General features: G+C 33.8%; 5 protein-coding genes across 22 annotated transcripts in view; 4 read left to right on the top strand and 1 right to left on the bottom strand.

Moving 5' to 3' along the window:
* The first annotated feature begins 1,322 nt into the window (after nucleotides 1-1,322).
* SR1 (signal responsive 1) lies at nucleotides 1,323-13,319 on the top strand. 3 transcript variants are annotated; one of them, XR_015812876.1, is made up of 14 exons: nucleotides 1,323-1,694; nucleotides 2,724-2,843; nucleotides 4,103-4,218; nucleotides 4,450-4,538; nucleotides 5,124-5,166; nucleotides 6,379-6,586; nucleotides 6,727-6,840; nucleotides 6,962-7,284; nucleotides 7,560-8,138; nucleotides 8,238-8,932; nucleotides 10,060-10,633; nucleotides 10,774-11,091; nucleotides 11,827-12,000; nucleotides 12,088-13,319. XR_015812876.1 is itself a non-coding variant. In XM_088206545.1 (13 exons), the coding sequence occupies exons 1-13, from the start codon at nucleotides 1,655-1,657 to the stop codon at nucleotides 11,932-11,934; spliced, it is 3,327 nt and encodes a 1,108-aa protein (XP_088062671.1). In that variant the 5' UTR covers nucleotides 1,323-1,654; the 3' UTR covers nucleotides 11,935-12,046. The 3 variants fall into 3 exon arrangements, 2 of the variants coding, with proteins under 2 accessions (XP_088062671.1, XP_088062672.1); XM_088206545.1 differs by lacking the exon at nucleotides 12,088-13,319 and having other exon boundaries at nucleotides 11,827-12,046; XM_088206546.1 differs by lacking the exon at nucleotides 12,088-13,319 and having other exon boundaries at nucleotides 1,324-1,694; nucleotides 6,382-6,586; nucleotides 11,827-12,046.
* On the bottom strand, nucleotides 13,113-19,555 carry UBP3 (ubiquitin-specific protease 3). The gene is made up of 6 exons (XM_022031391.2): nucleotides 19,220-19,555; nucleotides 17,817-17,933; nucleotides 16,644-16,742; nucleotides 15,745-15,933; nucleotides 15,206-15,387; nucleotides 13,113-13,956 (listed from the first exon to the last, which is right to left on the bottom strand). Exons 1-6 carry the CDS (start codon nucleotides 19,334-19,336, stop codon nucleotides 13,551-13,553), a joined length of 1,110 nt encoding a protein of 369 aa, XP_021887083.1. The 5' UTR covers nucleotides 19,337-19,555; the 3' UTR covers nucleotides 13,113-13,550.
* Nucleotides 19,556-49,892: 30,337 nt separating this feature from the next.
* LOC110819383 (Ribosomal L29 family protein) lies at nucleotides 49,893-52,858 on the top strand. 2 transcript variants are annotated; one of them, XM_022048562.2, is made up of 3 exons: nucleotides 49,893-50,311; nucleotides 51,902-52,084; nucleotides 52,444-52,858. In XM_022048562.2, exons 1-2 carry the CDS (start codon nucleotides 49,988-49,990, stop codon nucleotides 52,073-52,075), a joined length of 498 nt encoding a protein of 165 aa, XP_021904254.2. In that variant the 5' UTR covers nucleotides 49,893-49,987; the 3' UTR covers nucleotides 52,076-52,084; nucleotides 52,444-52,858. The 2 variants fall into 2 exon arrangements, with proteins under 2 accessions (XP_021904254.2, XP_021904246.2); XM_022048554.2 differs by having other exon boundaries at nucleotides 49,894-50,311; nucleotides 52,650-52,858.
* Nucleotides 52,859-53,934: 1,076 nt separating this feature from the next.
* POR (C-CAP/cofactor C-like domain-containing protein) lies at nucleotides 53,935-59,365 on the top strand. 15 transcript variants are annotated; one of them, XM_022048579.2, is made up of 5 exons: nucleotides 53,935-55,167; nucleotides 55,626-55,926; nucleotides 56,249-57,522; nucleotides 57,985-58,175; nucleotides 59,221-59,365. In XM_022048579.2, exon 1 carries the CDS (start codon nucleotides 54,068-54,070, stop codon nucleotides 55,109-55,111), a length of 1,044 nt encoding a protein of 347 aa, XP_021904271.2. In that variant the 5' UTR covers nucleotides 53,935-54,067; the 3' UTR covers nucleotides 55,112-55,167; nucleotides 55,626-55,926; nucleotides 56,249-57,522; nucleotides 57,985-58,175; nucleotides 59,221-59,365. The 15 variants fall into 15 exon arrangements, with proteins under 15 accessions (XP_021904271.2, XP_088078489.1, XP_088078486.1 ...); XM_088222363.1 differs by lacking the exon at nucleotides 59,221-59,365 and having other exon boundaries at nucleotides 56,249-56,411; nucleotides 56,512-56,607; nucleotides 57,985-58,277; XM_088222360.1 differs by lacking the exons at nucleotides 57,985-58,175; nucleotides 59,221-59,365 and having other exon boundaries at nucleotides 56,249-56,411; nucleotides 56,512-56,607; nucleotides 56,712-57,978.
* An 11,554-nt stretch (nucleotides 59,366-70,919) lies between these two features.
* LOC110817392 (transcription factor MYB53-like) overlaps nucleotides 70,920-72,089 on the top strand; it is a 1,647-nt gene continuing 477 nt past the window's right edge. The window contains exons 1-3 of the mRNA XM_022045904.2: nucleotides 70,920-71,181; nucleotides 71,281-71,410; nucleotides 71,524-72,089. The exon at nucleotides 71,524-72,089 is cut by the window's right edge and continues 477 nt beyond it. Of these exons, the coding sequence (XP_021901596.1) occupies nucleotides 71,046-71,181; nucleotides 71,281-71,410; nucleotides 71,524-72,089 (832 nt within the window). The 5' untranslated portion in view covers nucleotides 70,920-71,045. The remainder of the gene's footprint in view (nucleotides 71,182-71,280; nucleotides 71,411-71,523) is intronic.

Here is a 72,089-nt window from a genome sequence, read left to right on the forward strand (position 1 = left end):
CATCGCGATTTGATCTCGACTGTCCGATCATATTTAAAAAGAGAACAAATCTCGACTGTTCATCGCGTTTAATCGCGACTGTCCGATCGCACATGAGGAGGGAACATATCCAGACTGTCCATGCGCGCAGGAACGCGTATGGGCCGTCCGATCGAGGGCACGCGGATTGCCAGTGTGGTCTCCTGTATGGTACCAAGTCAACGTGCCTTGCCACGCAGCGCACTTCGATTTGTGGAGCTGCTGACTGGGCAGTTTTACGTGGCGCAATTTTTTAATTACATTTTAATTTCTAGTTTTCGATTTTTCTTTCAAAAACACCATCCGAATCCAAATTTTCACTTTTTAAAAAAAAATTATTTTCAATTTCATTCTCAACCTATTTTTTTTTCTAATTTCACATTAAATAAAAATTTATTAATTTCAAACTTATATTTTTATATATATTTTAAAAATTTTAAAATTACTCTCAAGTCAAATTTTGAGTTCGGGTATTATATTTATGATTAAAAACTATTTTATATTTTTCAAAGATTACTCTAATAGAAACATAAACGAATTCTAATAATGTATTTGACTAAAAACATGGCAAAGATGAACAAAATAAATGAAAGAAAAATAAAATAAAAAGTAATGTTTAAATGAAATAGAATAAAAATAATTTTTAACCATTTCTATAACTAAAAATAAAAAAAAAATCTTTTTGTAAGAAAATAAGCAATAAAACAATTTACTAATATAATGAAAATGTAAGCAATTAGTAATAACAGTCAAATAATTATCTTCAAATTTATATTTTCATGATAATGTAAGCAATTAATAATAACAGTTGAATAATTGATTTTAATTTTTATCTAAATACATAAAATGGTTGTTTCTATTTATTTTCTCACAATTTCCTGATATTAAATTATAATTTGATAAAAATTTAAGTTAACAAATAAGATTTATATTTTATTTAGTTATTTATAGAAATAAAAAAATCATTAAATCAGCTTTAAAATATTATTAGTCTTCAGTTTGACCATTCATAATATATTATGTTTGTATGCTATATTTTAATAGTTAAAATTTTAAATTAATTTATAAAATTAAAGTTAAAATTTTATGATAATAACTCATTAGAAATAAAATAAAATTTTCGTACTCTTATTTGTAAAAAAAATTGAAATTATATATAGATTTTCTAATTAATTATTTGATTTTTAATGGCATATTAAAAACTTTGCAGTGAAAAATTAGAAGAAACAAAAAACGAAAAATGAAAAACCAAATAAATAAATCAATAAAAAAAAAAGGCAGCTTTCCGGAAATTACGTCAAAGGGGACTGACAAAGTCCACCACCAACTCCCTTAACTACAAACAGTGACTCCAATTCTGAAATTCAATCCCGACACCGATCCCTTCCTCTTCCGTTTAATTACAACACCGCGTAAATCTCACTATCCTCGAAGATTCTATTTCAAACTTAAAGTTGTTATCACCATATAATTATCATTTTCTGTTCACTTCGCCCCCTCTTCACATCCTCTGCTAGTGCTATCTACAAAAAAAAAAAAGCTCCTGTTCATCTGCTTTTTTGTTTTCCCACAGTGCTCTGTGGATGTCCGCTTGCAGGTTTTGAGATCAGACTGCATTGGAGAAACAACATCGTCAATGGCGGAAACAAAGCGCTATGCTGTTGGCAATCCATTAGGTAAACCAAATGAACGTTTTGTTTCTGTTCTTTAAGTTTCGGTTGTGGCTTGATTGTATGTGAGAGTATGATCGCGATTGCTTTTCTAGTTGTGGTGATTAAATTTTTTTTCAGTAGTTCAATTTTCATTTTGTGTTTCTCCGTGGATTTGATGGTTTTGTATTGAAGAACTTCGGGGGTTTTTTGAGATTCTCTGGATTTTATCTATGGAAGCTTTTGTTTTTATCTGTTTGTTACAGTGAAAAGCGAACTAAATTACTTTTAGGGGAGGAGTAATTAGGCACACCGTATGACTACGCTCCAACTTCTTCTTAAACTATGCATCAGTGCGTTTCATTTTGTTGCACTGGCGTATTTTACTTGTTTGCTCACTATTTACTGTTATGAAGAGTTTGCAAGATACCACATAGTGTTCTTTTCTGACACAGATAAGCCTGGAAAGGAAGCCCTTATGAGTTTGTTCCACGAGGAAAGGAATATGGCCTACAATGTCCAAACTACAGAAAAACGCCTGCAGTCATGAATTAAGTTATTAAATCCATTGTCAATTATGCGATTTAGTACTGAGTTTAAATTTAACTAACTTCACCTCAATAACTTTTACTTTCTGTCTAGTTTATGATTTCCTATCCTCTATCATCTAACTATAATGCTCTATCCTTATACACTCATAAAGTAGCTGTATTCTAATTGGCCTGGTCTTAGTCTAGTTGCTACATCCCTCTTCTCATTGAAGTAGTCTTCTCAGTTCGATTTTGATGTTTTGGTATCCCAGAAGAGAAGGTAGTCAAACTCACAACAATTAATTGACTATTTCTCATTCAGATTATTTCGATGATAGGAAGTTATTTTTCACTGTACTCTTCATCAATTGAAATTTTCTTTTAAAGTCAAGCAGTTCACTTGTGAAATAAGAAATTGAGGATTGCCATTAACACTGTGGCTATTATTATGGTTCTGACATTTCTCCTGTGAATTTCTTTTCTGCTTACTGATTAACTATCATCTGGTGAAATGCGTTGGATACAGATATTGAGCAAATACTCTCAGAAGCACAACATCGGTGGCTACGCCCTGCTGAAATTTGTGAAATTCTTCAAAATTATAAGAGATTTCGCATTGCTCCTGAAGCACAAAATATGCCACCAAGTATGACTTTTCCCCTCTATTAAATTTGTATGTCATTATAATTGATACTATTAGAAATCTTTATGCCAAATAACAATAGTCATCTTGGATATATACCATTTATTTGCTTCTGATATAGGAGAAATGAAGGTTAGTTTGTTTATTTAGGAATTTGGGATAAAACCTAAAAATCACATCTAGGATTTCTGAGACTTAAAAATTTTTTGGTTATTATCTCTAAAGAATTTAATTGCATCATACAATCAGAAAATTGAGAAAATTCTCAAGTAATTTTTTTTTTAATAATTAACTTCTTTTTCAAAAGTGAGATTACTTTATTATTTGAATGTTTACTAAGCAACCTTTTCCAAATGGGATTTAACTAAGAAATACTAATACTAATAAAGAGAGAAAAACTAAATACTAAAAAAAAATAAAGCTTTAAAGTTACTCATATAAACTCTTAAATAATACATAGTTTTCTATTTAAGAATTGATAGTTGCTAATCTATTTAGGTATTTTAAACCTAGTCCATTCTACATCATCCTTTCTATGTGAACTTAAATGTACATCTCCTCTAATTATGGACTAATAATTTGTGTCTGTGCTGGGCATATGGATTCTCCTTTGCATATGTGGATTGTGTTCTTGTGTGCATCTTTGATTTTTCATAGTTTTCAACTCATTCTTCTTACTTATTAAAATCTCTGGTATGATCAAGCATGGTACTATTACCCTAACTTTTGAATCGATCCGTGGAAAGGGAGGGGGGGGGGGGGGGGGGGTTTAACAATTTCATTGATGTTTTTATGAGACTGAGGTGCTTCAGACATGGTACTAAGGTGATTATAGGCTCTTATTAGTTATTTTTTATGAATGTTCTAAAATAATAATATCTATATGCATTTGGATCTTGCTTCAGATGTGATTCTCTCAGGCTCAGCTCTGTTCAAAAGAGTGCTCAACTCAAATTTTTTCATCTTCTGATGCAATATTCTTCTTTTTATTATTTATCAAATTATGATGGTTCAATGTCTAAGTTTCTATACTATTTCTGCAAAAGAAAAATTATGGGAGTTCTAAAACTGATTTCTACATTAGAATGATTGTTAAGGGAGCCAGAATTTTGATGGCATTCTACTTATACGAGATTGCCAATTGTTGCAAGTTTCAATATTTTCTTTTAGGAAATCCATGTGGTTACAGTTGTATGCATCAAAATCTTCAATGTGGGTGTGATCTTGTGCACATTTAGATTGACATTCACCTATACTTTCAGGTGGTTCACTTTTTCTTTTTGACCGGAAGGTGCTTAGATACTTTAGAAAAGATGGCCATAACTGGAGGAAGAAAAAAGATGGTAAGACGGTAAAAGAAGCTCATGAAAGGCTGAAGGTATGAATTGAAGAATGATTGTTTTTATTTCCCTTTTAATATTGGGAAGCTCTGCCCTAATTTTAGTAGGAGATGTTTTTTTGGAATCTTAGTAAAAGATAGTTAAGTGTAAGTTGTCATATGCAAGATGTTACCATTCTCATGTTGTCTTACAAACTGTCATTAGTACTCTTTTCTTGGGAAAACTATTTGTTTCCAATTAGGATATTGAGCAGAAGTACACTATTTCAGGCTGGAAGTGTGGATGTCTTGCATTGCTACTATGCCCATGGAGAAGAAAACGAAAATTTCCAGAGACGCTGTTATTGGTTGCTTGAAGAGTAAGTTCGTTCTATTTTTTAAGGTCATAGAAGTTTAATTGGCTTTGCTGTTTTTGCAGAAAACTCTTTTAACCTAAAAATTGTCATATGTCCTACTTGTTCATGTGTTTGGGATACCAAATGTTTTCTCAATTTTTTTGTACATTTTTGTGAATTTTAAAGAATTTAGAAACTTTTTTACATTTTTGCGAATCTTAAAGAGCCTAGCAAATGGTAGTCAATTTCGCTACCTTCCTTGTGCATAAGCATAAATGTTAGTTTTTTTTTGGTGTTGAAAGAAAAGGACTTGGTTATGGCTGGTTATAGATCCATTTGTTCGTGAATGTAGTATTAAATTTAACTTAAAAAGGAATAATTTTTTAGGTGATAGCTGGAAAACTTATAATCTTTGTCCTGGAATTTGTTATCTAATCCAAGGCAAGAATTAAGATTCAAATATTATTTTGTTAGTGCTTTTCAATGATATCTCCTTCTTCTGTAAAAAACAAAAAGAAATATCTGTAGAGGATACTTAATCTCCCTTTTTCATAAGATAAAATTTTCTTTTAGTTGCTTACTTAAGTAATTGATTAAATGTTATTGCAGGGAGCTCTCACATATAGTGCTTGTCCACTACCGAGAAGTAACGGTTAGATTATGTCCTTTCATTTGTTTTTTATTTTTTTCATTGCTTGCTTGCACATCTTTGTGGTAAAGTTTACAAAGAATATAGTTATCGCTTGGTGGATTTTTTTTTTATTAAATATCACTTGGCTGATTTGGTAAAGAAAGTACTAGACTGATACCCACATGAACTGGAGGAAATTATGACATTGATACTTTATGTGCGAAAGTGTCTTAGAATTGCTGTGAATCATCTATATCAACTTAAAAGGATCTTTACTACTGGAATGGAGAACGAAGGACTGCTGGAAAGGCTGGTACAATTGATTAGGAAAGAGATTGCTAGGTTTTCTCACGCCCGAATCTAGTGATCTTGCCCATGAAATCCTAATTATAAGGCATTTCTCACAGGCTTTTTTAACAAGAGGATAATTTCTAAGACTTGCTGGAAACTAATAAACTTTCTTTTATGAACTCAAGTACAGTGGGGCCTCTTAGCTCCTTATTCCTCTCTTTTTAATCGAGAGTACCATCAGTTTCTCTCTTTGGCAATTCTCCTTTCTGTTCACTCCTCTCTTCAAAAGGCGGAAGGCTTGGTAGAACGGTTTTGCTCATAGCCCCTTAGAAAGTAGTTAGTTAGGGGGATTTTAAAAGACATGGCTTAGACATTATCATGAACTATGGCAATTATTTACTGTGTAAAGGCTTTTGGAATGAAGAGCAAAATGGTATTTATTGCCTCAAATTTCGCAATGAAAGCAAAGAAGACCATTATTGCCTCAAATTTCGCAATGAAAGCAAAGAAGACCATCCCTTTAAATTCTCATATGCTTGAACATCACTCTGATTTTATTATTGCCCTCATCTGAAAATCGTCACTCTACTTTTGGATATTTAGGCTTTATTTAGATAGGAAGGGGCTGGGTTTAATACTTTTAGAAACTCTGAACAATGCTCTGACATTGTAAAAGCCACAAAATCTCCTCTGTGGAAACTGTAAATCTTAAATGCTATGTCATGGATTAAACTGATCTATCTTTTCTCTTTAGTTTCCAACTGGAATATGCTTAAACAGTTGTTCCTCACAATGCTGTTAGTGTTTTTTGTTTGACCAAGAAGGACCATAAGTTAGTTCATATTATTGGTTGTCTTATGCAGCACTGAAAATTTTTTCTAAGTATTGAGATTTTCGCCTTGAAATTCTCTCTCTCTATTGTTATTTACCCCTGAAAAATAGCAGAGCAGTAGGGCACATTTTAACCGAATCAAAGAAACTGGAGAAACTATTCCATATTCTCAAGAAGCTGAAGAAGCTATATCTAATGAGTTGGATACTGCTGCCTCTTCCATTTTTCATCATAGTGATCACCACATGCATTCTCAAACTACAGATGCAACAAGTGTGAATGGTACTCAGGCAACAGAATATGAGGATGCTGAATCAGGTGCACCTTTTAAGCTTGGAATATGTACTATTAATAATTTATAAAAAAAATTTACACATTTTAGAAGAACTAGGACTCCTTTTTCTGACTTCCAGATGCCTTAATTTTCATATTCTTATATGCAATAATATATTGTACAGTTTATAATCAACAAGCAAGTTCGAGATTTCACTCTTCTCTCGAGCCACAACAACCTGCAATGGAGAATATTAATGCTGGATATTATGACCCTTATTCTACTGTTCCATTTTCGAGTAAAAGCGTATAACTTGACATTTTCCATTATTTTGTCATGATCTAATATATATATCCTTTTAATACATGAAATATGCATGTAGAATGACTTTTCTAAATTCAAGGTGATACTTTTGGCAGATGGTTATCAAGGAAACTTATCAACCATTAGTGGGATGGATTTTTCACTCAGTCAGGCCAATAAATGTAAAGACGGAAATGACACAGGTTTGACATATGATCCCAAGAAACATCTAGACTTTTGGTCACGGGAGAATGTCTTGGGAAATGGTACTCCTGCTGTTGAATCTGTTCCTTTCCAACCTTCATGTGTCTCATCGCAATCTGATACCATTAGAGCATTCCCTAAACAAGACCGTGAAATACCTGGGCAATTTTTAACCAACAGCATTAGCGGAAGGCAGGAGTTTGACAGTCAAATACAGGTCTCACAGGAGTGGAAGGTGCAGATAGGTTTAACTTTTTGTTAGACATTATTATTTATCTAAATTTCAGACAGTTCCAAAATTTTGAATGCTCCACTGAGATATTTTCTCATTATTGAGATAATTTCATCCTCTTGCCGTGTCTGTTTCTAATTATTGACTTTTGAATGGCATTTTACAATGAGATAAATAAAAAATTTAATCTGATTCTGGTTGTGAGTAGTTTAATATCTAGGAGCTTCAATGAGGTAGTTGGTAAGCAAATCACCCTCTCTAATTCACTGTATATGCAGGCTTTCAAAAGAGATTCTTCAGATTTACCAACAGGGACTACAGATCAGAAGCTGCATTCAGACTTTGTACATGATCTTACATCCGAGTTCCAAGAACAAGAAACTAAATATATTGATTTAGTCAACCCTCTTAACCCCTACAGTCCGCATCCACATGTGCAAAACGATCTTGCTGGGATAAACGACCTTCCAATGCCACTCTTGAACACAGAACTGAAACCAGGTTCAGAGAGCAGTCTGGCTGTGGATAGAAAATCCATTTATTCTTTTGCTGCGAAACCACATTTGTTAGATAGTTCTTTTGCTGAAGAAGGTTTGAAAAAGCTCGACAGTTTCAACCGCTGGATGAGTAAAGAACTTGGTGATGTAAATGACCTTGGAGATGCAAATGAATTGCATATGCAATCCAGTTCTGGTGCTTACTGGGACTCTGTTGATAGTGAAACTGGTGTGCATGATTCCATTTCATCTGGAAGACACTTGGATGTATATATGATGAGTCCTTCCCTTGCCCAGGACCAGCTCTTTAGCATTATTGATTTCTCACCAAACTGGACGTATGTAGGTATAGAGGTTAAGGTATGTGATAACTTTATCTATCTGAATTAAACTCCTAGTAAATTACTGATATTCAATTCTTTTCATAATCTTTTGTCATTTGTTCTGCAAATTATGCAGGTTCTGATCACGGGAAGGTTCTTAAAGAGTCAACTAGAGGCAGAAAATTGCAAATGGTCATGTATGTTTGGAGAAGTGGAAGTTCCAGCAGAGGTTATAGCAGATGGTGTTCTTCGTTGCTGCACTCCGATGCACGAGGCTGGAACCATTCCTTTCTATGTAACATGTTCGAATAGATTAGCATGTAGTGAAGTGCGGGAATTTGAATACAGGACTGGCCACATTCAAAGTAAGGATAAGGAAGAGAATTTTAGTGGCAGTGCAATTGAACATCTTCAGATGCGGTTTGGGAAATTATTGCATCTGAGTTCTGTTTGTCAAAATTCTAATGCCACCAGTGTACATGATGTATCTCACCTAAGCAGTAAAATCAGTCCATTGCTGTTGGAGAACCCTGATGAATGGGACCAAATGTTAATGCTTGCTTCAGGGCCCCAATTCTCCCTTGAAAAGGTAAAGGACCAGTTGCTTCAAAAGTTACTGAAAGAGAATTTGCATTCATGGCTCTTGCAGAAGGCAGCTGAAGGTGGAAAAGGCCCAAATGTACTAGATGAGGGTGGTCAAGGTATTATACATTTTGCAGCTGCGCTTGGCTATGATTGGGCCTTAGAACCCATAAAACTTTCTGGTGTTAATGTTAATTTCCGTGATGTAAATGGATGGACCGCACTTCATTGGGCAGCATTTTGTGGCAGGTGAGTGCCTTGAGAATCTTCTGATTCTTCCTTTAAATAAAGTCCCCTCTTAATTGTGTTTTTGGTTTACATGTCTGGTGTGTTCTTTGATTTTTAACTCCCTCCATCTGCTTTTCAGATTATAGGCCAGGATTGTTGCTTTAAATTTGAGACCTTCTTCAAAATAAGCAGTTCTTTTAAGAACATAAGTAAAAAAGTTAACATCTTTCAAAAAGGTTTATATGTGGTATTATGTGTGTTGTTTAATCAGTAGATAGTTGTATGTGTGGTATTATGTATGTTGTTTATGGTTTTATTAGGTAGATGTATGTGCTGCATAAAGTGTGGTATTTTCTCGGTTTATTTGTTACATTTTTATGAAGTATTGTTAGTGTTAGTAGGGGAAAAGCAGGGAGAAACAGATGGGCCGTTAATGCTGTTCCAGAGAATAACTCCTAAAATAATTGCTTCTCTTTATTTTATTTGCTCTATTGGTGAGCAGTAGGGTGTGTAGTTGAAGGGAAGAACAGGTAAGCTAGGATAAGGAATATGGGTAGTTGTAAATAGCTATGAGAATACCTTCCAGCATAGCTGCTTCTCTTTTTATTAAAAGACCAAGCTGTTTTAGTTGATAGATTATGAATGACTAATTGATTTACAAGTTTCAATTACTTGTCTTACTCAAGAGATCACATAGGATTCTCTGTTAACGAGTCCTAATTTATTTCAAAATGTGTAAAGATAGGAAAACTAAAAAATACTCAAAAACTTCTGCAGATTTTCATTTTAATAATCCTATAACTAGATCCATTAGTCAGTATCATAACAAGTTCACATAAAATGTTCTTCTTTAAGAGAAAGGATGATGCAAATAATCTTGAAACATAGGCGAAATAAGTCAAACTGAAAACATAGCAAAACGAATTTAGCAAGGAAAAAAGCTTTTATTTTTAGTTCTAATTTTTCTTTTTGGTGGAGTTGAGGGTTGAACTACTTCCAAAGCAGGCATGTGGAAGGGATTCTTGCGATGCCACTATATTGGATGACTACTGTGCATTACTACTTAAGCCTGCCTTTTATATCTGTTGAATTGATTTCACTCAAGATACTCTCAACTTTTCCTTACTATCATGTATTTTGAATTTCAGAGAGCGGACAGTTGCTTCCCTCATTGCTCTTGGTGCTGCTCCTGGTGCTTTAACTGATCCAACTCTCAAATATCCTTCTGGTAGTACAGCTGCTGACCTAGCTTCTGCTAATGGACACAAAGGAATTGCTGGTTATCTTGCAGAATCTGATTTGAGTGCGCACCTCTCATCTCTTCATTTGGAGAACCAAGCTGATGCTGCAGACATCTCTGACAGGAAAGCTGTAGAGACAATTTCAGAAAAAAGTGCACTACCAATGAACTATAGAGATTTACCTCAGGGATCATCTCTGAAGGATTCATTGGCTGCTGTCTGCAATGCTACTCAAGCTGCTGCTCGTATCCATCAAGTTTTCAGGGTGCAGTCCTTCCAAAAGAAACAACTAAAAGAGTTAAATCATGTCAATTCTGGAATGTCAGATGAACATGCCCTTTCACTCATATCTGTTAAAACCAGCAAGCCAGGACATGATGAGCCTGCCCATGCTGCTGCAATACGGATACAAAATAAGTTCCGAGGTTGGAAAGGCAGGAAAGATTTTTTAATAATTCGGCAGAGGATTGTTAAAATTCAGGTGAATGGTCATCATTGCTTGTATTTTTTCATTTGTCTTTATCTTCTGCTTTTTATTTTATATTCTCAACGATTATTGTCTTTCCATCCTTTTTCCAAAACCATTTTGTTTATTATTGAATCTTACATTTGCTTGGTCAGGCCCATGTGAGAGGCCACCAGGTCAGGAAAAACTATAAAAAGATAATTTGGTCAGTTGGAATATTGGAGAAGATTATCTTGCGTTGGAGACGGAAAGGAAGTGGCTTACGCGGATTTAGATCAGAAGCAGTTACCGAGAGCATGCAAGATACATCCTCAAAGGAGGAGGATGATGATTTTTTCAAAAAAGGCAGGAAGCAAACAGAGGAAAGGCTGAACAAAGCTCTTGCCAGGGTTAAGTCCATGGTCCAGTACCCTGAGGCCAGAGATCAATATCGTAGGCTGCTAAATGTTGTTACTGAGATCCAGGAAAGCAAGGTAACTGAAATTTTTCCTCTGAAATATTTCTTTGTTTACTGATGGATACTTCGTATCGGTGAGAATGACGTGGTATTTGTATTATTATACTTCATCATACATGAGACTCTTGGTTTTGGACTTCATTGCATGGAATATTGTTGGAAGCATGTAGTTGGTGATAAATGGGATGGCTTCAACTCACCCTAGTGCTTTGAATTCCTAATGAATATGAAAGGTTTGATAAAGGCCCTTGATTTTTTTGGTATAACTAAAAGATTTTTTTTTTTCATTTTTTGGTAATAACAACCAAGTATTTTCTGTCATCGTTGTGAGAAAAATTTTAAAAGAAAATACACAGTAGATTCTCATACGCACTCAATATTCTTTTTGTATTCTCTTATCTCAAAAAACAATATTCTTTTTGAGATATACTTTCTATACAAGGACTTCATTTTTCTTTTTTGAAATGGCAGATCCAATTATGATATACGCCAAACTTTATCAACATCTGTATAATTTAGCCAATTATATATCATGATAAATACTAGATTTTCATAGCACTAAATAAAAATAGCCCTAAAAAATCATGGCTTTTGGTTTAGTAACATCATAGATTAGCTTCAGCTTCGAGAACTTGTAATCACCTCTTCTATCAACAGGACGGATCTTAGTGACTCATTGAAGTTTTACCTCCTTAAATACAACAAAACTCTTGCCTTAGGAGCTTACTTCTATGTTCCACTCATTTTGCAGGTTGCCAATGTTCTTCACATCTCAGAAGAAGCTATCTATTTTGATGATGACCTAATAGATATTGAAGCATTGTTGGATGATGACACTTATATGCCGACTGCATCTTGACTGATCTCATGCTTCATGATATTTCTTCTGTAAAATGTGCTGCTTCCCCAGAATTCTTCTGTAAATGTAAGTTATTTACCATAATTTAATCTATTTATCTCTTAGATGCGAAGTGGGTTAATAGTTTTATTGATTGCTGATAACCTCTGCCAGTGTCGATGGGGCTTCCCGAGAATATGTGACCAATGGCAAAGCCATAAAGATCTAAAAATAATTGAAACAAATAAGTGGAACTTCTACACATAGTTCAGTTGTTCGGTGAAACCATTAAACAAAAATGTTAGTAACATTTTTCATTTCTCGTTATTCTCTACTTCTCTTAATCTTCATTTGTTTTTCCACAACCTAAGCATAGGCATAATGGGATGAGATCATTACTACCTGCTGAGTTAAGTTGTTATTATGGTCTTGGAGGTTCAAATTCACACTAACTTCAACTTTGGTTATATGTATAAAAATTGAAATGGAAAAATAGGTACAAATCACTGGTAGGTTGGATGGTTAAGACTTCCTTTCTTAGTTTAAAAAGTATGGTTTTGAACTCGGAATGTTGAACGCACCTTGTCTTGGGTATGGTCCAAAAAATATATATAAAGCAGGTGAAAGCCAATCCTAATTTCGGACATTGCATGAAAACTTTGGTGTAGTAAGGTTGCCTTTGCCACTTGGTTCATTTCTATTTTAAAATTTTTAATCCAAATTCAAATTATATGATAATAGAGCAGTGTGTACTACAAAGTGAATATCCTTAATCTTAATCTGAAGATGTTTATATTTTAATTTATTTCTAACGGTCGTCCTAATCCAATTGGAAGTTGTTTTCTTAAAAATCGAAGCAAAGCATATAGGCTCACTTTCATACACGCAGATGCACAAATTTATACGGCCCAGCACTCGCTTACCTCAATCAAAAATTCTCAATATGTCAGAGACTCGAAAGAGAAAAGTGTAATTACGCTTTCATTATCAGAAGTACAAACTTCTTTTACAAATTAATTTTAAATGTTATTTTATCAACATCAGGCACTCTAAAGAGGACAATGTAATCACTCTGTCCATTCTGCCATGTGCGTTTAATTTTGGATCTTATTGTACCATTAATATGAGCTTGGAGGCTTGCAAAAATGCAACCATAATTTCGAAAGCAATAATTAGTACAAAAATACATAACCAAGGCCTTGGAGAAATCATTTGCCTGGGAAGAAAGTTAGGACAAGTACATATGCGTCGTGTTTCTAGCGTCAAAAACATTTTAGGCCATGTAAAAATACAAACTGTCGCTGTGAAATTCTCAGACACAACATATACACTGCTGCTCTTTTTCATCTTATTGTGAAAAAGTAAAAAGGACCAAAAAAAAAAAAAAAAAAGGAAAAGAAGAAAAAGATGAAGAGGACAGTGTGCTTCCACCATCCCACTGTACATAGCAACCACCTAAGTATACATTTTTCACAACCAATATCATCTCACTGGCATTTGAGAGCTCCACCAACGGATTTTTTCAGAAAAGAAGATAGAAAGGTAGGGCGGAAAAGCATGGATGGAAAATGAAAGGAAAATTGAGTCCAAATGACTAGAATTTCCTACTCTTGTAAAATCAACACCTCCCCCTCTTCTCAGCTCTTGGTACTGGCACCAAGACTCTCATAGAACAAGATGTACCCATGATCAGTATTACTTGAATACTCCTGAGCTGACCCGAAAAATGTCTGCACTGCAGACTCGTCAATCATCTCTACATTTTCGTCATCAAAAAATAACCAATGGTTATGGCTTTTCACGAGGCTAACATAGTGTCCATGATTGGGCCCACTCCCAACATGGACAACTACGGCAAACAGTGAATATTCTATGTCTGCATCTTCTACTGTGTTGCTGAGCTTTAGCTCGAGTGGGAAGACGACTCGGTAAGAAAGCTTCTTGTACCTTCCCAGTTGTTCAATGTATTTGAATCGTTTCAAATGAATGACAAGGATGTGAGGAGGCTTCTTTATCTTCATCCTCTTCTGTGCTTCTTGTAAACTGCACACGATGTTGAAGGTTTGTCAGCATTTTGTTGTCAGATTATAAGCTTATGTATGGAACAAATGAATTATTTTCGTAGAATCCATTTGGAAATCTTAATTTTGAGAATTCTTATCATTTAATCATCAAGTCCATTTATCCTAAATGGTTCTGTAAAGATAAAAACCAAAACAAAAATAGAAAAACTACTCATTTCAATCATCAAGTCCATTTTTAAATTCTATTAGCTTTAATTGAATTTGAAATGTATTTTTTCAATTCCATTATTTATTCAGAATTGAAATTTCATGTTATTATACTTGAATTAAATACAAAACTTATAAAATTTCTAACTAAATTTCATAAAAGTACTTTTTTTGCTGTAAACATTCCCTAGGAAAACTCCCACTATTTCACGAACCACCCATAACCATGCCAAACAATACCCAAAGTTTAATTAACAATGGGCAAAGTCCAAACACAGGACATGTTCAAGCATATCAGCTCAGACAACCAAGTCTAAAGACGCAACATATTAGAACAAACCATCAGAATATGCTTATAAAAAAAACATCAGACTCGCGAACTATCACTTGCAACAAATGGTAGACTGTTAAAAAGCACAGTCTACTCCTAAACCTAAAGAATTTCCCTGCCCTAAGGCTTTTTTCTTATTCATCCATTGAAATTTGCAAATTTTGTTCTTAAATTCAAAAATATTATACAGAGGACCTCAGGAAATATTTCAGGGGATGCTTGTTAACAAAGGTGAATAATCAATTATTCATGCTCAATAATTGTTCACATCATAATCTACAGCCTAGAATAACAGAATGAATTTATCATATACAATTATTTTCAACACATCAACCAATCTACCAATTGAAACTATGAAAACCTGGGTAACATGTAAAAATATTTCCTCGTACTGTGTGTTTAGTCATGGAAGATATTTCTTCTTTCTGATTCCTGTTTTTCTGAATTTTTTTATAAGAAAAAGTATCAAAAGAGCACCAAGGGAGTGCAATCTGTATACAAAAAGTATTTACATTTTCTGAATTTCTCAAAAGTTAATTTCTAGAAATTGAAATTTACCAGTTATTCATTTCTTGGAAAATTTTTGGAAAGAACTTGCAATTTTCCAAAAGTTAATGTGCCCTAAGATTCATCAATTGTACTTTTTTCAAGTACTCCATCATTAATATGGTGAAAATGCAAGCAATTGTCAATGTGGCAAGTCAATGTGGCAAGTCAATGCAGCACCTACCTGCAGCATTTATCACAGAAAAATTTGTCCTCAGCATTCAAAGTCTCTGTTGAACTAAAATTTTTCAAACAGCTTGTTATGGAACTGTTCTGTTCAATATCAAGGCTCAAGTCAAAGAAAGTTTCATCTCTTGCCGTCACTGTCTCACATCGCAAGCATTTTGTCTCATTGGTGAGTATTCCCTGGCTCAAATAGTCATACAATCTATGAGATTCTCGAATAAGCATTATGATCACCATTTAACAATGTATTAGGAAATAGGTGCAACACTAACAATGTATTTAAGAGGGTCTAACACGGAATTAAAAGAAAATGAAGGTATCAGCAATAAAACTTACACTAAGACTACCATTAAGCTGATCTGGTCAGGGCCATCATTTCAAAATTAAAAACTGGATTCCAAATAATATGGCATTTGAACTCATAAAACAAAGAGAAAATAGATAAGACATGTATACAAAAAGACAAACAGAGTTAAATGCTTTTAACTAAATGCAAAATCAGGATCCGGAATATGTGAATTGTCTAGCCAAAATCACCTGAAAATTTTTGTGCACCCATGTAACTAACGGCTCTTTTTGAACACCATTTGCCAGATGATTCTTTGGCCCGTTTGCAATTTTCTCAGGAGGTGAGGATGTTTCTTGATCACTTTTTGCAGCCTGAGCCTCTTTCTCCAATATATCAACAAGTTCATTTAGCAAAAAATTCAAGAATTCATGTGCATCCTGCAAAATAAAATTTGTACCATCAGGCCATACACTAAAGTTTCCAGCTTATCCAGATTAAGCTTCGCTAAACTAATTGCCAGCAAGATTCTCCATGGAAATTATGAACAATTACAAATCTACCAGATTTGAAATCTAGACTAAGTATAAATTTTATCTTATTCTGCTTCACCAAACTTGCATAACAAGCGCTCAGGAGAGCATTCTCTCAAATAAGCAGATAAACTGTTTCAGTATTCTCCTCAAACCGACATCTTAGAGGAAGACAAATCAAAGTTCTACAAGAGGGAAAAAGATTTTTCAAGTGTATCACAACCTATTCATTAAAATATGGTCACTCAGTGCCGGTTGTTAGCTTATATCATCCTATTCATCCCTTTCATCCTTAAACAAAGCTCAAATCTACATCTTAGAGGAAGATATATCAAAGTTCAATAAGAGGAAAGATTTTTCAAGTGTATCACAAGCTATTTTATTACAATATGGTTTATCAGCAGCGGTTATTAGCTTCTATCATCCTATTGATGTTTTTTTTCCTTCTAAAAATGTCCTTAAACAAAGCTCAATTTATCAGGTATGATTACCAACGAAAAAAAAAAAAACCAATGCATATAGCTCTGTGGAGTTATATGCATCAGGTTTGTTTTCCTTGTAAAAATGTCCCTAAACAAAGCTCATTTTATCAAGTATGGTTATAAGCAAACAAAAACCTGATGCATATAGCTTCGGAAGAGCTCATTCTGTTTCTTCAGTCTTTGTACAAAGCGCTTTGGAGCAATGACACCAGTTTTCTTCTTCTGTGAACTTATCTACATAAATGAGAAAAAAATAATAATAAATGGCAGACTCCAGAAGAATAAAAACTACACAGATGAGTTGGCATGACAATTCTTTATTAAAACAATCCGACTACTTATTGATATTAACAAAGAAGAGACATTTAATAACGTCATAGAGAATTCCCCCCCTCCCCCAAATAAAAAAAAAGATAACATCGCACATGAACAGTAATTTCCCCAATGATGCAGGTGAAAATACTGACAAACATGTCTCAAATCAATATTGCGAAGAAAAGCATTGAAAATTTTCCAATCCAATTGTAATTAAATACCAAAATGTGTTGCCTTCAAAAAACAAAATTTCAAAGAAGCACTCAAGTAGGAGAAACTCTTGCTTACAATAAGGTCTATATGATAAATCAAATTCTTGGAGAGCAACAGAAAGCTTGTCATGCATCTCAAGGTGGCATATCAAATCTGATTTGCAGAGAACCAAATTTGCAGCTAATTGAAAAGAGGGAAAAAAGAAAAAACATTTGTCTTCTTATAAAGTCCGATAACATCTATCATAAGAACTTTGTTTGTTAATGCTAACGGAAAAATCTGAAAACCACATAAAAAAAGATGATAAGTAACATATCCACTACATCAAGAGGATTATATCGTGGTTGTCTACCATACTAAGACCTGCATACATGCATACACAATTTTTCATATTTAAAATGGCAAGACATAAGAAAATCACAAAAACCATGGAAGAAATTATGTCATTAAGCATGGAGAAAATCCTAATACAACATTCAAGATGATCGTGACATGGAAGGGCAAAAGATGTGAAACAAAAGCATTAACAAGTCAATAATTATACTTCAATAACCATAAAAAAGGATCCCAAGGTGATAATATTATGAGTTTATTTGTTTACAACAATGTAGTATGAACATTATTGAGATTCTACCATTAAAGTGTTCTAAGAAGGAAGAGAGTATTTTCTAATTTCCAGGGGAAAGAGTTGACGAATTAAGGGAAGTACTAACTGATGTAATAGAAGTGAAGAGTATTATTACTCACTAAAGCACCAAAACGAATTTATAGAGCTATCACCTGCGTAAATAAGTCGGCGAGGCATGTCAAGAGATTCTCCTCAGCATCCCCAACATTTTTATTATTTGCATAATATTCCAGCAATTGTTCGCGAAATGGAACACAAAAATAAAGTGCCTGCATAAAATAGGAAAAAAATTGAAATTTCAGTGAGGATTTCTAGATGACAATTTTCAAACATTATTAGGAAGCCCTAAAGACATAATAGAAGACAACATCTATGCAAAACTTCCTAGCAGCTTAAAAATAATACAACATTTATATTTTATGATAAGCTCCCAATGACCTGCGCAAGAATCTTTCCAGGATTCAGTCAATTAATGTTTTCAAAACTTCTTCCAATGAACTACCATCTCAAAGAAAAAAATTCTTCCAATGAACTAGATTCTTGGAGAATTAGGTTCAGAAAGATACTCGCTGCTGATCATGGTATGATAGATGATAACATTCTCCCTCAAACAATCATAAGATTCATGTTTCCACAACTTCTTCCCATGAACTAGTGTCTTACAACATAGACTTGTGTTAGAAAGATAGTCGACAGTTATCACAATATAATGGAGGATAACATTCTCAGTCAAACAATCACGTGATTCTCGTGCATGTTGCAACTACCCTTGTCCACTTTTACTTCTATTTTTATACAATTTAAACTTCCAAAAGTCTCCCCCAGATAGGTCTGTTTTTATACAACTATATCTTCATAAATGAATGCATTTCTTCAAACCAGAACCTTTATAACCACAATGATCACATCCAGATAGGAACATGAGAACAAGACAACAATAAGAAGAACGAAAACAAATGAATTTGTCAGAGAAAATTTGACAGCACAACCTTACTTTCTAGCATCGGCTATTTGACCTTTGGATTATGATTTTCGAAAATCTATCACTTTAGAAAAAATAATGTTAAAAAATTAAAGAGCTCAAGCTTCCTCTAACACAGTCCAAAACTAACTAAACAGCTTAATACTCAACCAATGAACCAACCTAAATGGTCCAGCCAAAAAATAATAATAATAATAATGAAGAAGAGCACCAGCAACAACGTTGCATTAAATCAAAACTACAGGCAAGACAATAATCGTCCAAAACTATAATCTGCGGAACATTCGTAAACTATCACATACTTTGAAATTTCTAAACTGCAAATTGAAGATGTATTGCACGAAGGCCTGTGAATATAATTCAAATTTATTATTTTAAGGGGAAGATTTATTGCACAAAGAACCATTTTCAGACCATTTCAACAGGAAGCAAATACCAACACAATCACTAACAATTGCAAAGTAAACAATCGCCAGAAATTAACCTCAAAAACCCCACCGCGATCAACACGCACAAAGAAAAAAGTATAAGCAGAAATTAGGTTCGAATGAGGAAGAAAACAAATTGGAAAACCTGCAAAACGCTGTTGCAGTAGCAAGTATTGCCAAAATTCTCGAGTCCGAAGTATCGCTCGCCTTCGGGAAACTGGTCGCCCAGAGCTTTCTCGAGTTTCGAGCCGGCAGCACCCATTTAGCGCGTAGTTTTCGCACTGCAGTCTCTTAGATCTTTCCTCGGCCGATTCAACTCAGTGATTCCATAAACTGTCTCTCTTGCCCAATGTTCCCTTAAATCGTTAGGGTCCTTGTTTCGGTAATGAGAAATTTCTACGAAAAGGAAATGAGGGTTTCGTTCTTTAGCTTTGCTTCCTGATGAGCAGAGAGAAGAGGAGACTGCAAATTAAACAGGGTAAATATATCAATAAACTAATTGGAAAGAAAAAATAAATAAATAAAAAATAAAAAGACTAAAGTGAATGAGATGGCCCCTGATATTGTGTACTAAATTAGATAATAATATTTGGATAAAATATTTTATATTTTAATACTTGAAATTAGTATCAACTAATAATTTTAATGGCGATAATAGCGTAACAACTCTATTTTAAAAGGTTAAATACGTAAATTAACCATTGTGTTATTTGAAAATCTTTAAATAATATTAATATAATTCAAGTAAATAATTTTTATTTAAATTCTATTTATGAATAATTTATTAAAAATAAAAATTTAATATTATTAACCACGCATCTTGTATCATCTTCTTGGCTTTTATAGATATAAATAAGAGAGTGAAATATTATTGATACAATTTGGAGACAATAAAATGTTGAGAGTAGCGATGGGGAGAGGACGTGATTAGTGTTGATGCCAAGTGATGATAGAAAGAATGTGAGATAGAGATACTGACGAATGAATTTAAGATTATTATTTTTATAAGATGTTACCGTAAATAATTTTTATCTGAGAAATAAATAAAAATCACCCTTATGGATTATTGTTATTTGTAAAAGTGAAACCAAAACAAGTAGTACAAGTGTCACTCCCTCTCTCTCTCTTTCTTTTTTTTTTTTGGTTGAGAAAAGTAGGCAGTGATAAATTAAATATTATTTTATTAAAAAAATATGTATTTTATACGTATCTAACTGGAATAATATTAATAACAAATTTTAATGACAAATAGTTTATTTAAATTATCTGAACATTTCCAAATAACACGGCAGTTAGTTATATATTTAAACCCATACCAAACTTAATATTTATGCATTATATACTTTGAATAATTTTCTTAAAAAAATTTTAAAATTTTGTAGTAACCGTCAGTTCATTCTATTTATCTTTTTTATATCCTTAATTTTGTCCTATTCTTTTAATTCTTTTTAATTCAAATAATATATGTGAATATTTGTATAAACTAGAGCTAAAATTTATATCTTGATCATAAATTATAATGTTGGACCTTTAAATTATTAGATTGATTCTCTTAAATTATTAGAGGTAAAAATAAATAAATAAATAAATAACTTTTTTTTTTTTTTGGGAAATAAACTTAAAAAATTAATACCATTAAGCAACACTGGTTTTGCTGGTTGCATTCCAGAGTCACGTGTTTGCCAAACTGTAATCCCAAGCACAGAGAAGATGAGTTGTAAATAAACTTTTATGCCATGTCATGCGTAGTTGTGGTCAGAGGGTTAAAATGGGTAATTCACTTGAATACGTAATCCAAACGGTAATTAACTTTCACTTTTATGTGACATTTAATAATTGGGGTCACAAACTTTTAAATTCATAATTTTTTAAAAGAATTTGTTTATTTTTTATTCTCTATAAAATTAAGTAATTAGAAATTTCAACTTTACACGCCTCATTCTATATACTGTACACATATATGATATATGTGTGCATTTATTTATATATGTATACATTGAATTAGTCAAATAATTAAGGATAAGTTTTGTTTAAATTTTTATTATAACACAAATAAAACATAAATATAATAAAGTAAATATTTAAATAAAAAATAACACCAAATTATAAGTCAATTATATGTTTATCTTATTAAGTTGAATTTTTTCTTTTTTATTCAGTTACTGCGATCTAAAGATACAAATTCATATAATTAAATATATAAGTAAACTACTTCAATTATATATGAAATAATATTCTTAAAATTAATTAATTATGCATATTTTGTAACACCTGGGTCTAAAAATTTAGTACCAAATAATTTTACATTAGTAAGATAATTTATTAAAATAATTTAATTTTTTTGATTTATTTTTATGAAATTTTTGAGAAAAATATATTTATGGATGAAATTGAAAATAATTTTAAAAAAACGGAGTGAAACTGTGAATCCTTAAAACGGAGTGAAAAAATGGGGTGAAACGGGATGTTTTTGACAGCAAAATTTAAAACAAGTGGTAAAATTTCATAAAAGTGAAATACGGCTACATGGGACAGCCACATCAGCATCAACGAGGAGTTAGAACCCGCTGCGTGGTGGACACGGGTGGACACGCTGACATCGGTTCCATGCAGGAGGCCACGCAAGTGATCCTCGTGCCATCGAATCCAACGGCCCAGATCACATCCCCCGTGCACGGACGACCCAGATGTGTTTTCTCATCAGACGCAATCGAACAGATGGATTTTATCAGATCGTGCGATCCAAATTAATTTTCCAAATAAGAGAGATCCAACGGCTACAGATGGGTCACGTCGCCTTGAACGGACGACCCAGATCTAACAGAGATGAGTATTTAAACTCCTTTTCGCAGGGAACCAAAACCTTAACCGATAGAGGGGTGACTAGAAAAAAAGAAGAAGGGCGGCCAGGAAGAGAACTAGATGCTAGAGAAGGAGACCAGCAACTGTTGCCGCCGCACCGGAGCCACCATCGATGTCAAAAAAGTAAGATTTTCCTCCCATCTGCTCAAAATTTAATCTCGAACCTCCCTATACCCATATCCAAGCCGAAAGGCCTACAGGTGAGCTAGAAATCACGACGGAGCTCGACCAAGCTACGATGACTAAAATCCAAAACTCCATCCAATGAGCCCTTTCCTGTTTCCTATTTCCCTCAATTTTTTGACTATCGTGTTCCTCTTTCTTTTCTGTTACAGGTTAGCTGACGGAAAATTCCAACTGCAAAAGAGGAACACCGAAACCGCCGCAACTGGAGATCCTTCCGCCAGTAAGGTTTCGGTTTTCTCATTTTTTGGCCAATAGAGGCCCTCTAACCTTGTTTTTCGTAGGTTTCCATGCAAAATTAGCCAAAACCAATCTAAACCAGCTAAAAATGGCCATGCCGAGAGGAACTGCCGTCGCGGGCAACGGAGCCGGCGCCGGAGCATGGTGGCGATGCCGTGCCGAAACCCTAAATTGACCAGAAAAGTTTGAAAACACTTATTTTGGCCTTTTTGGATACATGACACATATTTTTGATTCCTGCAGGAAAATTCCAGGAAATCCAAGAACCAATAGGAGTTGTAGTAAAAAGTACGGTATTTCGGACACCGATCCAGAGTAAAAATCTCTCACTCTTCTCTCCCTTATGGTAAATTAAAGTTTAATAATCAATAACATGGTGTTTTGTAAAAATTAGAAAAATCCTAAGAATTAATTACAGATCACCAGTAGAGCCGATAACCGATCAGTATAAAATTACTTATTTTGTCAATACTGTTTCCTTATTGATAAGATATGTTTGTTGGCCTGCCATGTGCACTTGTATTATGGATTTATTGCCCTCTCTGTATTGATTATCTAACTGTTTCTCTTAATTGCCTATTGATTGAAATAAATGTTTTAATCGTATTTTTCTTAATGTACGTGTTGTCTCTTTGCATGATTTACTATTGATTGGTAAAAATGAGATGGTGGTATGTGATGTCTGATTGGTTGATGATGTGGATTTATGAATGAAAGGCCTATCAGATACCCTAGGGAAAGGTATAGAAACCCGGTACATAAGAAATACCTTACTGTGGACATTATCTCAGACGAACAGGATTGAGAAGTCCCATATCAGAAAGGGTTGGAAGGTATAGTTCACTCTCATACCATATGGGGTATTGAGGCGGTGGTTTGATGCCCATTACCAGACGAAGTATGGGGACGGCCGGTCAATCGAGAAATTAGATATTAGGTTCACGCGTAGAGGAATATCCCTATAGACACCCAAATGTATTGGTAAGTAGGTAAGTTTATTGTTATTACTCATTTGAATATGTAATTGAAATATAATTCAGGTTATTGTCTTCATAAGTCATTTTTTTTAGAAGCTCATAAGGGTAAGTACGAAACTTATATTTTTTTTATTAAATGAATTTATTTAAGAAAGCAAATGGCTCTATTGGTTGTTTTATGATTTTTACCAATCTTTGATTTTCTTATTGAACTAGTATAGCTCCCCCTATTTAACTATTTTAGATTAGAAAGACTAAGATCCAAATGTTGAACAGAAGGAAGGTTGCAAATAAAGGTTACCTCTTAAACCCCATCAGAGTTGCCCAGCGGAGATAACCCTATAAGATTTTTATTTTATTTTATTTTAATTATTTTGAACTTCTATAAAGGGACATTCTCGTAACCCTATTAGGTATCCTGATTTACTATGTAAGAAATAAAAACCCTAAACTCTAAATTACTTTCATTTATAGTTGATATAATTCAATATTTTTATTTCTTTAAGTTTTGGACTTTTACAGTTAGTATCAGAGCTGTGTTCCTCGGAACCATTCATTGCACAAAGATTTAAATCACTAAAATACGACTTGACACTCAACCTATTCTTGTGAAATGCAGGTACAAGGATATGATGAGAGGAATGCCCCCACTAAACCGAGCATCCCGGGATGGGTCACTTTGAGAGGATGTCGATCGACTCTTCGAGATACTCGAGAGACTTATCTCTGCCTAACAAGTTTGGAAGAGATGAAGGAGCTGTTTGACCCTCCACCATTGCCACATTATGAGCCACCCCTGCAACGAGAAGATCTCGTGCCACCTCGATACAACCATGTTCCTCTACCATATCATCTGGCACCACCACAGTACAATATGGTGCCCCCACTATACAACTAGGTGCCGCCACATGGCCACTCGGTCCTTCCTCAGCATAATCCAGTCCCTCTTTAACGGGACCCAGTTCTTCCCATGATGGACCCAGACTACATTGAAAAATATAAGAGACTAAATTCATTTACCTTTATAGGGGCATCTTCATTCGAAGAGGCCAAGTAATGGTTAACAGAGATAGAGAAGGCATTCGCAACCCTTGGGGTGATTCCCGAACAAAAAGTTGTACTTGCCACCTACATGCTCATGGGTGAGGTAGGTCACTGGTGGCAGCTGAAGTAGGTCACCCTGCCCAGTCCAATCACTTGGGAGCAGTTTCTGGTAGCCTTCAATGCAAAGTATCTCTCAGAGCATCTTCGGCATTTAAAAAAAATAGAGTTTGCACACTTAGTACAAGGTGAGATGACAGTATTTGAGTATGCTTAAAAGTTCCTAGAGTTTGGTCAGTATTCTTCTGAGAGTATGATGGATAAAGGAAGAAAGGTAAGAAAGTTTGAGTGAGGCCTCCATCTTGAGATCAGACAATAACTGTATGTGTTCAAGCTCAACACCTACTCAGCAATTCTGGCCAAGACACAACTAATAGAGAGGAATCTTCATATCTTCCCTATAGCAATGGGCAATTCTAGCCCTCTAATTCCACACCACAGGCTAGCGCATATTGCATCGATTCAGCAGAACAAAGACCTAGGCCTATGGTAAAGATCATGGAGACCGACCTTACTATCGCCTTAACAATACCTGTCGCATATGTGGAAGTGCCCAGTACAACGCGAGAGAGTGTCCGCGAAATCATAATCAAGTCAGACCTCTCATCTAAGCCAGAGCTTACACCCTCATCCAGCAGGATACTGAAGCTAACCCGAACGTGATACAGGGTACGTACACTATCTGTAATCATCTTGTATATATTTTGATTGATGTTGGTACTTCACATTCTTTTATCTCACATGCTTTTACAAAACAATTGAATGTGCTATCTAAAAATCTTAATTCTGTACTGTTTGTGTCTACCCCTGGGAATGAGACATTATTTATATAATTCTGGGGATGAATTGGTTAGCGACCTACCATGCCACTGTAGATTACTTTCGTAAAAAGCTTATATTTAATCTTCCTAACTAAGAGTTATTCACGAATTAATAAAAGTTTTAGATATTATTTCCCTCATGGAAATTGCATTGTTTATATGATGCCTTAACTCAGTAGTTCTTTCCTACATTAGGTAAGCCTAAGAAAGAAATTTGCATTCAAGATATCCTTGTGGTCTGAGAATTTTTATATGTAATTCCTGATGAACTACTCGGACTGCCAATGAATATGAAAGTTAAGTTTACCATAGATCTTCAGCCTGACACCCAACCCATTTTAGTTACCCCTTACTGTATGAGGCGTGTAGAGATGAAAGAACTAAGAAAACAGATCAAAGAATTGTAGGATAGTGGGTTGATCCGATACAATAATTTTTTTAGAATGCTGGAGTCATATTTGCAAGAAAATGATATGGGTCCCTGAGGTTGTGTATTAAATACAAGGGATTAAATAGAGTAACAATCAAGAACAAGTATCCCCTCCGCAAGATCGATGATCTTTTCGACTAGTTACAGGGTGCACACGTTTTCTCAAAAATTAACTTGCATTCGAGTTACCATCAGGTAAAGATCAGGGCAGAAAATATTTCTAAGACAGCCTTTAAGAGCCAATACGGACACTATGAGTTCCTGATCATACCATTTGGGTAAACCAATGCATAAGCTATTTTTATAGATTTGATGAACATGGTTTTCAGGCAGTTCCGGGATCAGTGTGCCATAATGCTTATTGACGATATCTTGGTCTATTCAAAGAGTAGAGAGGAACACGCTCAACACCTAACTTAGGTTTTACAGGTTCTCAGAAAAAAGAAGTTGTATGCAAAATTGAGCAAGTGTGGATTTTAGGTCGAGCAAACCACCTTCATAAGGCACATAATATCAAAGGATTGAGTGTCAGTGAATCCTTAGCAGGTTGAGGCAATACTGGGTTGGGAGAAGTTGACTTCAGTCAAGTAGATTCGTAACTTTTTAAGAATGATAGGTTATTACTGCGGATTTATGGAAGGATTTTATAGTCTAATCGCTCTATTAACCCAACTTACAAAATAGAACGTTAAGTTTAAGTAGAATGAGGACTGTGAAATGAGTTTTGCAGAACTCAAAAAGCGGTTGGTTACCACACCAGTTTTAGCTATGCCGAGTGGGACAGGTGGATACACAGTGTATAGTGATAGTTCCTACCTAGGGTTGAGCTGTGTTCTGATGCACAATGGAAATGTCATAACCTATAGGCCTAGACTGTTGAAAAGTCATTAAATGAATTACCTCACCCATGGCTTAGGGCTTGCTGCTATTATCCACACCTTAAAGACCTAGTGTCACTACTTGTATGGGGAGACTTCTGAGATTTATACAGACCACAAGAGTTTGAAGCTTATATTCACCCAGAAGGATCTCAACATGCGTAAGAGACGTTGGATAGAGCTCCTCAAAGACTATGATTATAAGATCTTATATCACCCAGGTAAGGAGATTGTGGTAGCCAACGCGCTCAGCAGGAAAAATACAGGTATATTAGGTCACTTAATAGTTTCTGAGCGTAGTGTAATAAGGGTTGCGTAACAGATACAACTTCAGAATTTAAAGAGGGTTACATGTTTGCCCCATCTAACTATGCAACCTGAACTGATTTAGAGAATAAAAGAAGCCCAATTGACCGATTCCACCCTAGTAGCTCTTAGGAAAGATACAGAACAGGAGGTAAATCCATAATTCTGAGTCTCTGGTAATGGGTTGCTCAGGTTCCATGACAGGGTGTGTGTCATAGATGATAGTGAACTAAAAAGAGATGTTATGACAGAGGCCCACAACTCAAAGTTCACCATGCATCCCAGAACTACTAAGATGCATCAAAGTATGCGACCCCATTTTTGGTAGAGTGGGATGAAAAGAGAAATTACTGATTTTATCTTCAAGTGCCTTGTATGTCAGTAGGTTAAGGTAGAGCATCAATATATAGGTGGGCTACTTTAGCCATTATCAATTCTGGAGTAAAAATGGGAACATATCACTATAGATTTTGTAACAGAGTTGCCTAAGGCACGCTCAGGGCATGATGTCATATGGGTAATTGTTGACCGACTCACCAAGTCCTCATTTCTTGACCATCAAAATGACCGACCCTTTAAGAAGCTAGCAAGAATCTATATATGAGAGATAGTTATGTTACATAGAGTTCTGGTGATAGTGGTATCCGACAGAGATGCCAAATTCATCTCTCAATTTTAGTCAAGTTTTCAACAAGCAATGAGAACAAAACTATTACTCAGCATAACATTACACCCTTAAACAGATGGACAGTCAAAATAAACAATTCGCATACTGGAGAATATGCTCAAAGCTTATGTTCTGAACTTTGGGGGATATTGGGACGATCACCTACCTCTAATAGAGTTCGCCTATGATAACAGTTACCAGGCAAGTATCGGCATGGGCTCGTATGAGGGATTGTATGGCCAACCCTGTAGGTCACCGATCTGTTGGGAAGAGGTGGGTGATAGAAAATTATTTGGCGCAGACCTTGTAGAGGAGACCATAGACAAGATAGTTAAAATAACGAAGAACATCCAAACAACTCAGAGTAGGCAAAAGAGTTACGCAGACACCCGTAGGAAATATTTGGACTTGAGAAGGGCGATCGAGTGTTTTTTAAGGTCACCCCCTTTAAGGTTATCAGCATGTTTGAGAAGATGAGAAAATTAAATCCCCAATTCATTGAACCGTTTGAAATCTTGGATAGGATTGGTGCGTCCGCCTACAGATTAACACTATTTCCAAAGCTATCCAGGGTCCATATTGTGTCTATGCTACGCAAATACAACCCAGACCCCTCGTATATCCTTTCTGATGAGTCACTTTCACTTCAAAAGGATCTATTATATGAAGAAGTACTGGTAAGTATTTTAAACCGGAAGAGTAGAGTGTTTCGCAACAAAGAAATTTCCTTCGTCAAGGTCTTATTGTAGAATCACACGAATGATGAGACCACTTGTGAGCTAGAATCGGACTTCGGAGCCCAATACCCCCAATTATTTGACTAGTGAGAGGACGACAAAATTGAGAAACCAAATTTCTTTTTAAGGGGGGAGAGTTGTAACACCCAGTCCTGAAAATTTGTCGCGGGATAATTTTTCATTAATAAGATAATTTATTAAAATAATTAAATTTTTTAAATATATTTTTATGAAATTTTTGAAAAAAATAAATTTAGGGATGAAATTGAAAATAATTTTAAAAAACGGGGTAAAACTAAGAATAAAGAGGATGTTTTTGAAAGAAAAATTTAAAATAGAAGGTAAAATCACAAAAAAGTAAAATAAAACGCACCGCATGGCGAACACAATGACATTGGTTCCACGTGGGCAATCCGCGTGCTAACGAATCCAACGACCCAGATCGCATCCCACACGCACAGATGACCTAGATGCGTTTTTTTTTTCAGGCGTGATCAAGCGATTAGATTTGATCAGATCATGCGGCCTAGATTAATTTTCCAAATAAGAGATATCCAATGGCTACAGATTGGCCACGTCACCTCGAACAAACAGTCCAGATCTAATGAAGAGGAGTATTTAAACTCCTCTTCGTAGGGAATCAAAACCCTAGCCGACAGAGGGATGACAGATAAGAAGAAGAAGGGCAGCCGAGAAGTGAACCAAACGCTGGAAAAAGAGACCGACCACCGTTGCTGCTGCATCGAAGCTACCACTGACGCTGAAAAGGTAATATTTTCCTCTCTTTCGCTTAAAATTTAATCTCGAACCTCTCTATGCCCATATCGGAGTCGAAAGACCGACGGGCAAGGCAAAAAATATGAGTAGAGCTCGGTTGAGCCGTTGTGATCGAAACTCGAAACCCCCTCCGATGAGCCCCTTCCTGTTTCCCATTTTCCTCGATTTTTTAACCATTATGTTCCTCATTCCTTTTTGGTGCAGGTTAGCTGACCGAAAACCCCAACCGCGAAGGAGGAACGGTGGAGCTGCCACACTTGGAGACCCTTTCACCGGTAAGGTTTTAATTTTTTCCTTTTCCGACTAACATAGGCTCCCTAACCTTGTTTTTCGTAGGTTTCCATGCAAAACCAGCTAAAACTAGCCTAAACCAACCGAAAATGACCAGGATGAGAGGAACCACCGCCATGAGCAGTGGAGCTGGTGCCAGAGCACGGCGGTGTCGCTGTGTCAGAACCCTAAATTGGCCGAAAAAGTTAAAAAAACACTTATTTTGGCCTTTTTAGGTAATTTTTGGGTACGTGACGCGTATTTTTGATTCCCGCAGAAAAAAATCAAGAAACTCGAGAACCGACAAGAGGCGCAGTGAAAAATGTCGTGTTTCAGACACCAATCTAGAGTAAGAATCCCTCACCATTCTCTCCGTTATGGCAAATTGAAGCTTAACAATCAATAACATGGTGTTTTGTGAAAATTAAAAAAATCTTAAGAATTTATTACAGGTCACTAGTGGAGCTTATAACCAATCAGTATAAAATTACCTATTTTGTCGATATTGTTTCTCTATTGGTAAGATATATTTGTTGGTCTGCCACGTGAACTAGTATTATGGATTTATTTCCCTCTCGGTATTAATTACCTAACTATTTCTATTAATTGCCTATTGATTTAAATAAATGTTCTAATCATATTCTTTTTTAATGTACATATTATTTATTTGCATGATTTACTATTGATTGGTATAAATGAGATGGTTGGTATGTGATGTGTGATTAGTTGATGATGTAGATCTATGGATGAAAGACTTATCGGGTACTTTGGGAAAGGGTGTACGGACCCGGTATATAGGAAATACCCTACCGTGGATAGTATCTGAGTCGAACGGGGCTGAAAAGTCCCATATCGGAAAAGGTTGGGAGGTATAGTTCACCCTCATATCGGACAGGATATTGAGGCGGTGGTATGTTTGACGCCCATTACTGGATAGGGTATGGGGACGGCTGGTCAATTGAAAAATTGGATGTTGGGTTCACGTGTAGGGGAAATACCCCTATGGACCTCTAAAGGTACTTGTAAGCAAGTAAGTTTGTTGTTATTGCTCATTTAAATATGTAATCAATATACAATTCGAGTTATTGTCTTCATAGGTCATTTTTTTTGAAACTCATTCGGGTAAGTATGAAACTTACGTTTTTTTTATTAAATGAATTTATTTAAGAAAGTAAATTGCTCCAGTGGTTATTTTATTATTTTTACCAACTTTTAATTTTTTATTTCGGATCAAGTGTGATATTCTTATTGGGTTAGTATAACTTATTTTTCTATTTGACAATTTAAAATCGGGAAGACCAAGATCCAGATCCTGAACAATATAAATGTTGCGAATAAAGATTACCTCCCGAACTCCATCAGAGCTGCCCAGTGGAGGTGAACCCTATAGGATTTTTATTTCGTTTTGTTTTAATTATTTTGAACTTTTATAAAGTGACATTCTCATAACTCTATTAGGTATCCTGATTTATTGTGTAAGGAATGGAAAGTCTAAACTCTAAATTGCTTCCGGTTATAGTTGATATAATTCGATATTTTCAGTTCCTTAAGTTTTGGGCTTTTACATATTTAATAACTAAAAAATATAAAACTGCATGAAAATATAATAGATTTGAACTAAATGCAATGTAAAGTATATAATTGTAACTAATTGATCTATTTAACATATTTGATTAGCCAAATTAATCTTAAAAAATCACATTAAGCTATTTCAATTTATTTACATAATTTATATATATATGAATATGTCTAACTGATTAATAACTTATAGTTATTTATATTAAGATTAGCTCTACTTAATTTCAAAATTATTGGAATTTCATATAAGAAAAAAAATATTAGAATTCATACTATACTTAGTTTCATGTGTAAAGGGGGTTATCTCAGTGAATAGCATCAAATTGTCTTGAGCCGACTATATAATGATAAAATATATATGAGATCGATTTTTGCTTCTAAATAAAAAATATACTTCTTGTTTTTTTTTTCTAAAATAAAGAATCTTCTTGTCCCATATTTAAATATTTTAACTGAATTTAATCTATTTTTAGGATACCCGAATTCTTTTTTTTTTTGAAAAATTATATTGTATAACTGATCAAAATATTTTATTTGCTCATAAACATAATAACTCATTAAAATTAAGTTCAATTTAATTATTATAACTTCACTAATACACTAATGAGTTAAATTATCTAGTTCTCATTGATTAAATATTATAATTTACTAACTATAAATTATAATACACTCATAAAGTGATAAATTTTACGTTCTTATTAAAATTTAAGTTCGTGATCTTCAAGTATTATATAAAATTTTATGCAGAGATGATATTTTGTACTCAAACTCACTTAATATGATCAGTCAAAACTCAATCTAATATAGCGTTCGTTAAGTGAGGGTTTGAATTGACAAAATTGGACGAATTGAGTTTGGATTTATACTTTTAAAATTCATCAAAATCTTATTATATATATATATTATTTTGATTTATTATTATTATATATGTTTGTAATAATCAATTTAATATATTATATTAGTAAATATAAATAGAATCTTATAAATAGATAATCGTATTAATAAATAAATTAAGTATGTATTATATATACTACTAAATATAATTTTAATTTTTAATACAAATATAATTATATTTATATTAATATAATAAAATAATTTAATTAAATAGTGTCCGGTAACTCAAAATCATTATATAATACAAAAGAAATTAAAAAAATTAAACTCACCTAAGATTTATGATGGCTTAATAAAATTCACAATCGAACTTGATCCATTTTCATTCATAATTTTAAATACTAGATTATTTTATTATTTATTATTAATTCAAATAACTAATTAAATATGGACCGACTTTTCTTATTTAAGTTAATAATATATTTTGAAACTATAGCTCATACAAGATAAAAATATCAGGTTGCTAAGTCATAAGTGTTACTAATTTAATTAATACATTTATACTTTTTTTATAAAGAGGTTAGTAAATTTAATTATTTGTTGCGTTTGAAAATTGGAAACTACAGGCGGCTAACGAGATTGAGAGAGGACATTTAGACATGTTTTTTTGTTCCCCAAGTCAATACAATAATATTTATGAAATCTGATAATTATTTTGGATATAAAATTAGTGAAATCCCTTATTTTAATTTAAAACAATTTGATTTTTTAAATTGCTTCATATTTATGTATTTATATCACATTACATAATGTACTTTTAATTGTAACAATAAGCATTATTCGATTATATTAAATTAACTCATGATTTTAAAATTTTGATTAATTTTAATATTCTATGATACGTAATGTTATTTTAAAAAATAATTAAATTGTGTATAAATAACTTTTTTTTTCCAATATAATGCAATACATATTTATTTTGCTACATATAAAAATCAACATATAGCTTTTACTTTTGTATATATATAGAAATTCACTTAACCCAAATATATATGCATGTATAAACAGAAATTTATACATACGTGAATTGAATTTTAAGAACAATACGTTCAACTACTTACAATAATTTTATTAGTTTACATAATTAGTAGTATAAACTTTATATGTGATAACTTGAAAATATCTCCGAGTTAATTTCTTATATTTGATATATTTAATTTAATTTTACATATATTTAAAAATATATAATAAGATTAAGGATATAGTTTAGAGTCAAACAGAAAAAAATAAATAAGAATGAAGGAGCTAGAATATGCATGAAAATGCATGAGAAAATGTGAGAATTTTTTAAATGAAGTATTATAATGAAAAGTTGTAACTATTAGATAAAATGACGTATCGAAAAATGACAACTTTTAGATAAGTGACATGTGAAAAATGAAAACTTTTTAGATTAAGTGGCATGTGAAAAGATCTTTTAGACAAAATATCATGTGAAAAGTTGTAACTTTTTATATGAAATGATATGTGAAAATACCTTTTAGATAACACAATATGTGAAGAGTGGTAACCTTTTAAGTAAAGTGACATGATGAAATGTGATAACTTTTAGATAAAATAGTAAGACGGAATGATAACAATCTTTCTCTCGTGGCTCCCCACTCCTATAAATTGGGGATAGGAGAATGGAGGAAGAGACATTCTAGAAGAGAGAAAAATAGTAAAAAGCATAGAGGTGAAGGATGTAGAGAAAGTACGAAATGTGTGATTTTTTAGAGTATTTTGAGGTTTTAGATAAAAACCTTGGGAAAAAATGTGTTAAATTTATGAGAGCGGAGAAAGAAAAAGAGAAGAGGAATAAGGCTCATGGTCAAAAGGGGTAAGCTTTTTATTAGGTTTTGAAGTTCAATTTCTCTTTAAGTTTTAGAATTAGTTTTTAAGTATTGTGTTGGATATTTTTGAGTCAAGAAAGTGACCAAAAATCCATCCCAAAACTCTGCTGAATGTTTTAAAGAAAAAAGTCATAAATAAAGCTGGAACTATACCATAATTAAGACTACGACTATTAAGAACCTAACGTAAGTGGATATTATGAATTCATAGCTTACGTAATTTTGAAGTATTTTACGTATTTGTAGTATAAAAATGTACACATATTTAATTTGTCTTCCATATTTGTTAAGTAAGTATTTGTTAAAATTTTACTTCGATATAAATGTTATTTTGCTTTGTATTTTCGATATAAAAATATCCACTAAGGTTATTAAGGTTATTTAGTGATTTTGATTGATATGAGTCTAGACTCTGATATTAAGGTTACTCTTTTGTATTTTTATTTAATAATGAAAGTAAGAAAATTTAAAGTTTCGTACATATGCTTATATTTTATATTTAAGGGATGTAACGCTTCTGTGACTCTTTTATTATTAATAAAGTTAGGTTATTTTACTTAATTCGAGTCTATATGATTTAAAGAAATATACTCCGATCATTACCCTATAAGACGGGGTGTGATTTGTGACAAGTGGTATCAAAACACGGTTCTATGACATAACTTGAATACAAGGCTTAGGGTTACATAAGACTTAGATAGAGTTGGGAAACATAAGAAAATATCTCTAAATTTAAATTTCATGAATGTAGGAAATGACAAGGATACTGAAAGAGCAGACACATCGGATTCCGGAAGACTGGATCGAGCAGAGTCTAGATAGGCTCATACATATAGTCGAAGGCTTGGCCACAATGGTAACTCAACATGTAGTCCACAGCCAAAGTGTTACAAATGGTAATAATGCTAGTACAATAACACCTAACCGATGGAGGGGAATAATAGAAAACTCATTAAAAGATTTAATAGAATGAACCTACCATCATTTACTTGAGCAGCCGACTCGATATTAGCCAAACAGTGGATCATAGAGTTAGAGAAGATATTTAATGTTCTTAGTGCCACTTCAGAGCAAAAGGTACAAGTAACCACATTCATGTTCAAGGGAGCTGCAGAACACTGGTGGCGCCTGAAGAAGGGATCACTGAGGACACTGATCCTTTGGGAAGTATTTGGAGCGGTATTCTACGAGAAGTATTTTCCTAACTTTGTTCGAGGACAAAAGCAAATGGAGTTCCTAGAATTAAAACAAAAGAATATGAGGGTGGTAGAATATGTAGAAAATTTTATAGAGTTGGCTTGGTTCACGCCCATCTTAATAGCAGATGGAAGCTTAAGAGCTATGAAGTTTCAGAGAGGCTTGCGTAAAGAGATCGGGGATAAAATATCCATTCTAAAAATTAATGACTATCAAAAAGTACTAGAATGAGCCCAGATTGCAGAATATGCTACAAGCCCAGTCTCACACCAGATTCAGCGAGTTCGACCATTCATACCAAATAATAAGAGAAAGGTCTATGAGCCACAACAACCTGATAAAAGGCAGAAAACGAATCTTTTAGTCCCAACACAAGCGACATAACATATATGTCCCCATTGTAGAAAGAACCATGGTAACAGACCCTGCTACAAGTTGACAAAAGGATGCTTTAGATGTGGTAGTACTCAACATCGTATCAAAGAGTGTCATATCAATAAAGAGTAGATCAGACCAACAACTCAAGGAAGAGTATATGCCATTACAAATGAGATGCTCAATCCTCTTAGGATGTAATCCAAGGTATGTTCACTATCTATAGTACTTTGGCTAAAGTTTTAATAGACCAAGGATCTACACACTCTTTTGCATCACATGAGTTTACTCAGTATCTGGACATTGAATAGTCATATTTAGAATATGTATTAATAGTCTCTACCGCAACCAATGAGGACTTGACCACTAGTACAGTCTACCGAGCATATATCGTAGAGATTGCCAACAAAGAGTTACTAGTAGATTTCATACTCCTAGACGTGCATGATTTTTATATCATAGTAGGAATGGATTGGTTGGCAGGGTACCATGTCAATATAGATTGTCATGGAAATACGGTTACTTTTAATATTCTCAATGATAGGGCCTTCAAGTTTAAAGGGATTAGGGAGCCCCAACATCCATGTCTTATATCTTGCATTCAAGCTCAACGATTACTTAAGAAGGGATGTGCAGGGTATCTAGCTTACGTAGTGGAGAATAAAAGTAAAGAAATCAATCTACAATAGATACCAGTGGTGAAAGAATTTTATGATGTTTTCCTAGAAGATCTTCTAAGTTTACCTGCAAATGGGGAGATCGAGTTCTTCATTAACTTAATTCCTGGTACGACCCTATCTCTAAGGCTCCATATCGAATGACGAAAGCCGAATTAAAGGAACTCAAGAAACAATTACAAGAATTATTGGATAAGAGTTTCATCAGACCAAGTTTATCACCGTGGGGAGCTTCAATACTATTTGTGAAGAAGAGGGATGGTACCATATGACTTTGTATCAACTATAGGCAACTAAACCAAGTTACCATAAAGAATAAATATATGTTGCCTTGTGTCGATGATTTATTCAGCCAACTTCAAAGAGCTCAAGTATTTTCAAAGATTGATTTACATTTTGATACCATCAATTAAAAATTAAGAAAGAAGATGTTCCCAAAACTGCCTTCAGGACCAGGTATGACCACTACAAATTCTTAGTTATGTCTTTTAGTTTAATAAATGCTCTTGCAGCATTTATAGATTTGATGAACCTCCTTTAGCCATTCTTAGATAAGTTTGTCATCGTCTTCATTAATGATATACATATTTATTCATGGAGCGAAGCTAAACATGCGGAGCAGTTGGTAATAGTGCTTGAAATACTTAGGAAAAAGAAGTTGTATGTCAAGTTTAAAAAGTGTGAGTTTTGGTTAAAAGAGGTTGCCTTCCTCGAACATAGAGTTTAAAAAAACGGAATAGCAGTAGATTCAGTTAAACTAGAAGCAGTAGTAAATTGGAAAAGGCCTACAACAGTAACTGAAGTTCGAAGTTTCTTCGGTCTAGCTAGATACTATAGGAAGTTTATTAAAAAAAATTTCAAGATTGCTACTCCACTAACTCAGCTCACTAGAAAGGACACAAAGTTTGAGTGGAATGACAAGTGTGAATAAGGTTTTTAAGAACTGAAGAAGTGATTGACAATAGCCCTAATATTGATTATTCCTAATAGTACAGGTCGATTCTCTATCTATAGTGATGCTTCAAAGCAAAGATTAGAATGTGTGCTAATGTAATATGAAAAAGTGATAACTTATGGATCTAGAAAATTAAAGAATCATGAGTAGAACTATCCTACCAATGATTTAGAATTAGCCACAATAGTTTTTACCTTAAAGATCTGGCGCAATTATCTATATAGTAAAAGTTTCGAGATTCACATAGACCATAAAAGTTTGAAGTATTTGTTCTCGTAAAAAGAACTTAACATGCACCAAAGGAGATGGATGGATTTACTGAAGGATTATGATTGTAAGATCCTATACCATCCGGGAAAAAACAATATGGTTGCGGATGCACTTAGTAGGAAGATTACTTGCACTCTTGCCTACATAATGGCCTCAGAGTGGAGATTCATAGAGGAGTTCCAGAAATTGAATCTAAATGTCCGACATAAGAGATCAGGAGGATACCGAGCTAATATAAAAGTACAACATATTTTGATACAAAAAATTAGAGAAGCTCAGTAGTTTGATTTTAACTTGAAGTCGATTATGGAATATGTCAGTAAGGGACTTAGGCCAGAATTCAGACTATCGAAAGATGGTGTATTGAGGTTTAGAAATAGAGCATGTGTGCGGAATAATGGTATAAAAAATGAGATATTGGAAGAAGTGCACTGCTCTAGATTTACTATGCACCTTGGCAAGACTAAAATGTATCAGAAATTGAGGACCAAATATCGATGGAGAGAGATGAAGAAAGATATATGAGAGTTTGTTTCTAAATGTCTGATATGCCAACAAGTGAAGGTTGAACGTCAGAGACCAGTAGGACTACTTTAACCCTTGCTAGTAGCAGAGTAGAAATGGGAACATATTACTATGGATTTCGTGGTGGGTCTACCTAAAACAAGATCCCAACATAATAGTATATAGGTTATCGTTGATAGATTAACCAAGTTTACTCATTTTCTTGTTATCAAAGTAAATGAACCACTAGACATGCTGGCTAGTCTCTATATGTAATATCTAGGCCCAAAATTTGGTCCGGGATCAATTTTGGTATTTTAAAAATAAATAACAAAATTAATTATAAATTAATTATTATTTAATTTTATTAAATTATTAAAAAAAATAGGTAGGGATGTAATTGAAATTAATTTTCGAGAAAAATAGGTAAAAATTTGAATTCGGGGGTGTCTTTGAAAGAAAAATTAAAAATATGGGTCAAAGTACAAATAGAGAAAGTTCGGCCATGTAGGACCACTCACTCAGCAGCCCCGAGGAACTGGAGCACGCCGTGTGGCAAGGCACACTGATGTCGGTGCCACGCAGGTGATCTGCGTGCCTCGTGATCGGACGGCCCAAGATCGATCATGCGTGCGTGGGCAACTTAGATTTATTCCCTCTTTAGGGGCGATCGAATGGACAAGATCAATCGTAATAAACGGTTCAGATTTATTTTTTCCTTAGGCGGGATCGGACAGACTAGATTAATTTTGATGAATGGTCCAAATCGATGCGGGATGAGTATAAATACTTTACGTCACATGGGAGCCCAAACCCTAGCCACCAGCCCTCGCCGGAGAAAAAGAACCAGGCACCGGAGAAAGAGGCCAACCGCTGACTGTCGCCACACTGGAGCTACTGCCGACTGCCAAAAAAGGTAAAATGTTTCCCTACCCACTAAGAATTCGATTCTGTGCATCTCTGTGGCCAAATTGGAGTAAGAGGAACGGCGAGTGAGCTAAAAACTGTGGGTAAAGCCCAATAGAGCTACCACGGCCAAAACCCAAAAATGACTCCAATAAGCTCCTTTCCGTTTCCCGTTTCACGTAATTTTTTTATCATTTTATTCACCATTCTTTTCTATACAGGTTCGTCGAAGAAGGAACCCTAGCAGCGAAGAAGGACTAGGGAAGCCGCCGCAGTCGGCGACCCCCAGCCAGTAAGGCTTGGTATTTTTGGTAATTTTTTAGCCAACTGATGCTCTCTAACGTATTTTTCTGCAGGGGTTACGTATAAAACCGGCTAAAACTAGCTAGACCGAGATGAACCGTTACCGTGGATGGTGGAGTTGGCGGTGGAGTACGGTGGCAGCACCATGCCGGAACCCCAAAATTAGCAGAAAAGAGTTTTGGGCATTTATTTTAGATTTTTGGGTATTTTTAGGCACGTGACGAGTGTTTTAGATTTTACAAAAAAAAAATTAGGAAACTCGATACCCGTTAGGCGTAATAGACAACGGGACGTCTTGAAACACCGATCCGGATAAGGATCCCTCACCCTATTCTTTGTTACGGTAAATTGAGGAGTAATGATGTATAATTTTGTGTTTTTGTGAAAAGTTAAAAAACCCTAAAAAAATTACAGGTTACTAGTAGAATCAGAACCGGTTAATTTATAATTACTATGATTTCTTGTTTGTTTTTCTGTACTGTCCTACTTGTTTGTTATCGTATTGTGCATGTTCTTAATTTATAGTTTTAATAGTCTTGTCGATTTATTTAGTTTATTTAATTATCTGGTTACTCGATCTTTTATTATGATAAGTTACATCGTCTGCATAAATGTAGTCTAATTAATCTGTAAATATAATATATGATATTAGTATGCGTTTGTTGGTTGTTTTGCTTGATGAGAATCTTTATGTGAAAGATTTACTATGTACTTAGGAAAAGGGCGGATGGGCCTAGTATATAGGGAACCCTATTGTAGACGTCACCTCAGTCGGACGGGACTGGAAAGTCCCACACCAAAAAGGTTTGAGAGATATGGTTCACCCTCATACGGGATGAGATATTGAGACGATGGAATATTTGGCGCCCATTATCGGATAAGGTATGGGGATGGCAGGTTAATTATTAAAATTGAATATTGGGTTCACAAATAGAGGGACATCCCTATGGATCCCTAGGGGCACCAGTAAGCAAGTAAGGAAGAAAAATTATTGTCACTTATTCTCTTATTTGTGAAAATAAAAAGTGGTATAGATATGGGTATTCATAGATTGCTTTTAGAAAACTCGTAACGGTATATATCAAACAAACGTCTTTATGTTAAATGTATTTAATTAAAGCAAGGGCTCCATTAGTTATTTTTCTGATTTTTACCAATCTTCAATTTTTTATATATGTGATTAGTGTGATATTCCTACTGAGTTAGTGTAGCTCACCCTTTTATTAACAATTTCATATTAAGAAAACCAAGATCAAGATCCCGATTAGCAAGAGGGTTGTAAGTAGTTTACCCCTCGGACTCCCTTCAATTACTAGTGAAGGTTGTCTTAGGATGCTTATTTATTTATTTTTTTAATTACCATTGTCTTTTAGAAGGAACATTCCCATAGCCCTATTGGGCATTTTACATTATTGTGTAAGGAATGTAAATGTTAATTCTATTATTCACTTCTACATTTAAATTATAAATTCATTTTCTTTAAGGTTCTGGGCCCTTATAGTTGGTATCAGAGTCACGTTCCTTGGAACCATTCTTTACACAAAGACTTAAAAATACCAAATACAAACTACCGCTAAACCCTTCCTTATGAAATAGAGAGTATCTCCTAGAGCACCTCCGACATTTGAAGGAAATGGATTTTGCACACCTAGTCCAAAGTGATATGACTGTGTTGGGGTATGTCTGAAGGTTCCTAGAGTTGGGTTAGTTTTCCCCTGAAAGCATGATGGATGCAGGCAAGAAGGCAAAAAAGTTCGTGTGGGGCCTCCGTCTTGAGATTATACAACAGTTGTACGTATTTGAGCTTAGTACTTACTCAACCATGTTGGCCAAGGCACAGTTAGTGGAGAGGAACCTTTACATCTTTCCTCCAGCAGTGCGGTATCCCAGACCCTCAGTTTCACACCGTAAATCAGCACCCATTGCACTAGTTCAGCATAACAAGAGACCTAGACGAGTGACTCAGGCTCCTCCTCAGGTTCCTCCTCAGGCTCCAGTAATAGAACGCGGTAGGATTTGCCAACACTGTGGTATGAATCATGGGGACTGACCCTGCTATTACCTTAATAATTCTTGTCGTATATGTGGGAGTGTCCAACACTATACGAGAGAGTGCTGCAAAATCAGAACTAGGACAGACCTTCTATCTAGGGCAGAGGTTACATCCTCACTCAGCAAGATGCTAAAGCAGACCTAAACGTGATACAAGGCAAATCTAAGAAAAAAATTTGCACTCAAGAGATCCTAGTAGTCTGAGACTTCCTGGATATATTTTCTGATAAACTACTTAGACTGTCAGTGGATAGAGAAGTTGAGTTCACCATAGATTTTTAGCCAGACACCTAGTCTATTTCGGTTGCCCCTTATCGCATGAGTCGTGTTAAGATGGACAAGTTGAGTAAACAGATCAATGAATTACAGGACAGTGGATTCATCTGACATAGTGTGTCTCCTTAGAGTGCTGGAGTCACATTTGTAAGGAAAGGGGATGTGACGCTAAGATTATGTATTAACTACAGGGGATTGAACATGATCACAATCAAGAACAAATACCCCATCTCCAGGATCGATGACCTTTTTGACTAGTTGTAGGATTCACAGGTCTTCTCCAAAATAGATTTGCATTCAGGTTATTATTAGGTAAATATCTGGGCAGAGGACATTCCTAAGACAACCTTTAGAACTAGATATGGATACTCTGAGTTCCTCATGCCATTTGGACTAACTAATGCACCAGTTATTTTTATGAACTTAATGAATAGAGTTTTTAGACAATTTCTAGATTAGTTCGTCATTATATTTACCGATTATATCATGATCTATTCAAAAAGTAGAGAGGAACAAGTTCACCGCCTGACTCAGGTTTTGCAAGTTCTCAGGAAAAAGAAGTTGTATGCAAAATTGAGTGAGTGTGGATTTTGACTCGAGGAGATTACCTTCCTAGGGCACATCATATCAAGGGATGGAGTGTCAGTGAATCTCGAAAAAGTTGAGGTAGTGTTTGGTTGAGAGAAATTGACATCGATCAAGGAGATTCGTAGCTTTCTGGGAATGACAAGTCATTACCACAGGTTTGTGGAAGGATTTTCTACCTTAGCCACTCCTTTAACCCGGCTCACAAAGAAGAACATTAAGTTTGAATGGAATGTGGACTACGAAAGGAGCTTTTCAGAACTCAAAAAACGGTTGATTACTGTACCCATGTTAGCTTTACCGAGTGGGATATGTGGATATACAATTTATAGTGATGCCTTCTACCTGGGGTTGAGTTGTGTTCTGTTGCAGCATGGGAAGGTCATAGCCTATGGGTCCAGACAGTTGAAGAGTTATGAGAAAAATAATGCCACCCACGACTTAAAACTTAGCGTTATTATCCACGTTTTGAAGAACTGACACCATTACTTATATGGGGAGACTTTTGATATCTATACCGACCATAAGAGCTTGAAGTACATATTCACTCAGAAGGATCTCAACATGCGTCAGAGATGTTAGATAAAGCTCCTCAAGGACTACGATTATAATATTTTGTATCACTCGAGTAAGGGTAATGTGGAAACTAACACGCTCAGCAAAAAAAGTGTAGGTATGTTAGTTCACATAATGGTTTCTAAATGCAGGGTAACAGAGGCTGCACAATAGATATGACTTCAAGACTTGAAGAGAGTTACATGCTTGACCCACCTGACTATTCGACCTGAATTGATCCAGAGAATAAAGGAAGTCCAATCTGCAGATTCTACCCTAGCAGCTCTTAGAAAGGATGTAGAACACGGAGTAAATTTAGAATTTCGAGTATCTGCCGATAGGTTGCTCAGATTTCAGGACATGATGTGTGTTCCAAGTGACGGTGAACTGAAAAAGAACATCATGACAGAGGCTCATAGCTCAAGGTTTGCTATGCATCCTGGAAGTATAAAAATGTATCAAAGTATGCAACCCCAATTTTGGTGGAGCGGGGTAAAAAGAGAGGTAGCCAACTTTGTTTTCAAATATCCAGTATGTCAACAGGTTAAGATAAAGTATCAACGTCCAGACATGCTACTTCAACTATTATGGATCCCGGAGTGGAAGTAGAAATATATCACAATAGATTTTGTGACAGGGTTGCCTAGGACACGCTAAAGACATGATGTCATTTGGGTAATTATCGACAGACTCACTAAGTCTTCTCACTTTTTGACTATCAAGATGACCGACCTATTGGACAAGTTAGCAAGAATATATATCTGGGGATAGTAAGGTTACATGGAGTGCTAGTGATACTAGTATCCGACAGAGGATTTAAGTTCACTTCTTAGTTTTAGTTTAGTTTTCAGCAAATCATGGGAACAAAACTATTTCTTAGTATCGCATTTCACCCTCAGACTGATGGACAATCAGAGAGGACGATTCACACATGGGAGGATATGCTCTGAGTTTGTGTTCTAGACTTCGGGGACCATTGGAATGATCACTTACATTTAATAGAGTTCGCCTACAATAATAGCTACCAGACAAGTATAGGCATGGCTTCGTACGAGGCATTGTATGGTCGCCTATGAAAATCACCGATTTGTTGGGAAGAGGTGGGTGATAGAAAATTATTCGATCCAAATCTTGTGGTGGAGATTACAGCCAAGATAGTTAAGATCAGGAAGAACATCCAGACAGCTCAGAGCAGACATAAGAGTTATGCGGATACCCGGATGAGAGATTTAAAATTTGAAAAAGGTGATCGAGTATTCCTTAAGGTCACCCATTTCAAGAAAATCAGTAGGTTTGGCAAGAAGAAAAAATTAAATCCCTAGTTCATTGAGCCATTTGATATTTTAGACAAGATTTGTACAGCCGCCTACAGACTGACACTACCTCTAGAGCTACCTAGGGTTCATAATGTGTTTCATGAGTCTATGATACGCAACTACAACTCGGACCCCTCACACATCTTGTCCCACAAGTTTCTTTCACTACGAGAGGATCTATCATATGAGGAGGTACTAGTGGACATTATAGAGCAAAAAAGCAAAGTACTCCACAATAGAAAAATTCCCTTCATCAATGTCCTATAGCAGAATCACACACAGAAAGAGGCCACATGAGAGTTAGAATCGGATTTCAAACCTCAGTATCTCCAACTGTTTGACTAAGTGAGAGGGTGACAAATTTGAGGGACTAAATTTTTTCTTAAGGGGGAGAGAGTTGTAATACCTGGGCCTGAAATTTAGATTGGGATCAATTTCAGTATTTTAAAAATAAATAAATTATTATTTAATTTTATTAAATTATTGAAAAAAATAGGTAGGGATGTATTTGAAAGCAATTTTGGAGAAAAAAAAGGCAAAAATTTGAATTTGGGGGTTGTCTTTAAAAGAAAAATTAGAAACAATGGTCAAAATACAAATAGATAAAATTCAGCTACGTAGGACTGCCCAGTCAGCAGTGCCAAAAAATCAGAGCACGCCGTATAGCAAGGCACGCTGATGTCGGTGCTATGGGGGAGGCCACACGGATGATCCGCGTGCCTTGCGATCAGACAGACTAGGATCGATCCCGCGCGCACGAGAGGCTTAGATTCGTTCCCTCCTTAGGCACGATTGGATGAACGAGATCAATCGCGATGAACGACCCAGATTCGTTTTCTCTTTAAGCGCAATCTGACAGACGAGATCAATCACGATGAACGATCAAGATCGACGCAAGATGGGTATAGATATTTTGCATCGCATGGGAGCTCAACCCCTAGTCGTCAACCCCTGTCGGAGAAAAAGAACTAGACACCGGCGAAGGAGACTGATTGCTGACCGCCGACCGTCGACCGCAGGCACACTAGAGCCACTGCCAACCGCCAAAAAAGGTAAAAAATTTTCCTTACCTATTCGAAATTCGATTCCGAGCATCCCTGTGGCCAAATCGTTGCAAGAGGGACGATGGGTTAACTAGAAGCTGTGGGTAAAGCCTGGTAGAGCTGCTGCAGCCAAAACCCAAAAATTCCTTCGATGAGCCCCTTTCCGTTTCATGTTTCATGCAATTTTTTGATCATTGTGTTCACCGTGCTTTTCTGTATAGGTTACCTAAAGAAGAAACCCCAGCTGCGAAGAAGGACTAGTGGAGCCACCGCACCCAATGACCCCCCGCTGGTAGGTTTGGTATTTTTGGTGATTTTTCGGCCAAATGAGACCCCCTAACATGTTTTTCTATAGGGGTACGTGTAAAACTGGCCAGACCAAGGTGAACCGCTGCTGTGGGCGGCGGAGCTGGCACCGCAGCACGGCGGCGGCGGCGTGTTGGAACCCTAAAATTGGCCAGAAAGAGTTTTGGGCACTGATTTTGGATTTTTTTGTTATTTTTAGATATGTGACGAGTGTTTTGGATTATGCAGAAAAAATTCAAGAAACCCGATACTCGTTAGGAGGCGTAGTAGATAGTGTGACGTCTCAAAATTGATCCAGGTAAGGATCCTTGACCATATTGCCTGTTACGGTAAATTAAGGCTTAACGATGTATAATTTTGTATTTTTGTGAAAAGTTAAAAAATTCTAAAAATAATTACAGGTCACTAGTGGAGTCAGAACCAGTTAGTTCATAATTGCCCTGATGTCCTATTTGTTTTTCTGTACTGTCTTACTTACTTGTTATCGTATTGTGCACATTCTTAATTTATAGTTTCAATGGTTTTATCGATTTATCTGGTTTATTTCGTTATCTTGTTACTCGATCCCTTATTATGATAAGTTACATCATCTGCATAAATGTAGTCTAATTGATTTGTAAATATAATATGGGATATTGGTATACGTTTGTTAGTTATTTTGTTTGATGGGAATCTTTATGTGAAAGACTTACTAGGTACCTAGGGAAAGGGTAGATAGGCCTGGTACATAGGGAGCCTTACCGTGAACATCACCTCAGTCGGATGGGGCTAGAAAGTTCCATACTAGAAAAGTTTGGGAGATATACTTCACCTTTATACTGGACGGGGTATCAAGGCGATGGAATATTTGGCGCCTATTACCAGACGAGGTATGGGGACGGCCGGTTAATTGTTAAAATTGATATTGGGTTCACGAGTAGAGGGACATCTCTATGAACTCTCAGGGGTACTATAAACAAGTAAGAAGAGAAAATTATCGTCACTTGTTCTCTTATGTGTGAAAATGAAAAGTAGTATGGATATGGGTCTTCATAGGTTGCTTTTAAAAAACTCGTAATGGTATGTATCAAACAAACATCTTTATGTTAAATGTATTTAATTAAAACAAGGGTTCTATTAGTTGTTTTTCTGATTTTTACCAATCTTCAGTTTTTCATATATGTAATTAGTGTGATATTCTTACTGAGCTAGTGTAGTTCACTCTTTCATTAACCATTTCAGATTAAGAAGACTAAGATTTAGATCTTGATCAGCAAGAGAGTTGTGAATAGTTCACCCCCCGAACTCCCTTCAAGTACTAGTGAAGGTTGTCATAGGATGCTTGTTTATTTATTTATTTATTTTTTAATTACCGTTGTATTTTAGAAGGGACATTTCCATATCCCTATTGGGCATTCTAAATTATTGTGTAAGGAATGTAAATCCTAACTCTATTATTCATTTCTGCATTTAAATTATAAATTTATTTCCTTTGAGGTTCCGGGCCTTTACACTATATCAAAGAGATTATGAGATTGCATAGAATTTCATTATCATTTCCAATCGAGATCCCCGCTTTATTTTAAGATTTTAGACCGATCTACAGAATGTTAGCGGATCAAGCTATCTTTTAGTACGACTTTCCATCCTCAAACAGATGGTCAATCAGAACAGACAATTTAAACTCTAGAAGATATGTTACAAGTCTGTGTCATTGAATTGTAAGGTAATTGAGACGATCATTTCCCTTTGATTGAGTTCGCATATAACAATAGTTATCAGTCCGCATTCAAATAGCACCCTATGAGGCTTTATATGGAAAACCCTGCAGATCACCTGTTTGTTGGGAAGAAGTTGGAGAACGAAAACTGGTTGGACCTGAATTAGTGGAAAAAACTACAAAGAAAGTGAAATTGATCCAAAAACATCTTTTAACAGCTTAAAATAGGCAGAAAAATTATGACGACAATCGAAGAAGAGATTTATAATTTGAATTAGGCAACTATATATTTCTAAAAATCTCACAAATTAAAGGAATTATGAGATTTGGGAAGAAAGAAAAACTCATTCATCAATTTATTGGACCTTTTGAGATAATGGATAGAGTGGGAGATGTCGCCTACCATTTGACATTGCCGCCTGAGTTAGCCAACATACATAATGTCTTCCATGTGTCGATGTTGAAGAAATATCACACAGATCCATTGCATGTACTTCAATATAAGCCCATTGCACTTTAAGATAACCTATCCTACATTGAGCTTCTTGTACAGATAGTGGATCGCATAGAAAGGATGTTACAGTCTAAAGTAATCTCCTTAGTAAAGGTATTATGGTAGTACCATTCGATTAAAGAAGCCAAATGGGAGCTAGAAGAGATAATGAAGACTAAAGACCCACATCTGTTTATGACTACTGGTAAGTCCAATTTGGAGGACCAAAGTTATTTTTAAAGGGGGGAGGATGTGATAGCTTGAAAATACCTCTGAGTTAATTTCTTATAGTTGATATATTTACTTAGTTTTACATATGTTTGAAAATATATAATAAGGTTAAAGATATAATTTAGAGTTAAACAAAGAAATGATGGATAAGGATGAAGGAGCTAGAATATGCATAAAGAGACATGAAAAAATGTAAGAATCTTTTAAATGAAGTGGTATAATGAAAAGTGGTAACTATTAGATAAATTGACATAACAAAAAATGACAACTTTTAAATGAAATGACATGTAAAAAGTGGTAACATTTTAGATGAAGTGTCATGTGAAAAGATCTTTTAGATAAAATAGTATGTAAAAAGTGATAACCTCTTAGATGATGTGACATGTATAAAGGTCTTTTAGATAAAACGACGTGTTAAAAGTAGTAACCTTTTAAGTGAAGTGACATAATGAAATGTGACAACTTTTAGATGAAATAGTAAAACAGAATGGTTGCAACCTTTCTTACAAAATGTGTGATTTTTTAGAGTATTTTGAAGTTTTAGATAAAAAACCTTGGGAAAATTCTGTTAAATTTGTGAGAGCAGAGAAATAAGAAGAAAAGAGGAATAAGGCTCACGATCAAAATGAGTAAGTTTTTTCTTAAGTTTTAAAGTTTGGTTTCTTTTTTATTTTTAAGATTAATTTTTGAGTATTGTGTTAGATATTTTTGAGTCAAGAAAGTGACCAGAAATCATCCCAACACTTTGCTGAATTTTTTAGCAAAAAAAAGTTATAAATAAAGCTGGAACTCTACCGGAATTAAGACTACGACTGCTAAGAACCTAAGGTAAATGGATATTATGAATTCATAGTTTATGTAGTTTTGAAATATTTTACGTATTTTCAGCATAAAAATGTGCATGTGTTTAATTTATTTTTCGTATTTATTAAGTAAATATTTGTTAAAGTTTTACTTTGATTTAAATATTATTTCGTTTTGTATTTTCGAAATGTGAATTTAATATGTGTGCATCACTCATTATGGAAGAGAGTTATTCTGAAAGTACCTGCATTATGCTATACTTCAATCTGGTCGTACATAACCGTTTCGTGTTTGGGTATATTGGCGAAGTAATAGGTGTGTACCCATAAATAACTGTTCTGTGTTTGGGTGTATGGGGAAACAGTTTGATCTGTGTGTCCTAACCGTTCTGTGTTTGGGGGATAGTAGTATTTCAAGGTACTCACATATGTCATTTCGTGTTCGAGTACATGAGGAACTAGTGATAAGTATTTGTGTTTACGCATAATGTATGATAACTAATTGATCCTGCATAATAGTGATGAAGTATATAAGACGAATATATTTTCTGGTTCGCATTTATTTTGAAAAGATTATATAATATATGTTCTGTTGTGTGTAAAGAAACTATACATTGCATGTACTTTATTGTGATTTCATAATATTGCTTATTTAGATATATTATTCCAACCCTCTTATCACCCTCCAGATATTGAAGATATCGCTGCAGAGTGAGCGGTAATACAGAAGAAATCTCTGAAGCCTACACTTTGATATTAAGATTATTATTTCGTATTTTTATTTAGTAATGAAAGTAAGAAAATTTAGAATCTCGTACATATATTTATATTTTATATTTAAGGGATGCAATGCTTCTACGACTTTTTTATTATTAACAAAGTTAAATTATTTTACTTAACTCGAATTTATATGATTTAAAAAAATATGCTCCGGTCATTATTTTATAAGACGGAGTGTGGTACGTAATATTATAAAACATATGTTTCACTACTCAACAAGCTAGATTTATGTGGAGAAAAGTTTTAAATAAAAATTTAAAAAAGAGAGTATTAGTAACTTAAAATAAATTTTTTTAATATATAAAATATTTAAATAAGTAACTATTTTATATATTAATATTTTAATTTTATTTTATATTTAAGATAATATTTTAAAAAATAAAAAATTAATGTCTTAAATTTGAGTTTTATTTTTTATCTATATAATAGATAATAAATAATAATTAGATATAAAAGTTATCGCATATTTTAACGATATAAAAAATTATTTATTTGTTTTAATTTATTGTTTATTTATTTTTTCTTTGTTTCTATTATTACTTCATTGTTTAAAGTAGTAATAGAATTACTTATTCTTTATCTCTACGTGTATGTTTAAAGATTTTCAATTTGCTGCAACTCATAATTTTATAAAATTAACTATTTATACATGATTATGCCCTGTCAATAGATCTTAAGTGAGGAATACTATATAATGCTTTATTAAATGTTTTTTCAATTTAAATATCGTATGTTTATAAGGACGGTTTTATTCAGCTTTTACAAATATTTACTGATTTATACTGATGCTAAGTTTAAGTTTTATTTTATAATGTTAGTGTTTTTGATAATATGCTTAGTCTCAAGTGAGAGGCTGCTCTATCTTTTCCTCCATTTTATAGAAAAAAGTAAAAAAATCTTATTACAGGTTAAAACCCGAAAATGAATAATTCTAAGCACCATTTCTGCAAAAATTTAATTTTTTTAACCTCTTATCTACAATCGACAGAGGACAAATCCCTCGCTTGCCGAGAGACCAAGGACTGCATCAGAAAATGTTGAGCCTATCCATTGCGTCTCCGACGACAGTCGCTTTCCCTCCGAAATCTACGTCACCGATTCTCAAATCCTCCTTCAATGGCGTCAAAATCAAGCAAGTCTATCCCATACGTTCGGCATCTCAACCGACGTCGTCTCGAAGTTCCTCGGTGGTGATGATGGCGAAGAGAGAAGAAGAAATGAAGGAAATTAGAGCCAAAACGACTGAAGAAATCAATGAAGAGGTAGTCGACCTTAAAGGTGAACTCTTCATGCTCCGCCTCCAAAAATCTGCTAGGAATGAGTTCAAGTCCAGCGAGTTCCGTCGCATGCGCAAGAGGGTACTCTTCTTTTCATCTTTATATTCATTTTTCATATCAGTTTTTATACATTTAATCAGTCATTAAGAAGAATTTCAAGTTGATACGATGTCCATTAAAGTTACGGATCATCTTCTGGTTGTTTTGGTGGCCTAACCAAGCTTGTTTTCTTATGGGTTTCTTTCACTTGTTTGCCATGGATGAAAATATGTAGGCGAAGAAAATGCATTTTAAAAATTTTAAGATTGGAGGAAGAAAATTTTCGCAATTGAAGAAAAACTTAGCTTACTGCTGGAGGAATGAGGATGCCATCGGGCTAACGTTACTTGCAAGTGTAAATGTGCTCTAAGATAGAAAATGAGGTTTAGATATTTAGTGACTTCTAGATATGTTACTGATAGTTATGACAAATACAATCATTCCATTCAATTTGAGTTAAGAATTTGCTAAGTTTCCTTGGTTGAAATTCAGATGCCATCATTTCCAGGGCATCAATCTATGTTAGAAATTTAATAAAAATGTGGAATGGACGTATTCCACCCAGTATATCACGGCCTTAGTTTTATTTTGTATTTCTTCCAGAGGAGTAGTTATTAGTTTTATTTTGTGTTGTTTCGATAGAAGTTATTTTTGGGTAACTGGTATATGTTGCTACGTTACCACATTTTTAGTAATAGTTTTGTTAGGAATTTGAGTTAGACAAAAAATTCATAAACTGGTATTTTAGCAGGCTAGTAATGGAAATATGTGTATCCCAGATAATTATGTGTTTTCAAGATGGATAGATAGGGTGACAGGCTGCACTGTTCTAACTTTGGTTTTGTGTAATCTGAAGCTTTTTTCTAGATTAAAAAGTAAATTGGTAGTTTGACTGTAAGCTGTTTGGTCCATTTTACCATAATATGCAATCAAGTGAAAGAGGAAGTGGCAAACAAAAATAGAACTTTGGCAGCTTAAGATCTCGATATTATACTTCTCAAACTGTCTCAGTGAGTGCAAGTAAGTTATGCTTGTGCATGAAGGGGAAAAAGAGATGCTTGCGTGCTGATGTGCTGTATCTTGCTCTATTTCTTTTTCTCAAAATTGAGTTGTTGATGTGCTGTATCTTGCTCTGTTCTTTTTCTCAAAATTGAGTTCCCTTTGTGATCTACCACCAACTTTTTATCTATGTTTCAGTATTAGGGAACCACTTATTTTCTTCTATTTTGGTTTGGGGAAGGGAAGAGAAAAATGTGAAAGGCAGTTCCAGGCCCCCATTGTGCTTTAAATTTTAATCTCTCATGATAGATTATCAAAATTCAAATAGTTAAAAAGAACTTGACCTCAATGCTTACTTTAATTAGAACTAAAGTTATCCCGAATACATAATGTTGACCTGTTTCTTTGATATATCTACCTAACTTAAGCATCAGCTCAGACTCTTGAATATTGACCTTTCTGTTGTGGCAATTTATCTTTTTTGCTTCACTCTTTCGCATAGTGACCTGCAGTGTGTTTGAATGTTAAACTTTAATTTTTTTACTGCCTGTTTTCATTCTAGTTGGAAATTAGAAGGTTTTGAGGGTTTTAATTTGTTTTTATATTAACTTGGGGTTTTTTCTTTAATCATAGATTGCACGCATGCTTACTATTAAAAGAGAAAGAGAGATTGAAGAGGGAATCAACAAGAGATTGTCGAGGAAGTTTGATCGGCAATGGAAGAAAAGCATTGTTGTAAGACCACCTCCATCCTTGAAGAAGTTACAAGAGGAAGAGGCAGCAGCAGAAGCTGAGAAATCCACATAATTGAGATAGGTAATTTTCCAGTGATTATGATGTATTTGTGTGGTTTAGCAGGAATTTTCTAGAACAATTTTCTTATAATCTGTTTCAGACCAATTTCATCCCTTGGAACCACTCACGAAAGTATTTAATTGCATCGACATGGCTTTTTAATATTATTCTGGGTTAGGTATCACTTGTGCTTAGTACTCGAGATAGAAGCATATTCGGTACGGCTAATTTTGAAAAACCTTATATACTTATTGCCGAATATTAGTACGAATATAATGTTGTCATGCCTTATAAAAATTAGCATACTCGAGTTACAGAGAACACTGAATTTCTTCATGTTGCCAATCTTTGTTTCTTGTTGGCGAACAATTATGTTGCAGCATGGTATCAAATACTTCCTGTTTTCCGGTGCTCATTTTTCTCCTGAAAGGAGGATGGTCCTGCAGCTGTGGAGATGCTCAATGAAGATTCATTCCCAGTTTTTTTCCTCTTTACTTACCTTTGTTGTCGCAACTGTTCAATTTTCGTGTTTTAATTTTGTATAAATTTTGCTGGTTCATTTGCTGCTATGGTATTTGTTTCCCAGAGCTTCTTGGATGCTAACATGGATAAGGCAATGGCAGATGGTGGTGCTATAGGGCAGATAAAAGTACTTGAGCTTATGATGGTGGGTGCTAGATTTAGGTAGATGATGTGCAAGCTATTCTTTGCTCCTTTCTTAAGTATAATGCATTTGTTATAACCCGATACTATCCACTCCTTAATTTGTTGTATATGAAATGTTCTCTCTCTCTCTCTCTCTCTTCAAGCAAAGAGTCTTTCAATATTTACAAGATTTTTGTTTAGCTCTAGGTGGATAATGGAATCACTTGTTCATCCCAGACCTCTTCTTCTCATGTACTTGTGATTTGGGGATGTCAGTTTCATCCTTAATCATGAGTTTTATCTATTTGTTAGAGAATATTATTTTCATTCACTAGATAATTCCAAGAAAATATTACGATAAGTTCGAGTTCATATTTATATGTTGATGTTCAATTTATTATCATTTTTATTATTTTTAAATAATTATTTTTAAAATAATCAGTTGTATCCAGATGTGTTATCTTTTTTTTTTTTTTTAAAAAAATAAATAAATAAATTTAACATTTTTTATTTTGAAAAAGAAGAGTGTGATAATGAACTTATCAAGGAGTAACGGTGTTGGGTTATAACAAATGTACTATACTTAAGAAAAGAGCAAAGAATAGCTTACACATCATCTACCTAAATTTAGCATCCACCATCTGCCATGGCCTCTCTCCCGGATGTATCAAACCAATCGCACTCCTTCATATACGCCAGGAATCCATTGATGAGAAGGAGGTTGAACCCAATGATTCCCACAACAATGAATATAAGTTGCAATTGAAATTTTTGAAAAATTATATAAAACTATTTATTATTTTTTAAAACTCAATCTCTACTTCGAATGAATTATATAGTTAAGAGAAATCATGGAGTAGAATAGAAGAATTTGCTCTATCCATAAATAAATATTTCGTAATAATCTCCTTATATCATACATCTTTTTTTATATGTGCAGATAATAAATAGGAACATAAAATAAAATAATTTAATAGAAAAGTGAATAATTCTAACTTAACTCAAAAATGTTAATAATTAAAAAGGAAACAAAATTTTCTAATTTGATTTCAGAAAGAATAAATTTTTTTCCTTTATGAGTAGAGTAAAAAATAAATTTAAAATAATATTTTGAAAATAAAAATATGAATAAAGTTTTACAAAAAAAAAAATAAAAGATTAAAATGTGATGATTCACTGTTGTGGTCATATTCATAAATAACTTCAAATGGCGGGAGATTTCATAATTTTACTATCATCTTGGTCATTAGTCACGATTCGAATTTGGCATCTCTCAGTTTCGGAGCAATTTACTACGGTTCGAGAGTTGAGGCGATTGATATTGAATCTTCGCTCTATTGCGGAAACCGTATTACCACCATGGAAGGAGCAGCCTCGAACCTAAACGAACCACCTGCTAGAACCCTAGACCCGGCCTTGCAGAAGAAACATTTGCTAATGCTCGAACGCCTCTCGGTTCGCCATCAAACTCGTAAATCCAATTCATCCAACTCCTCTTCCCTCGACTCCACCTCTTCTTTCCTGGATCAGTTCGCCGAAAGCAAAAGATCTATCGAGTCCCAACTCGCGGAGTCCCGCATCAACTCTACCGGCGACTCGACTCAGCTCAAATCTCATCTCGCCTCTATCTCCTCCTCGATCTCCGACCTCGAGAAGCTCCTAGCCGAGAACTCCTACTTTCTCCCCTCCTACGAGGTGCGTTCTTCTCTCAAATCCATCTCTGACCTCAGACAAAATCTCGAGAATGTGACCAACGAGTTACTCCCAAAGAAGAAATTCTCTTTCAAGAGCAAATCATTCCCCAAAAAATCCGATCCAAAAGAACCTGAAATAAAAAAAGCCAATGAGATTTTACCATCGAATTTCACGGTTCGCGATTCGCCAGGATTTAGGAACAAAAAGAACGAAATTCTGATCCAGAATTTCAAGCGCCTGGAGATCGGAGAGTTCACTTTATCAGATCTAGATTCGTGTGAAGTGAGACTGGTTGGTACTGTTAACGCCTTGTTTGTTCACCGATTGAAGAACTGTAAGGTATACGCTGGTCCGGTGACTGGCTCGATTTTGATAGAGGACGTAGAAGCTTGTAGCTTTGCATTGGCGTCGCATCAGATTAGGATACATTATGCCAAGAGAAGCGACTTTTACTTAAGGGTGAGGAGCAGGCCCATAATTGAGGACAGTAATGGCGTGAGATTTGCACCTTACTGTTTGGAGTATGAAGGGATCGAGGAGGACCTGAAGGCGGCTGGTTTGGATGAGGAGACGGGAAATTGGGCCAAAGTAGATGATTTCCGGTGGTTGAGAGCCGTGCAATCGCCAAATTGGTGCATTATACCTGAGGAGGAGAGGGCTGGGAATGTTGTCGTTGTGAATACGGATTTTGATAACTTAGATTCTTAGTTTGTTAGCCGATGCATATCAGTTCTGCAGAGCAGTTTAGGCGATTCTGGAATCAGGTACTATTGTTATTTGTCCTTTGAGCTGAAATGGAATTGAACGGAATCATCTCTTTAGACTGGACTAGAGTTGGTTTGCTTGTAAGTTTTTGGCATTTTGAATAGGAATAATTGCCAATTGATCATCCTTTCGACCTGTGATATTTGTGCAATACGTGCTGTTATTTGATGGATCAAATGAATTCTGTGGACTGAAGGCTTTCGTATCCCTGGAAAAGCTGAGTTCCATTTTATTGATTACGTTCCACATGTTTGTTTCCAGCAGAAAATGCTGCACAATTTTTTCAGAAGAACTTACTGAAAATTTATTGTTCTTTTTGTAGTAATATATTTTTTAATTTCAAGTACTTCCTGGATTTTTCTTCTTGTTTCTTAATCTTAGTTTTACCACCTTGAATTATAAGCATTTCGAAGTAGGAAAACTTGTTACATCTATTCCTCTCTTTGAATATGTCCAGAAGGTTAGTAGAATGTTTCTTTGGATGAAAGAGGCTCCTCAAGCATGCCACAAGAGAGGTTTTTGGACGTTCTTTTGGCTGTGAATTTCTGAAAGGGCCAATGTGAGGACTGCAATCTATTTCCAATAATATGTGATCATATATGGATATCATATTGATGACCTCTTGAGGAAGCCTGACATTTATTTCCCTCAATATTCATGTGATTTTTATTAGGGAACCCGTTATTTACTTCAAAACAAGTTGAAGAGGAGGGTGCAATTAACTGTATACTGTTCTTTGTCAGCTGAAAAAATGCATGGTAATATCTATTTATTCATATAGGAATGTATAAAATATTTGTCAATGTATATATCAGTGGACCCGGTTCTATGAAAACATCTGCATCTGGTGGGTGTTATATGCGTTTTACTTGCACATCAGGCAGTTTCTATGTCTGGTGACTTTTATCCTTGAAACATGAAACTCAAGTACGGATTATTAAGTGAGACATTGATGTGCTGGGGCGGAAACAGATCATGACAGCTCTTGGGTTGAACAGAATGGAAACTGTTGATATAAGATTTGAATTGTAATATTGTTTTGGTCATTTACCTGCTAAGATGAAATTACTTATAATGTAGGCGGTGACATGGATTTCATTCTGCTGGTCAGATTATTGGTCCAGGCACCTTGTGATTGAAGCACCCAGTCTCACCATCTTAGCTCTAATTTGGAAAGTCTCCCCACAATTTGTTTGGTGCTGGGACTTCATGAGCAGTAATGAAGAATTCTGTTTTTCTTTCTGTGAGTTGCTCTGATTGCAGAGCAAATCCTTTTTGTAATATCAGCTTTTCCTTGAGAAAAAAGAGTAACTAGAGTGTCCATTACAACATGGTGATTTCAGGTTCTGAAGCATTCATCTAAACTTTCCTCCAGTCTTTCATGATGGAATATTTACAAACTTGTTTTGTTCTACAGTATTCCCAGCAGCTGTTGATTGGTATGTTTAGTTCCAGTAACAGGTTAAATGAATATGTGTTATCTCGGAACCTTAATTTAATGTGATTGGCTCTTTGATGATATCTATCAATTGAAAATTTACAGGCTTTATTGTGGAACGCTTATGTTCAGTCACAGAGCAACTGGGTTCACCTAGCTTTATTTGGCACCCTTTACTCTGTACTTGTTTCTATACTTAGGCTAAAAGGATATATTCTAGCAAGCGGATTTTGTCCTCGGAATCGAAGCCAGTGCCACTTTTTAGATCTTACTACTTCAGCTTGTAGAGATTTTTGTTGCTTCTTGCACCTCATATAGCTGACTTTCTATAGCAACAACTTAACTGTGAAAACGTTCTGTAATGTCATAGTCATATAAAAACTTACTTGTTTACCATGGAAAATTGTAAATTAATATGTTAGTTTAGTGCCTGGAATTTTTGATTTCAACAAACAGCCCTAGGCTTCTATGCGAGGACTAAAATATCATTCAACCATTGTGCTTTCCTGGGTGGAGAAGTTGGTATATAGACGGATTTGAAGTATCAGCAGCGATGGTGATTAAATAAACATTGCTCAAATTCTGTGAATTGGAAGATATCATCTATACCAAGATCTCTGAAGGCAATTATGTTACTTTGTGAAGAACCTCTTGATACCATGGGTAAACAATCCTCAAAATTCTGGGAATTGACAGATATCATCTAGGAAGATCTCTGGAAGGCGATTTGTTACTTATGAATGCCTTCTCTTGATGCTGTTTGGTCTCTTTTATGTTCTTGTGAATAGGAGGTTGTCTGTGTCCACCAAGCAGACTGCCTATCACGCTCTAGCCCTTTTTTGTGGGAGAATTCTTCTCAAGTATCATAAGGAAACTCGCCAAGTATCTCTTCTTGTTGACTTTGGAAACAAATAAGGTGCCAGCTGACCTGTTGATTATGACTAAATGTAGAAGCTTACTGAGTGTGTGATGATTGATGATGATCCTTTGACTTATGGCTAACCTTTAATGTCAAATGTGAAATTGACATTTCCCCTATTGTCCTCCAAATTGACATATGAAAATGCGTTGCTATGTTATTTAATAACTTAGACTAATTAGTTTAATGAGAGAGAAACCAAGTATTTGTTTCCATTAATATTTTAAAAGAATGCCTGGATTTCATGAGAAGAAGTTGATTTTTCTATCTACATTGTCAAAGTCGGTGTTGGTGTTATAGCTGTTGTCTACTTACAGAAGGTCTTCATAAATCACAAATGTTATATTGGAAGTGATACTGTGCATGCCTTACCTTTCCAGCTTAATTAGTATTTGTTTATTCGAATTTTAATTATCATATGCACTAATTATTGTCTTTCTTATATGTCTGTTCATGGAGAGATCAATGTTGGGGATATATCGCCGAAGTGGGTCCTTGTGACTTCTAGTACCTTTGACCAAAAATGGGCTGCGGATGTCCAAGCTGAGAGCTCAAGGCAATGTACATTTGAGTCCTCTTGGCGGCTTCAACTTGTTCATTACTGAGGCAGATATCTTCTTGAAGCTCTTTATACCGACTCCCACCATGTGGTATTCAACTTTGCACCCAACAATTTTTTATTCTTTTTAAGGAAATTATTTTGGTGTTTCATAGATTCTCTTGATAATGATAGTATTTTATAATTGTGATCAGATATAGTTGGTCTCATATTTCAAACCTTCACATTTATCTGGTTTCCTTTGCATGCAGCAGTATTTTGAACCTTTGATTTGATCTTGTTTGCGGTTTAGATTTGATCAAGTTGGGTATTTATTATTTCTCCTTTTTGATCTTTGATCTCCTATTTCTTGAAGGTGAAATAATTATATTTGTAGGTTTTTTCTCATTTTTCTCATCTCTTATCAAGTCGAGTTATGACGTTTAGTTTAAGTTACCAGGTAACTAAAAAGGCACGATATTTATGGAACCAAACCAAATTCCACTAAACCCCATAGGTGTCTTGTAGATCAATATCAAGGCTAATATATATATATATATTAATATTTTCTGCACTAAAAATCTTTATATCTTTTTTGGTGATTGCTTCTTTCACATTCTATTTCATTAATTCCATTTCTCATTTAACCTTGTGAGTTCCCAGTTGTAATCTGAATAATAAGTAAAGAAAATACATACTTGTTTTTGAGTGACCAGCATTGCCTCTTGTATTCCTTGAGATGGAAATTGAACATCTATTTTGTAGTTAGAAATTGAATTTCCAATAAGGAATTTAAGTTGGGGGGGTTAAAATTGTTTATTTGTTGTTTATAAATAATTTTAATTTTTACATTTGGTATTATAAAATTACAAATTGATTTAAGAAGGTAGGAAATGAGTTTGGTATTTTTATCCAATGAGTTACTTAATTAATTTCTTGATATTTTTTTTTTAAAATATAATAATATAAACGGTAAAATATATTTATAATAAATATATGTATTTTTCTGTTGTTGTTGTTGTTATTTTCGTCAAATACAGGTACTGAATTTTTAGCGTTAATGTTGTATCAAAACATTGAAAATTTAAATAACTTAAAAAGATTTTATTATATGAAATAAATGCATGATACTCTTTTTTTGTTTTTTTTTTTAACAGGAAACCACAGTATTTTCTTCTTTGGGCCTAACACGCTTTGAAGATTAGTCCTAAACTTAGCCAGTTGTTTTCTTCCCTCACTCGATCAGAAATTTTGCTTTTGATGACTAAATAAAGAACTGCAACCGCCTGCTGGTTTTCTTTCTTTCTTTCTTTTTCTTTTCTTTTTTCCTTTAATTATTCACATAATATAGTATTTTTAAGATTCCCATTTGTCAACCATCATTTCAACTAAACCAATAAATGAGGATGTATATTTACACGCACGCACGCACGCACACACACACACACACACTTATAAACATGTGTGTTTCTATTATACTGAGATTCCAAAGGGTTAACTGTTAACAGAATTGAGCACCTAGAGATTTTACTAGAAGATGACAAACGTAAACATAAATATATTATACTGACTATTAGTTGTATGTTGATTCAAACTGCTAATGTTAGGCATAATGGTTTGTACCTATACCGTCTCAAAAGAAATCATAATAGTAGTGCCAACCATCATGGTTCTTGTTTCACTCACCCTTATGAATTTGAATTGGATTAGTGCATTCATTTTTTTTTGGTTTAAAAGATTTTAGAGACTATTTTGTTATTAGTATGCATATATTATTTAATTATTAAAATGTATAAATTTATGTTAAAATAATTTAATCTTTCCCACTAATCTTAATTACTATGTTAATATAATTAAAACACTACATTAACTATGACCCTGGACATGTGCAACTTTCTAAAGACCAATACGGTGAAAGCTGGCTAGGAACCTTACGGCGAATGATTCTTTTCACACGTAAGTATCATTGAAATGGTCAAATGTGATGAAATAAGCATACATTTTTTTATACCCCTCGTGTCAATAATTTTTGCTTTCCAGTCTGTGTTTTAAGCCAAAAGGTTTGCAGTCAGAAAGTGGGTGTCAGACGATTGATGCATCCTCACATGCAATTCACGTGAAATTAAAAATATTTATCATCAATGTTGTGTTGTTCAATTTTCATTTCATTTTTTTCTTAATTTTCAATTTCAATTCTCATATTACTTCTTAGTATAATTATATATATATATATTTTTATATTAATCTAACTATTATCACTTATTAAGAACGTTAAACATGTTATTTTATAAGTATATTATAAATTAAGAGTGATAAATTCATAACATTTAATTTAATAAATACGAGAATTTAACTCATAAGGATCTTTTTAGAATTGTAATAAGTAAGTTAGACTTAATTTTAATAAAATTATTACATTTTTGAACGAAATAAATATTTTAAGAGGGTTAGAATCGAATCATATTTTTTATTTATTAAAAATAAAAACTCTTTGAATTCTTTGATGGTAAGAGTTCACTCTCTCTTTGAGATGAAATTAATTCCCCACTATCAAAGAGTCAGGCAGGGTTGATGAAAACTCAAATACCGAAAATTTTATTGGAATTATTCATTCCTAAGACTAATTTGAGATTAAAATTAGAAATTAAATGAAATGAAGTAAAAAGCATCTGACTTTGTTAGTTAAGTTTCAGTGAAAAAAGCCCTAGTACTAGATTAATAAGCCATTCTAGGTAGAAAGTCTGCGTATTGTCCAGGTTATATATTGTCTGTGCGGAAATAAACTTAATACTATTATATGAGGTTGTTTTCTTTCTTCTTTTTTTTGTTTTTGTTTTTGTTTTTGCATGGAACAGAAATCTAAGACAGTATACGTGGCAAATAAACTCATAGAAAGTCTGTGTATTGGGTAGAAACTTAGCAGTGCAAGCAAATAAGTTGTTTAGCTGACACTACAACTAGAAATATATTTCTCTAATGAAAGAAATAACTGTTCTGTGACATCACTTAATTAATTAACCCGATCAGAATTAATTCTTTATTTAACCTTCTTCTTTTGATAGCTAGAAAAGGTGGTCTACCCGACAAGGAACCCTAGTCGAAGAAGCAATCTTTTGCTCTCTGAAAAATCTTCCTCAAACCACTTATTTATGGCTTTCTTAAACAAGTGTTTATAATGTCATTGACCTTGTTTTTTTCCTGTAAATAATCCAAAATCTTGAGAACTTGCATATGGCAGAAACTTATGCCGACAAGAAAATGAGGTGAATATGGAAAAGAGACAGAAACAGAGTGATCTTGCTGTTGTTATCTTGACTTTATGTGGTGGTTGAAATGATGCTTTAGAACAAATTTAGGTTTGAAAGATCTAGGTTATGCAGTAAGAAAATGTCTTTGTCTGGGGTACAAACCAAGCCCTAGATCTTGAGTTTATTGATAGGACTGCCATCAAAACATCGTGCATGCAAACTTTTGATGCATGTGTGTATTCTGTGTACATATATATGTAAATTAAGTGTATCCTGATCATCAACAAGAAAAAAACCATTAAAATTGTTTCTGCATCTTTTATAATCTGATGTTTTGACTGCAAAAAATGATCTTCTACAGGAGGCAAATACAAACAGATAACGCCATTGATGCATTGTTGAGGTTAAAGAAAGAAAATTGTGCAACAGGTTCCAAAAGTGGTGGAAATTTAGAGCGTTTGCTGCACCAACTTCCCCTCTAACCAGCTCTTTCAATAGTCAAGTGTGTCACATCCATTCTGTCCCCATCATGTAGTAAGTTTTCTTAGAAGCTTACTTTTCTTTTTTAAAATAATATTTTATTTACCTTTCTATTTTTTTCGCTGCTTTGACAATACAGTAATAAATATATAGTGATCGATCAAGTTTTATCATCAAATGTTTTGTTGTCGTAGATGATAGATTTTTTCTAGAGAAAATTGCAGCTTTATAGGATTTTGGTTTGGTCATAATGCAATTAAAATTTTATAATTTTATTAATAGCTCAATGCTTTGTGTTTCAATTTTTTTTTGTTATTTTACATAAATTCATTATTTTTTTAAAAAAATATATATTTTTTCTTAATTTAATTTATTAACTTAAAATTTTTTTATGTTCTTATATTTAAAAAGTTTAACATACCATATCTTTTGAAAAATTAATAGGTTTTTATATATAAAATGAAAAGTCAAATTATAGCATTGAATTATCATAAAGAAAATCACATAATTTAGATTATAACAAGACTAACTAGAAGGAAAAACTGTATTTTACCATTTTCTAATAATTAATACAGTTTAAGTACTACCCACTTATCTCGATAAACAGAGTTTGTTGTTAATTCGAATCATTTAACTAAATATTGCCTGTTAAAAGTAGTTTTTCTATATTTTTGTTTAATTCCTGATAAAATAGAAGTTATGACTTTTAGGTAAAGCTAACTTATTAAATATTCAAACTTTAATATAGATATCAATGATCTGTCTTATATTTCCGTAGTCTGTTAGACATAGATCAATTTTTAAATTATGGAACATATATAAGTATATCAACGACACCATAAATATGCATATAGAAAATACATTCATTAAGGTATGTATATAAAAGTGATGATAATGTCGATATGTATTTGGGTTGCCAAATTGGTAGTTTTATAATTTATGATAATCTACTAACACCAGTTTATGTATGTCGATATTTCAAGTTAGATATTTGTTTAGTCTAATAATTGATGCTTTTATAAAAATAAATATCATATTTTATTGTAAAAAGGTAAGAAAAAAAAATTTTGAAAAATCAAAATGAGGAGAACAGAGAACAGAAAGAGAGAAACAAAAAAAGAGTCGACGATTATGGAAAACTCTAATAGTGTTTCTTTTCTTTCACTATTCTTCTCAATACGTTTTACATATAAAAAGTTTATATATCAACGCAAAGGAGGCACACATACACCTATCATATACAACATTATTTCCTTTTAACTCTAAAAAATATATATACACACATATACATATACATCAAACGCGGACCCTTATGGGATTTCATTACTTGTTTAGCCCGCGGGTTCAAGTAATGCATATTTTGACAACCCCCTTGCAAAATGAAAAATAGATGTTTTGTACTATCATCTTAACCATGTGAGAGTTAAGGAGTTTACTCGAAAGTGATTTGGGAAAAATATTTGCTACCTACTATTTGTTGCTTACATGCTTGACAACAATACTTTCATTCTAAATCTATTTACGGATCAAATGATAATTTAGTTTTACATACTTCGTTCTTTCATAGAATATAGAGTTAGTTGCAAAGCATGTTGTCACAATGCATGATGGAAACCTATGAGTGCTCAATCTCTAAGGCACTTAAGAGATACCTCACAGTTAGCTCATAACAAACACTTGTAGAGGAGCAAGAGATAGAGTGCTACTTTTTTTATTTCCAAGAGATTAAGGAAACCTAAGAAACATAATATCTTATATTTGATTTTTGAATATTTTGGCAAGCTCCCCAATCAGTGTTACTTTAAGTATTAAGCTAAAATTTAGAAAAATTTATATAAAAAGACCCTGCCTTGAAGCATGCTTGATATATTTTAAGACTTTATAAGCAACATTGAGATGTTGATCTCTTGGGTACTCCATAAATTGATTTATACGTTATACTAAATAAGATTTGTTGGGGTCTTATAAGAGTTAAAAGTTAAATACATGAGCCTTTCAAAAAAATCTCCTATATGATCGAGAAATGAGCTCACCATTATTTTTAAGAACTTGCAATTTTGATCCAGTAATATTAATGTTTTATTTTGCTCAAGTCCACTAATTTCATCATTCATTGGTTTCATTCAGTCAAAATTTTTGTAGACTTCTTGATTTGAGCTGAGCTCACTTTTTGAATGGATGAAAACTATATATCTTTTATATTTGTCAATAATTGTAATATATCAAATAGTATATGAGAATGACTTTACCTATTTGTGAATTCTCCTTGTCAGACAATTGTAGAGTAAATGATTGAAGCATCAGTTTGTTCACACATAAAGTCTTTCAGAGAAGAAAGAGGTCTTATAATCCTGATTAATCTTTTAAATGGGCAAGAATGATAAGTGCTATACCTATCTCATACTGAAGTTTCAAGACTTTTCATTTTATCAAACAATTGTATTAAGAATGATGAAGTCATGTCTGCATATTTTGGGTGATGATTATGAGTGTCTATGGTTTTTCATGGTTGAGCTCTTTATCCACATTTTTTAGAGGACAAGTGTTCTTTATATTTTTTGGTTCAACATGGGTTGAACTTGGGTTCTTGGCATTGTCAAGATTGTTGCCTGAAAGCTTTCAAGGAAATATATTCTCATAGAACATTACGTTCCTTAAGATGATAGTTCTATATGTCTTTAAATCAAGAAGTTCATATCCCTTAACACCAAAAAGATACCATAAGAAAATACATTTTCTTGCATTGGGATCAAACTTGTGTTTGTTGTTGGTTAAGGTAGAGATAAAAGTCATACATTTAAAGACTCTTAGGTTCTCTGAATTGGCTCGGTATGAAACAAGAATTCAAATGGAGTTTTATGATCAATAACAGAGAGAGTTGTCTGATTAATCATATATACAACTGTAAGGATAAAACCACTCCTATATTTCAACCTAAAACCATTTGAAATTTGAGTGTTCTAGCGATATTGAATATCTATTGATGTTTCTCTCTAACTTTCCATTATGTTCAGGTGTCTCAGCATAATTCTTTTGATGGATAATTCCCTATTTTAGGTTAAAATTTCATATTCTCTCCCATTATTACTACAAATGGTTTTACTTTGGTATTAAATTATGTCTCTAGGACGGTGTAAAAGTTTTGTATAGTGAGGTCAGTATAAAATTTTGATTTAAGTAGGTAAACCCATGTACATTTACCAAAGACATCTATAATTGAAAAAAATAACAATATCTATTATAAAAATTTCCTTGAAAGGTCTTTAAATATCATGATGTATTAATCAAAACAATGTTTGTATTTATACTAACTAATGGGAAATGGAAGCTTATGAAGTTTGGCTAATGGGGAAACATAACAAAATTTGTATTTCCTATCTTTAGAAACATGTGTAAAAAAATATTACCCAAAAAATGGCGAGTGTTTAAGGTGATAATGCAAGATATTAAATACTTCTCTTTAATTTAAGTTTGAAACAACTGTTACAAAGAAGTCTTAGTGAGGTTCTATGAAAGGAAATTTGTGCTGCCTTAACTAGTCAAGAGCAACCTTCACTGCATCCACTCTAATTGTCCTCTATGTCGAAAAATCATGTATCACACAACAAAATGGTTAGAAGATAAGACAACATTTTGAGTTCTTGATAGATATTCTAATAGATATCATATTAAAGTTAAAATATAAAATACATAAACATTATGAAGGATCAATATATCAATTATCGTGGCTCTTCCAACATGGAAAAATTCACTCTATCACTATTTGACAAGGGAACTTCGAAGGAAATGCTTACTATGATGTTTGTGTATAAATATGATGTGATTTAAAGTACCAATGTCAATTATCTAAAGAATAATTGTGTATTTTTATGATTTTATTAGATGAGTAAAGAGACAAAGGGATATACCAGAAAGTCTTGATATATTAGGGTCTTGACAAGGAGCGAGAAATGATTGTACAAGATGCACTAAGGAATGATTTTGTTGCAATAGTGTTATTAATCGTGGATATTGTTCTTATGTGATGGTAGGCTATTTTTTTGCACTTTTCTATTCATGTCTAATGGATGAAGATGCTTTGTTAGCATTTGACGACTCAACCTTCCCATGAAGCTTGTGCCTTTTTGGATATCAATGTAGTTTGAAGTAAATATCTATAATGTTTCTGGGCATGTTGCAATGGGAATATGCAAACTTGTTTGGTTAGTCTTGAAGCATTGTTTAACAAAATAACCTACCATTTTATATAGTAATATCTTTTATAATTTCTGGTAGTTCTTTTGGTTGTCTTATTTGATTGCCTAATATTAAAGGCTAAGACTTTGTTGGCTGATGCATCCAATGAGATTTTCTTATGTTTTTTTGGACATTAGAATATATTTCATTCAAATTAGGAAAAGACTATATCAACAGCATTTGTGTCTTGATGGCCTTATATGACTCGTTTATCCTATAAGGAACTTCATTATCTAATCTATTTGATTATATTATACTACAGTTTTCAATCCTACTCATGTATAGTTTAGAATTCATAATTTATCAACTTATCAAATAAGACATTTAGTTTTAAAAAATAAACACTCAAATTGTCTTAGTTTTGTATGAGATTGTTATGACTTACTTTACATCGTAGATCTTAAGAGTAATTCTACTATGCATGTCTCTATTTTAGCTCGATCTAAAGTTGATGACCCATGTCTATATAGGACATACTATACTTGATATCAACCAATAACGTGTTCTATATCCACTTAATAACAATGTTGCTTTGAAACCAATATTCCATAAGTGGATCGGTCGAATATGCTGGTTCTTTTAGACTTCAATAAAAAAACTATTAGTTGTTTTTGATTCACACTGCATACTTCATCAATCTCATCCAGATGGGGTAGTTGTTTGCATATAGTAACTGAGTAATAAATAACACAATTTAACTCTTATTAGTTGCAGTGAAGTACAAGTTAAGTGTTTTCACTTGAAGATGACAGATCTTTATGAGAAGTCAAATTTGTGGTTTGATTTTAGTTCTCTCTCTATTATGCTTTATGCAAGATTTTGATATAAAAGAGTAAGGAAAACAAAATCTTGAAGGTGTTAGGACTTGACTTTAAGATGTGATTTACCGAACCCATAATTTAAAAAAAAATTAGAGTTTAAATGTTTGTGGGGTACTTTTGAAAATTTTAAAATATTGGAGGTAAAATTATGATTTAAAGAAATAAAGAAGATAGAAAAGGAATTTAGAAGAAAAAGAAGGTCTTGGAAGAAAGAGAAGAGAGAAAGTTGAAGAAAGAGAAGAAACGAGTTTGAGAGGGAGAAAAGAGTCCTTAAAAAGAGAAAAGGAGAGAGAATATAGATATGAGGAAGAGAAAATATTTTAAAGAAAGAGATCGATTTAGAGAGAAAAGAGACTGTAGAGAGAGAAAGAAAAGAAAAGAGAAATATAGGAGAGAAGAGAGATAGACATTGGCATGTAGAAAGATAATTTATTTGAGATTTATTTTTAAAATATTACATCTCTTGCTTACTTTACAACTAATAATTATACATCTTTAAAATTTTTCAAAATTACCCTACAAACATTTAAACTTTAATATCTATAATTATTAGATATTAACGTTGATTTACAACTTATAAATCATTGCAACAATTTAAGTATATGAGAATTCTTATCAGACATTGCAATCATTTATAATTTTTTAAGATTTTAACAATTCCCTCCTATTGGACATTAACTTTGTCCCCAAGGTTGAGATTCAACTCAATTTTTTTTATAATTATTATATATATTTGAAAACAATTTTTTACTACTTAAACATATAGAATTTAGCTCTTCTCGGCATACCCTGCACACTATCGGTGTGACAACGTCTTTTTATTCTACCTTTTTTCTTCCACTTCTTCTTCCACCTCCTCTTATTTTCTTCCACTTCTTCTTCCTCTTATTCTTATGGTTCTTTTTCTACAATATCTTCATATGGGTTTTCTTCTTCTTCTTCGTATTCTTGTACTTTTTCTTCCGTAATTTTTTATATGGTCTTCTTCTTTTTTTGCAATTTCTTCAGATGGATCTTCTTATTCTTCTGCAATTTCTTCAGATGAGTTTTCTTCTTCTACTTCTTCTTTTTCTTCATAGCACTGCAGAGGGAGAAGATGAGTCCTACTCTGCACTATGCATATAGCTACAACAAAGGCTGTCGATTTTATATTATCGCCCAATATTTTAATCATTAGATCAAGTTGTTGTTCAATTCGATCGAAGAGTTTTGTGGAGCAGTTGGTCACCAAGTTGAATCTGAATCATTATTCTGATATCAAGTTATTAGAACTCAGCTTTAACATGTGATTCACCAGACCCATATTTTTAAAAAAAAAATATTAAAGATTAAATGTTTGTGGGGGTAATTTTGAAAATTTTTAAAGATTGGAGGTAAAATTAGAATTTAAAAAAATATAGGATAGAAAAAGAAGGTTTTAAAAGAAAGAGAAGAGAGGAAGTAGGAGAGAGAGAAGAAAAAAGTTTGAGAGGGAGAGAAGAGTCATTGAGAGAAAAAAGAGAGTATATAGATATGAGAAAGGGGGAATATTTTAAAGAGAGTGATTGGTTTAGAGAGAGAAAGAGACTATAGAGAGAGAAAAAAAGGAAAAAAGATAACAGAGAAGAGAGATATAGATTGAGATAGAGAAAAAATAATTTATTTAAGAGTTATTTCTAAAAGATTACATCTTTTGGTTGATTTACAGCTAATACTTAAAAACACGAAAGGTTATATGAGTTCTCTTACAAACCATTACAACAGTTCAGGTATATAAGAATTTTTATTAACTATTGCAACTGTTCATAATTTTTTAAGATTTCAACATAAGAATAAAAAATAAATGAACAAAGAATATGAAGGGAGCAACTGAGGAGAGTCAGCGATTTTGGAAAATCCTAAGACGGTTTTTTTTCTTTCTCTACTCTTCTCGATGCTTCTTACATTGGGGAAAAAGTTAATATACAAAGGAAAAAGAAGGCACATGTACACTTCTCATACACATGATACTTTCTTTTAACTCTAAAAAATATATATACCATGTACATATTCATCACACATGGACCCTTTATAGGTTCAGTTACTTGTTTAACCTGTGAGTTTAGATAAAGCATATGTTGACAATAAATCCATATTTTTGCAACTACCTTTTCAATATATATATATATATATATATATGTTACGTTGAATTTGCATTTTTAAATTTTTAGCATAAACCTGCCAAAATATATTATATAGAAATAATATTATTATGAAATATCACTCGACTAAGTAGAAAGTCTGGGACCCTAATTTGATATTACCTACTACAAAACTTTCTATATGTATGTGTACGTGCGTGTGTGTGTGTGTGTGTGTTTATATGCTCCACTCAAACACATATATACAAATTAAAAAGATAGCGTGTGATCACTATGGTTGGTTAGATTTAACGCACAATCATCACTGCACACGTTTCAAAATGGACTTAAAAATTTGCATGGATGCAGATCTAAAAAACACTAGTTTATTAACACCTAAGAAAATGACAATAGCAATGATCACTTGGGGTTGTATTACTTGTCTTAATTTCTGCCAAATAATTACAAGCAATGAATGCATGATACATGTATGTTCTCACTTTCTAGATCATATGATACACCATAACTTATTTGATTACCAATATTCCTCCACACTAATGTACATGGCTTAAATTTACACGATGTATAATTATTTGCTGCTTATTCGTCATTTATTAAATCTAATTTAGTTTAATTTTTGTTAATGCATATTTTACGTTGACATTTACATGCAATATTTAAGTACGTATTAGGTATGATATTTGATTAATTGAAAAGTTTTTTGTGAAATAATATCATATTACATATACTAGGGAGGAATGCTCTTCCAGAACAGGGTACTACACCTAGTACAATCATTTTATAAGAGCATTAGTACACGTTTTAAATTCTTTTGATGTTAGAAATTTGATGAAGGGTAGAAATTAAGGTTTCATCACTAAAGGATTTGAAGGTAGGGTTATATTCTAAATCGTGAGCATAATAAAATTAACAATTAACCAGAAATTATATAAAAATTGAAATAAATGGTCAAACTTTTATTTCCTAAAAAATGAAGGATGATATAATGCAAACATTATCAAGAGGAAAGAGAATTAGTTGATAAAAAATGATGAGGAAAGGAAAAAGCCATCCAAAAAGAGAGGATCCATGCAGTTGGTGACGTTCCTCTCACCCTACTTAATACAACAATATGTATTCCACTTGCTCTATGCATGTTTGACTACTCTTGCCTAGCTGATAAATTAGAAAATTTACTTAACTGATAAGCTCTTAAAAGCCGCCTTTCCTGTGAAAAATGAAAATTCCAGGGAGTTTAAGAAAGTTAAAAAACAAAAAAAACAAAATAATTCAGAAATATTTATAGAATTTGATCCTAAGAGGGAAAATATCAAAGCTTATTCTAAACATGTATGTATATATAATCTATGTGAAAATATGTTCAGAATAAATTTAATTTTATATTTCTCCAACTAATTTTTCAGGAACAAATGTTTTGTCAGCCCACAAAATTAAGAGTAGAGGAGCTACGGCGGATTATTCTACGCCAGTGTTTGGCGGCTTTACGTTTTTATTTTATTTTAGGAAGGCTTTTATGTTTGTTAATTGTGGGTCATTCATTAAATCAGAAATTCTAACCACAAATTTACAGTCAACTTCTTAGGATTAAAATTCAACACATACTACCCCTCTTAAGTAACGACTCAACTCATTATGACAATTACTTAAAACACTTTAGTTTCTATAATGCTGAACTTAATCAGAAATTATATTTTTTAAGAAAAAAAAAAAAATACACACACATTTGATTTATACATATCTATTATAAAAAAATTTTTTAATGAAAATTTTCAATCTTTTTTTAAAAAAAATAAATTAATTAAGTATCAAATCAAAGACTTTCTAGATAATCAAGTAATATATATTTTCCTAAAATAAGTTTTTTTTTTTTTAATGATAGTATATTTAATTTAGAAGGACAAAGTTGAAATTTAAAGTCCAGAAAAAAGGCGTAGTTATTTTACCAGCCAATGGGAATCGACCACGTCTCTCTGGAACAACACCAAAGCCTCTTTAAATAGTAAGATGGGCGCGGTTAATTAGGTAGCGCAGGTTGGATTGAGGCAGCTAATCCTGAAAAGATTGATTCTAGTAAATTATGGGACGGTCTCCTCCTTGTGATGATCAGGGTGGTCTCAAGAAAGGTCCCTGGACACCTGAAGAAGATCAGAAGCTCATTCAGTACATCCAGAATCATGGCCATGGAAGCTGGAGAGCCCTCCCTAAACTTGCAGGCACACATGCCTACCTACCCTTCTTCCTCTCTCTCTCTCTCTCTCTCTGTGTTTTCTTCTTCTCTCCCTGACTGATCAAGTATGGCGAATTCTTTGCAGGTCTAAACAGGTGTGGGAAGAGTTGCAGATTAAGGTGGACAAACTACTTAAGGCCTGATATAAAGAGAGGAAAATTTTCTGAGGAAGAAGAACAAACAATCTTGAATCTTCATTCAATTCTAGGAAACAAGTACTAATTCATATATTTCATTAACTCTAACTGCCTTGATTAATATTTAATCATTGTTTGATTCATTTTGCTTTATATTAAATACGTGTGTACATACTGTTATCTTCTACAAGATGGTCAGCAATTGCAAGCCACCTACCGGGGAGGACAGATAACGAAATTAAGAATTTCTGGAACACCCATCTGAAAAAGAGGCTTATCCAAATGGGATTTGACCCGATGACCCATCAGCCCCGAACCGATATCTTCACAAGCTTGACTCACCTTCTAGCGCTGGCTAACCTGAAAGACCTGATCATGGATCATCATTATCATCAACCAGTGGAAGAACAAGCTCTTAGACTACAAGCCGAAGCTCTTCAAATGGCTAACCTTCAATACTTGCAGTATCTTCTTCAACCTCCAGCAGCTTCTTCCAGTACACCAACCACCAACATGATGAACATCAATAGTGAATTTACAGACATCGATTACTCCGTCATCAATCTTCTGAACTTACTTGCTTCAGCGCAGCCCAAGCAGACGACGTCGTTTGACGTTGAAACGACTGCCTGTCTTCAAGGGATGCTTAACAATGTGGTTGATGATAATTCGATCCCTTTTGCTCACTTGCCAGCTCTTCTGCAGGTTCAAGCTTCTCCTAGTTCTGATCTGTTCAGGGCGTTAAGGAACAAAGATC

This window comes from Carica papaya, chromosome 6 (assembly GCF_054855325.1).
Source record: "Carica papaya isolate Zhongbai chromosome 6, ASM5485532v1, whole genome shotgun sequence".
In the NCBI taxonomy this organism is placed as follows: Eukaryota; Viridiplantae; Streptophyta; class Magnoliopsida; order Brassicales; family Caricaceae; genus Carica; species Carica papaya.

Excerpts from the sequence above, each read along its gene's own strand:
- SR1 (XM_088206545.1), top strand. The coding sequence starts at position 1,655 with ATGGCGGAAACAAAGCGCTATGCTGTTGGCAATCCATTAG. Across the intron at positions 5,167-6,378 it reads TCCACTACCGAGAAGTAACG|CAGAGCAGTAGGGCACATTT; the intron begins GTTAGATTATGT and ends CCTGAAAAATAG. Across the intron at positions 8,139-8,237 it reads ATGTAGGTATAGAGGTTAAG|GTTCTGATCACGGGAAGGTT; the intron begins GTATGTGATAAC and ends CAAATTATGCAG.
- UBP3 (XM_022031391.2), bottom strand. The coding sequence starts at position 19,336 with ATGGGTGCTGCCGGCTCGAAACTCGAGAAAGCTCTGGGCGACCAGTTT. Across the intron at positions 16,743-17,816 it reads TCGCCGACTTATTTACGCAG|ATAAGTTCACAGAAGAAGAA; the intron begins GTGATAGCTCTA and ends TCATTTATGTAG. Across the intron at positions 15,934-16,643 it reads TCCGAAGCTATATGCATCAG|GATGCACATGAATTCTTGAA; the intron begins GTTTTTGTTTGC and ends TTTATTTTGCAG.
- LOC110819383 (XM_022048562.2), top strand. The coding sequence starts at position 49,988 with ATGTTGAGCCTATCCATTGCGTCTCCGACGACAGTCGCTTTCCCTCCG. Across the intron at positions 50,312-51,901 it reads TCCGTCGCATGCGCAAGAGG|ATTGCACGCATGCTTACTAT; the intron begins GTACTCTTCTTT and ends CTTTAATCATAG.
- POR (XM_022048579.2), top strand. The coding sequence starts at position 54,068 with ATGGAAGGAGCAGCCTCGAACCTAAACGAACCACCTGCTAGAACCCTA.